Below are 56,386 nucleotides of genomic sequence, written 5' to 3'. Positions count from 1 at the left end.
TTAAAACTGGTGTGATGTGTTCAGATCTCTTAGTCCTGGTTAAAACTCTAGCAGCAGCGTTCTGGATGAGCTGCAGATGTTTAATGCTCTTTTTAGGAAGTCCTGTTAAAAGACCATTACAGTAATCCAGTCTACTGGAGATGAATGCATGGATGAGTTTCTCCTGCTCTTTCTGGGAGACTAAACTTTTAATTCTGTTGATGTTTCTGAGCTGGTAAAAAGCTGTCTTAGTGACAGCTTTGATATGGCTGCTGAAAGTCAGATCTGAGTCTATCAACACTCCCAGGTTACGAACTTGGTTGGTAATTTTAAGAGCCCGAGTCTCCAGGTGTTTGCCAATGCTGACCCTCTTCTCTTTGCTACCAAACAGAATAATCTCAGTTTTGTCTTCATTTAATTGTAGGAAATTCTCCCTCATCCAGGTGTTTATTTGCTCCAGACACTGACACATTAAGTCTATTGGACTGCAGTCATCTGGTGACAGAGACACATAAAGTTGTGTATCATCTGCATAACTTTGATAACTAATGCTATAGTTTTGTAATATTTTACCCAAAGGGAGCATATACAAGTTGAACAGAAGAGGTCCAAGGACTGACCCCTGGGGGACTCCACAAGTCATGGCCACTCGCTCGGATTCATAGCTGCCGATCGTAACAAAATAACTCCGGCCTTCTAAATAGGACCTGAACCAGTTAAGGACCGCTCCAGAAAGTCCAACCCAGTTTTCCAGCCTGTGCAACAGGATTCTGTGATCTACAGTATCAAACGCAGCACTGAGATCCAACAGAACCAGGACTGATACTTGACCAGAATCGGTATTCAACCTAATGTCATTTAACACTTTGACCAGAGCTGTTTCAGTGCTGTGATGAGGTCGGAAGCCGGACTGAAATTTATCAAGATTTCCACTTTCATTTAAAAAGTCATGAAGCTGGTGAAATACAACTTTTTCAATAATCTTGGAAATAAAAGAGAGGTTAGAGACAGGTCTATAGTTGTTCATTATAGAGGCGTCTAGAGTCCTTTTCTTTAGGAGTGGCTTAATAGCAGCTATCTTTAGTGACTTGGGAAAAATGCCTGATGCCAGCAAGCTGTTAACTATCAGTAGGAGATCACTTTCTACTGAGGTAAAAACTGTTTTTAAAAAGTCGGATGGTATCATGTCCAGAGTGCATGTTGTTGATTTCAAATGCCAAACTGTTTCTTGTAGGACTTTTAAATTCACCATTTTAAATTGTGACATGACATCAGAATTATTTCCGGGTTTTAGACACAGACTAATTTTCTTGTTTGACTGTGTGGAATTAATATTTTGCCTAATTGTTTTAATTTTTTGGCTAAAAAAGTTTGCAAATTGGTTGCATTTCTCAGTGGAAAGGAGCTCTGGGCTTATCTGTTTGGGAGGATTTGTAAGTTTTTCAATCATAGCAAACAGAGTGCGAGAATTGTTGACATTCCTGTTAATCATTTCAGATTGAAATGCAGCTCTGTGCAATATTTTTTAAATTCTCAGCAGAAAACCAAGAAGTTTAATAAGTGGACTAAGAATGACAAATATTATGTGCGCCTTGATGTCTTGGGCATTGTCACCAGTAATTATATAAGATTATATAAATATCATATTATATAAGTGTCATATTGTTTCTATGGAAGCCGAGAGCAGCTGGGCTTGCATGTTTATTTAATAGTGTTTTCTTGTGATAAAGAATAATTTAACTCGTTATCTTGAGAAAAAGGTGCTGGAGCTGTCCCTGGTCCATCACAGAACACGACTCATGTTCACTCCTAGTAAGAATTTAGAGACTCAAATCAGCCAAACATGCACGTCTTTGGACTGAGGAAATAAGCTCATGCAAACTCCACACGTTTCCACCGAGAAACCTACTTGTTAATCTAAGAATTATAAAAATGTGACCAAGTGCTATTTAGTCAGGAAAACATCAGAATGAACTGGAACAAGAGACCACTATATTTAAAAGAACAATTTATTTTTAAACAGAACAAAATCCTTTAAAACTTTGATGGTCTGGATGTTGGACATATAAAAGGGTGGACAGTGTTTCTGTACTGATAAAACCACATTACCATGCATGGAATTAAAAACAGACAACCAAAATGATAACCCTTAAAACACAACAAAACAGACGTCCAGTTTGTAAATGAGACGATAGGCAGCTAAAACAAGGAGCTCCCAGTCAAATAAGCTTAAAAACGAAGAAGACCCTTATAAATATTACTTGAAGATAGGCAAATACTCAACATGGATAAAACACTAAACACAAAGGTAAAAGAAAAGAGGACGAAGTCTGAAATGCCAGGAAAGGCCCAGATTGCCAACGAGGCTAACAATGAGCTAGCTAACAAGGACCACTCTGGCTGGGTGAAAGAGATACAAGCTAAAGTGGCTAAAATAGAAACAGGCCAGAACAACATGGATGCCAAGCTGGAAAAAAATTGGCAAACAAACTGAGGACATTTGAAGAGGCGAAGACATGGGAGATCATGGACAAACTAGGGAAAGAGTTGAAACAAGGGCTGGACAGCTAGAGAGAAGAAACTAATGAAAAGTTTGAAACCGTTGACACAGAGATTCAGGAACAGTGGAAAGACATTGAAATTTTGGAACAACGCATGACATTTGGCGACTTAAGGAGGATATAGAACTCCATCCAGGAATATGTGGATAAACTTAATCACACAGAGTTCAGACTGGCGGAGGGCTCTCGTTAGGTGGGGATTTACCCCTCACTCACCAGCAGAGGAAAGGGGGTTAAGTTCAAAACCCCCAAAGGCCTTGGAAGACCAAGTTTGGTTTGTTTTTGTTTGTTTGTTTAGGGCAGCCGTTGTTGATGTTCTACTTTGTTTTGTGACATGGAAGAAACTGAAAGAAGCACTGAAGGAAAATGTAATGCAACATAGGAGTATTAAAATGGTGTCATTAAATGTCAATAGTATGAACAATCAGATCAAAAGAGGTAAAGTATTAACAAAATTTAGAGGAAAAGAGGAAATGCAGGTCATTTTTATACAAGAAACACACATGTTGTCCCAAGAACATGAAAAACTGAAAAGATAAGGTTACAACAATACATTGTATAGTTAATTTCAGCAGTCGTAGGAGAGGGGTGGCGATAATGATAAGGAACTCGATGAAATTTGAAAGACTCATAGAAATATATGACAAAGAGCGAAGATATGTGGTGGTCAAGGGGAAAATAGAGGGACAAATGGTCACGGGTCACGCTAATTAATCTTTATGCACCACCAGATAGTGAGAAAAAATGTTTTGAAGCTCTGTTTGATATCATAGCGATGGAAATGGAGGGAATATTGATTTGTGGTGGGGGGGAGGAGGACTAGGACACATATCAACCTAATCTAGAATTGACGACTACTTAACAAAAGAAGACATACACAGGGTAGAGGACTGTAGGATAGGTGGCTCAACTCTGCCATCTAGCCTTAAAAATCAACATCCCACAAAAAGAAGATCTTAGTTAATTAAATTTATTTTATTGAGTATGTTTATGGTCTTCTGGGGCAGTGCTGGCTTTCAGTCTAACTGTTGCAGGAATCAAGGGCCTCCTCCATTCACTCCTTCACGATGTGGATGCAGCAGTCTGGCTTTGACAGAAATACTGACAAACTCTCTTACTGATCACCAGAAGGCTGTCAAAGAGGCAAAATTGAAATTCCTGTCTGTATGTCGGTTAGACAACTGAACAACAGCCGCCTCAGCACAGAATCACCTGCGGTTGTTACTCTGCTGTTTGAGGATTTTCACCTGGTGTCACTTTACAGAAACAGTCCAAAAGTAGAAAGACTACAAACTAGCTAGTCTTTTAAAACAAGTTTTTACTACTGTAGTTACCCTCTTGGTTCTGATTAACTTGTGTCTTAGCTCAGGTATTATTCCAGCTACTTTTAAACATGCCATTAGGGTCAAGCCTTTTCTAAAAAAAAAAAAAATAAATAAAAAAAAACTAATCTTGATCCTTTGTTTTTTCTAATTTTACATCAGTTTCTAACTTGCCTGTTCTTTCGAAAGTTTTATAAAAAGTATTTTTTTTATACATTTGCAGTCCTTTTTTTTTTTTTTTTTTTTTTGAAAATAACAATTTTAGAGAAATTTTAGTCTGGTTTTAGATCACGACACAGCAATGAATCTGCTCTGTTAAAGGTGCATAATGATATTGCTATCTCTATCGATGCTAAGTGCCCAGTTGTTTTGGTACATCTGGACCTCACTGCAGCGTTTGACACAGGTGACCATACAGTCCTGTTGTCTCACCTCCAACAACTTGTTGGTATTTGTGGCACCGTACCAAAGTGGTTTACCTCATACCTGACCAATAGAAGTTTTGTGTAATGCTTGACGACTTGGCCTCCTCTTCAGCACCACAAATGAGGACAAAACAGAGTATATTTTAATCGGTTATCCTGGAACTACTGATCTTGGTGCACTGACTTCTAGTCTACGATCTACTGTATAAAATCTTGAGGTCATCTTTGATAGTAATTTTAAATTTGAAAAACAAAAAGACAGCATAGTCAAATCTAGTTTTTACCAACTTCGGCTCTTGGCCAAAGCTAAGCCGTTTTTAATTCGCTTGCACCTGGAAAAGGCTACCCATGCTTTTATTAGCTCCGGAATCGATTATTGCAGGACACTTTATATTGGAGTCCAGGTCCTCCCTCAGATGCCTCCAGTTGGTGCAGAATGCTGTGGCTCATTTTTTTAACAAACTGGCCCAGGCGGGAGCACATTACTTCGGTTCTGCAGACATTCCAGTGGCTTCTAGCTTCTTTTAGAACTCACTGTAAGATCTCACCCCTCATTTTCACTGGGTGTGTGTGCACCACATTACGGCTGCACCATGTTTTTCTTCTGTCCTCCGTGGCGCGGCGCTCTACAATGGGACCGTAGTGCAGTCCAGCTAGCAGGATCCGCGCGGTCACGAAATCACAGGAGAAGTGGAGAATCTTGGGATTTACCACTTCCAGGATAAACATCTTGTCGTCCATGATGAAAAAGAAAACCTACTGAGACCCTCTGACTGGTTAAAGACGTAATGTTTTCACGGTTTAACTGCGCAAATTTGCAAGGGAGCTTTTATTTTGAAAAATACCGGAAGCTTTTACACGTCTCCTGTGTCTGACTTCCTGTCTGGCCCTGCAGGATTTAACAGCAGAATTTGACGCATCTCCTATGATTTCGTGATCTCGCGGATCCTGCTAGGTGGCTTGCACTCGCGGGCGCTCCACATCTGACACGCTCCCGGTATAAAATGCCGTGCCACGCAGGTCGAAACATACGGAAGCGTGGAGCTGTCACCCAAATAAAAAAAAAATCGGACCATATCACGTTATAACGTGATAAGTTTATTGTAAAAACGTGAAACGTATCACGTTATAACGTGATAAGTTTATTGTAAAAACGTGAAACTTATCACGTTATAACGTGATAAGTTTATTGTAAAAACGTGAAACGTATCACGTTATAACGTGATAAGTTTATTATAAGAACACAGCCAGTACTGTGTGCAGATGTTGTTACGACCTATATTGGAGCAAAATACATTTTATGGAAAATATACTCATCAAGCAAGTTGAAGTTGAGACGGTGCGTGCCTTTGTGTCTGAATTGCCACAGAGCAGGCATCCCCAACTTGGGACCTCTTGAGCCAGTGTCCTGCAGGTTTTCAGTATGGTTTATTATTTCCAGAGAAATTCCTAATTTACTACATGGGATTAAGTTTTACTTCATTGGAGAGATTTGATGAAGCTTGGAGGACACTTGTTGACGTTGCACCCTTTAAGTAGACAGGACCACGTCTTTGTGTCGGCAGCTTATTTCTCCCAGTCCCAGCGGTGCATAAAGCCTTTATAATTTTCATTTTTATTGTCAGGAGACAACATATTATTAACTGAAAGCAGCGAACACACTCTATTGCCACTCAGACACAGGCACGCACCGTCTCACTGTGCAGGCAGGTGACCTACGTGTTTCTCATAGCTGTCCCACATTTCTGTACAACAATAAACCAGAGTAGAACAATAAATCATTGTCAAAAAGAACTGAAATGTTTCTGCTTGATGAGTATATTTTCCATAAAATGTATTTTGCTCCAATATAGGTCGTAACAACATCTGCACACAGTACTGGCTGTGTTCTTATAATAAACTTCGTTATAACGTGATAGGTTTCACGTTTTTACAATAAAGTATCACGTTATAACGTGATACGTTTTACGTTTTTACAATAAACATATCACATTATAACATGATAAGGTCCGATTTTTTTTATTTGGGTGACAGCTCCACGCTTCCGTAAATTTTAACTTTTTTCCTTCTGTTTTAAAATTCTTTTAAAGTTTGTTTTATAATGCACGTTATTGCTTCCTGCACCCTGCTGTAATGCTTTTAATATTTTATATTAAGCACTTTAAATTGTCTTGTATATGAAATGCGCTATACAAATAAACTTGCCTTGCATGATTTTCATGGAATACCCCCCTGAAGAGATTCTAACCAGCACATATCTACACTGTAAATAGTCTGTCTCCTGTGTGGATTCTCATGTGTAGGGTTAAGCTTTTCTTTTCACTAAATCTACGTCCACATTCATCACAGCTGAATGGTTTGTCTCCTGTGTGGATTCTCATGTGTTGGGTTAAGTTTGTCTTTTTACTAAATCTACGTCCACATTGATCACAGCTGAATGGTTTGTCTCCTGTGTGAATTTTCATGTGTTGGGTTAAGTTTGTCTTTTGACTAAATCTATGTCCACAGTTATCACAGCTAAATGGTTTGTCTCCTGTGTGGATTCTCATGTGTTGGGTTAAGCTTGTCTTCTGACTAAATCTATGTCCACATTCATCACAGCAGAATGGTCTGTCTCCTGTGTGAATTTTCATGTGTTGGGTTAAGTGTGCCTTTTGACTAAATCTTTGTCTGCATATATCACAGCAAAATGGTTTGTCTCCTGTGTGGATTCTCATGTGTTGGGTTAAGCATTTCTTGTCACTAAATCTATGTCCACATTCATCACAGCTGAATGGTTTGTCTCCTGAGTGGATTCTCATGTGTTGATTTAAGTTTGCCTTGTGACTAAATCTATGTCCACATTCATCACAGCTGAATGGTTTGTCTCCTGTGTGAATTTTCATGTGTTGGTTTAAGCCTGTCTTGTGTCTGAATCTATGTCCACATTCATCACAGCTGAATGGTTTGTCTCCTGTGTGGATTCTCATGTGTTGTTTTAAGCTTGTCTTATAACTAAATCTATGTCCACATTCATCACAGCTGAATGGTTTGTCTCCTGTGTGGATTCTTATGTGTTGTTTTAAGCTTGTCTTATAACTAAATCTATGTCCACATTCGTCACAGCTGAATGGTTTTTCTCCTGTGTGGATTCTCATGTGTATACTGAGATGTGTTGTATGACTGAATATTTTTCCACAAACATCACATCGAACTGTCTTTTCCCCTGTATAGACTCTTTCCTGGATATTTACATTGTGTGTCGATCTAAAACATTTATTTCTGTTCAAACAGCTGAAAGACCTTTTTGTTAAGTGTCTCTGGAGAGATCGTTGGTCGTGAAATTCTTCACCACATTCAGAGCTGCTAAGTGATTTTCTGGCCGTGTTAGACTCTCCATCGCTATTTACACCTGATCCATGTGCCTTGTTGTCATTCCAGCTTTTATCACCTTCCATTTCAGGTCCAAAATGTGACAAATGTATCTCAGAAAAGCCTGAAGCCTTTCTGTCACTATTTGGTTGTAAATTAATGTTTGGGTCTTGATTACTGGTCATTTCTGGTGCTCCACAGTCCTCTTCAACACTTTCTGATTTAATCTGTTTAGCTGGGTTGGTGGTTGGAGTCTCTACCTCTGTGTTGCCCTCAGTTTTGGTTTGATGGAGATGGGCTGTATATGACCATGGCTGATATTCTTTATCATCATCTTCACTCTTCAGAGGAGCCACCATCATTGGTAGACTGGTGACACTCTTAACCATCCCATCATCAACCGCTGTCCATACTGACTGGGTCATAGTTCCTCTGGTTCCACTTTTTTTGAGATGGGACTCTAGGTCCAGACTTCATTTACAAGGAAACCCCTCTGGAATCAGCTGCTGCACATCTGCAGGAAACGCTGGAATGAAAAAGAAAGATAAAGATCATGCAGCAGAAAAATTCCCACCTCATCCCTTTAGAGCGTCTTCAAAGTCACACCTTAAAACTATCTCCATGCTAGGGCTGCACAATATTTTGAAAATTTACCTACATCGCGATAACAGCACAACACAATTTGATCCATCATAGAACTCGCTGACTGTACACTACACAAATTATTTACAAGTGAACTTAATTTGACTTGCTTGAATTTTCTGAATGCAATTGCAGAACATGCTGTTTATTTATTATGTATTGTGGAAACATTTATTTCCAGACAATACATTTATGCTCACCTTAGTTAAGCTCAGTCCATAAAGAGGTTCAGTGGTATGTTTTTATTTACATCTACTGAATAATGGACATACATTCATCCATCCATCGATTGTCTACCGGAGTCGGGTCGTGGGGTAGGTGCCTAAGCAGGGAAACCCAGACTTCCCTCTCCCCGGCCACATTCACCAGCTCATCCGGTGGGATCCCGAGGCGTTCCCAGGCCAGATGAGAGATGTAGTCCGTCCAGCGTGTCCTGGGTCTGCCCCGGGGCCTCTTTCCGGTGGGACATGCCCGGAACACCTCACCAGGGAGGTGTCCCGGAGGCATCCTGACCAGATGCCTGAGTCACCTCATCTGGCTCCTCTCGATGTGGAGGTGCAGCGGCTCTACTCTGAGCCCCTCCTGGATCACAGAGCTTCTCACCCTATCTCTAAGAGAGAGCCCAGCCACCCTGCAGAGAAAACTCATTTCAGCCGCTTGTATTCGCAGTCTTGTTCTTTCGGTCACTACCCACAGCTCGTGACCATAGGTGAGGGTAGGAACGAAGATCGACCGGTAAATCGAGAGCTTTGCCTTTTGGCTCAGCTCCCTCTTCACCACAACAGACAGATGCAGAGTCCACATCACTGCAGAAGCTGCACCAATCCGCCTGTCGATCTCCCACTCCATTCTTCCCTCACTCGTGAACAAGACCCCGAGATACATGAACTCCTCCACTTGGGGAAGGACCTCATTGCCGACCCGGAGAGAGCACTCCACTCTTTTCCGGCTGAGGACCATGATCTTGGACTTGGAGGTGCTGATTCTCATCCCAGCCCCTTCACACTCGGCTGTGAATCGCTCCAGTGAGAGCTGATGATCACGACCCGATGAAGCCTACAGAACCACGTCATCCACAAAGAGCAGAGACCCAATCCTGAGACCACCAAACCTGATCCCCTCAACTGCACCTAGAAATTCTGTCCATTAAAGTTATGAACAGAATCTGTGACAAAGGGCAGTCTTGGTGGAGTCCAACCCTCACTGGAAACTGTCGGCGATGCGGACCAAGCTCTGACACCGGTCGTACAGGCACCGGACAGCTTGTACAAGGGGGTCCAGCACTCCATACACCCGGAGTACCCCCCACAGGAATCCCCAGCGGGCACGGTCGAACAAATTTTACCCAAATTTCCCTGAGGACTCTCCAAAGGGATTAATAAAGTATTTCTATTCTATACCTTCTCCAAGTCCACAAAGCACATGCAGACTGGTTCAGCGAACTCCCATGCCCCCCCAAGACCATGAAGAGAGTATAGAGCTGGTCCACTGTTCCATGACCGGGACGAAAACCACACTGCTCCACCTCAATCCGAGGTTCGACTATCCGATGGACCCTTTTCTCTAGCACCCGTGAATAGACCTTACCAGGGAGGCTGAGGAGTGCGGTCCCCCCATAGTTTCAGTCCAGATCTGAAAATCAAGTTTTTTTTTTATCAGGAGCTGGTCTAATGTGGTCTAGCTTCCCAAGAACTCAACAGAATCGCAATTTACATATATGGCAAATCTCAGCATTATTTATTTACATGTGTTGACAAAAGTTCTTAATGACATTAGCTCTGTTGTCAGCCAGAAACCGAGCAATGAGAGGATAAGTCAAGTTACCCACAGTCTCCACCTCCTGAGTCTCATAATTCCAGCAGTTGAGTTAGTGAGGACCATTTAGTCGAGAATTCAGTGACAGAACTGAGAGTGCTTTGGTCACCACCATGAGGACATTGAGCCACATGTGTCCACAGTGAATTGATGGGCTCTCAGGAGAGCGATTCTCTGCTTGCACATACTGTGTTATTCCCTTGCAGTGCAGAAATGCTTCCTCACGATTAGGGCTGCAACGATTAGTCAACGTTGTTGACAATAAAAATAGTCGACAACATATTTAGCCGTCGACTATTGTGGGCAAAAAAAAAACAAAAAAAAAAACACTGAGACATCTTTTAATCCTATCTCTGTTGAGAGTTGCACAATGCAAATGAGCAAAGAGGGGGAAAAAAATACAGAGTGAGAACTAGTCTTCTTTTTTCTTTAATCTCTGCGGAGAGTTGCACATGCACAATAAATGCCACCAAGGGAAAAATATGGCGGTGGACTAGGGAGCAAAATGGCAGCAGAGGACGTCAAAAGTCTGGGATAACTTCAAGTTAAACTTATAAAATAAATTAAATCCATGTGAGATTTGTAAAGTGGACCTTGTGTACCACGGAAATACGTCTGCAATGCTCGAACACTTAAAGAGGAGGCACGTCGGACTTACATAACAACCTCATGCAAGATTTAAAAGCTGAAAGTGAAATAAAAGCCATTTATAATAATCATGAGATACATAACCCGATTGGTCAACTAGTCATTTTAATAGTCTGTGACTAATCAACCATCAGAATAGTCATTAGTTGCAGCCCTACTCACGAAGTGTGTTTTCACTCGCGGCTACTAGTTTACTCATACGTATCATGTAGATGTGCCCTGTGTTTACCGTGCATGCTATATGTTTCATGTGCCCCCCCATTTGGAACTGAAGAAACACCATCTCTCTGTGTGTGTGCGCGATCGAGAATAATGGGGAGACAATGCTATGAATAAAAGAAACCTTTTTTTTCCCAAATCATTTTGGGGGGAGAGGTGGAATCTGTTGTGCTTTGAGCTGATTCTGTTGTGCTGCGCCACACATTGGTCTATGTGTGGGAAACCCTGATCTCACATTTCTACAGTCTCACAGATTCAACAATAAGCAGCCCAACCTGACAGACACCTAACCCAAAACCTAAAGCAGACAATTATTTCTCTCATCATTTTAAGAGTGTGTTGTAGCAATGCTGCAGTAATGTTCCTGTTCATGTTTACCTGTTTAAATGTTCTGTGATTACTGACTAAAGATGATGCTTTGAATGTGTGTGGGGTTAAGGAGGGTCTGTGGGATGAGATAGTTAAGGGGGAGGGAAGCGAGAGGGAACAGAAGTAACTGTTTACAGAACAGGGCTGAAGTGGGACACAAAGTCAGGCCAGGAGTCCTACACTCACTCAAGTTAATCCAACTCATATACTGCATGCACACATATGGTCTAAGTAATCAACAAAGCTCATTTTATGAGAAACAACATTCACATAAAACTACAAACCACTAGTCCATTGTTTTTCCTCTTCTCTACCCTCATCAAATGGTTCAATACAACAGTCAAAACAGGACTCTTTTATTAATGATGGTATTATGTTGAGATAAACAACATTGTGTCAGCAAGATGCCAGTTTACTGTAGTACATATAATACACCAAACCCAATATTTGCTACTAAAGTAAAACATGAAGTGGTACACAGCAGCTTCACCTGATGTGACGTATCTAAAATTAAAAAAATGAAAAAGTCACTCAAACCAGACAGATAAGAGATTGTCCAACTTTAGAAGGGGTTCCAAAACTCATCATGCAGCAGGCCACCTGTGGAGGTACATTTGGCTCAGCAGCACCCACAAAATATTTCATGCAGTAAAATAAGCCACGTCTTTACCATGTAAAACACATCTACTAACACACACTACATATGGAGTTAATTAAAACCTCAGATATCAACATTTAACCAACAAGCATAGAAATGTGCCATCACATCATTTACAACCAGATAAAAACACACTGATGAAGTTAGATTTAGATAGTTATAGCTATATAAAATGAGTGATGAAGAATATCAACTAGTGATCATCATGTCATGTTTAATATAAATCTGCAGCTCCTCACCAGCCGTCTCACCTGTATCATAGCAGTTTTCAACCAGTCTGTTGCTGCTGCTGGTGGAGACTTTGAAATCAGTTCTCCCATCCTGAAGTGCTTGTTTAATCCTTTTATTAACTAAGGCCCCTCTCTGCTCCCTCTTTCCTCTGAGTCCATTTGCACCACCTCATTCCTCTTCCTCACAGCTGTTCCGCCTCCACGCGTTTTGCTCGTGCTGATTAATCTTTCTTTAAAAAATCTGGATTAGACTACTGACCAATCTGCATTAGTTTATAGTGAAAACGGACTAAAACAAGTAATTTAGTCTGTGTGCGGATGCCAGAACCAGGCGGGATAATCAGTCGCACCGATGTAGAGCATCGTGAATTTTTTTATTTTTATTTTATGTTTATTTTTCAACAAGTAGGCCAGACACTTAAGACCCAGACCACCATGAACTGTCCCGGTGGAAACATATTAACTGATATGTTATCTATGACAGCAGGAAATCCCAACCTACTTTCTATCCAGGGTTGGAATAACCAGTAGCTTTATGTTTCAGCTAACAGCAGATATAACAGCAGTGCAACAAACCATGGCAACAAGTTTTGACAGTAAGTCGTACCAGAGTCATTATTACATCTACTAGTGATCATCATGTCATGTTTAATATAAATCTGTAGCTCCTCACCAGCCGTCTCACTCGTATCACAGCGGTTATCAACCAGTCTGTTGCTGCTGCCAGTGAAGATTTTGAAATCACAGTTCTCTCATCCTGAAGTGCCTTTTATTTATTTATTTGTTTTTAAATAAGGCCCCTCTCTGCTCCCCCTGTCCTCCAAGTCTATTTTGCACCACCACATTCCTCTTCCTCTCAGCTGTTTCGCCTCCGAGCGCTTTGCTTGTGTTGGTTATTTTTTTAAATAAATCTAGACTACTGACCGATCTGTATTAGTTTATATTGGAAACGGACTAGAACCGGGCTATTCAATTGGCGGCCCCCGTGCCTGGTCCAGCCCCTGAACAATTTTATACTGGCCCTTAGAGTGTTCTGTAATTATTACATATGGATAGTCTCCTGTAATGCATGCCTATGACTAATTGTACATACAATCGTGCATAAAAGCAGTTAGAATATACCTGTTTTAGCCGGATATATATTTGTGGGGGACGGCAAAAGACCAATCAGAAATTGTCATTCGCAATTCAAAGCTCTGACTGCCCTGACTTGTTTTTAATTTAAGCATAAAGGTTGGCTAACAACACAAAATGTCTTTCTCTACCTTAAAAAAAACAAAAGTTGATTCAGAGAACAGGCAGTTTAATGATGAATGGACAGAGAAATACGCGTTCATCGCTGTCGATGCAAATATTGTGTGCTTAATCTGCAACGAGTGGCTCACCGTGTGTAAAGAGTATAATTTGAGAAGACATTTCAACACAACGCATGCTAACTTTAACGCTACTTTTTCACTGGATTCTACCGCTCGGAGGCAGAAAATATCGGGGCTTACATTTTGTTATGAGCAAAGACGCCGGATATTGTTCCGGGCTTGTACAGATCAAGAGAGAGCAACAGCGGCATCGTTACGAGTAGCATGGATATTGGCAACAAAAGAAAAAGCCGTTTACAGACTCGGAGACAGTCAAGGAGTGTATGCTGGCATCCACTGATGAGGTGGTAACAGATGAGAAAACACGAAAAAACGTTATTGATTCAATCAAACAAATTCCAATATCTGACACCTCAAATTTAAGGAAAGTCGAGTACCTTGCATCGGACCTTTTCGAGTTCCTTTTGGACAAGCTGAGGAAGGCTGATGTGATGTCTTTGGGGGGCAATTTTTTTGATAGAAAATGTTTTCGCAAGGATCTGCTTGGTCTAATTCCCCTGGAGGGGCAGACCACCAGTTTCATTTTATTCACCAAAATTGCTGCATTCTTTGAGAAGAACAACTTGGATTTGGCACGCAGCAACATGCTGGTGATGGATGGTGCGCCCTCGATGGTCGGCAGGGCTCAGGGGCTCGCCGCGAGGATGGCAGCCATGGCTCCCCAAATGAGGTCGCTGCATTGCCTCGTCCACCAAAGCCTCCTGTGTGCCAAACTCAGCTGTGAGTTTAAAGAGACCATGGACTCTGTCATGTCAATTATAAACTTTATCCGTTGCACCTCCAGTTTGCAACACCGCTTTTTCCGAAAGCTGTTGACTGACATGTCTGCTGAATACAAAGATTTGCTCATTCATAATGACATTAGATGGCTTAGCAAAGGAAACTCATTGAAACGTTTTTGTGAACTAAGAAATGAGATTCTGGTGTTCCTTCGGTCTTCAAAACTAAAAAAAAAAGCTGGCAAGTTTCTGTCTCTAATGGAAAATGATTAGTTTAATGTCACTGCTTTTTGAGTGATATTTTCCATCATTTGAACCAGCTCAACATGGAGTTGCAGGGCAGAGATAAAACAGTTTCAGAACTTGTGGAGAAACTTCATGCTTTTCTAAGAAAGCTCTCACTCTTCTCTACTGATCTTTGTCCTGGGAAGATGCTCCACTTCCCCACATTAAGGGGATCTGGCCTACAAATCACCAAGATGATGTCAGGCTTTATTGAATCATTGACAAACAACTTTGCCACCAGGTTTGATGATTTCAGCATCTCCAATGAAGTCATGAGATTTGTTAAGGACCCTTTTTGTGTGAATGTTGAGTCAGAATTTGCATTGAAAGGAAAGGAGCTGGTTCCATCATTGGATGAGGGTTTTTTACAACTGGAACTTATTCAGTCATCAGATGACTTGTGACAGCAGGCAGGTTATGAAAAATTCTGGACCCATGTGGTCAGCCGAGAGAAATTTCCACACTCAAGGGGTCTTGCACTTTTTCTTCTGACAATGTTTGGCTCAACATACACTTGTGAGTCGTCATTCTCACACATGAATGCCATTAAAACACACAATCGCATATAATAATAATAATAATGCATTTTATTTCTTGGCGCCTTTCAAACACCCAAGGTCACCGTACACAAAAATAAAAAATAAATAAAAAGACAATAAAAACATAAATTACGTAAGAGTTAAAAGAGATAACGGACATTGATATAAAAATTACACAAAACAGTCAGTATACATGGGTTATAGGGAGTATGCCAGTTTAAACAGGTGGGTTTTGAGTGCAGATGTGAATGATGGAAGGGAGTTGATGTTCCTAATCTCGGATGGAAGTGAGTTCCAGAGCTGGGGAGCAGAGTGACTGAAGGCTCTGCTCCCCATGGTAGAGAGACGGGCAGAGGGAACAGTAAGGTGAATGGAGGAGGATGACCTGAGAGCACGGGAGGGAGTGGCAATATGGAGGAGATCAGACAGATAAGGAGGGGCCAGATGGTGAATACCTTTGAAAGTGAGGACCAGTAACTTATAGTTAATTCTGTATTTTATTGGGAGCCAGTGGAGTTGTTGAAGGACAGGGGAAATATGTTGAAAGGAAGAGGTGCGAGTCAGGATACGAGCAGCAGAGTTCTGGAGAAGCTGCAGTTTCTGAAGTGATTTATTGGGAAGACCGAAGAGGAGTGAGTTACAGTAGTCGATGCGGGATGTGACAAGACTATGGATAAGGATTGCAGCAGCATGTGGAGTGAGTGAAGAGCGTAGACGATTGATATTACGAAGGTGGAAGTAGGCAGACCGAGTAATGCTATTGATGTGGGCTTGAAATGATAGGGTGCTGTCGAGAATGACGCCGAGACTCTTGACCTGAGGGGAGGAGAAAATGGTAGAACTGTCAATGTTGATAGAGAAACTGTGAGACTTGGTTAGAGTGGAGGGCGTGCCAACAAGTAGAACTTCAGTTTTACTGCTATTGAGTTTGAGAAAATTGGAGGAGAACCATGCTTTAATTTCCTGGAGGCAGTCGGAGAGAGATGAAGGAGGAAGAGAGGAGTGTGGTTTGGAGGAGATGTAGAGCAGGGTGTCGTCTGCATAGGAGTGGAAGTTGATATTATGTTTACGGAAAATGTAGCCAAGGGGGAGAAGATATGTGATGAACAGAAGGGGGCCCAGGACTGATCCCTGGGGTACACCGGCCGAGACAGGGAGTGACTCTGAAGTGTGGGTCTTGAGTTGAATAAACTGTGTGCAGTTAGAGAGATAGGAGGAGAACCAAGTGAGAGGAGTATGAGAAACACCAAGGGTTGCCAGTCTATTGAGGAGGATGTTGTGTGAGATGGTGTCAAATGCTGCACTGAGATCTAAGAGGATGAGGATTGTGAGAAGACAGGAGTCAGCCGCCATCAGCAGGTTGTTGGTGATTTTTAGCAGAGCAGATTCTGTGCTGTGAAAAGGACGGAAGCCAGACTGGAATTGTTCGTAAAAGTTATTGTTAGTGAGGTGTTTGTGGAGCTGAGAGGCGACAACCTTTTCCACAATTTTGGAGATGAAGGGAAGATTAGAAATGGGACGAAGGTTATTGAAGTCAGATGGATCAGCACCAGGTTTTTTGATGATCGGAGTGACAGCAGCAGTCTTGAAGGCTAGTGGAACATATCCGGTGTTGAGGGAGGAATGAATGACGGCAGTGATGTCAGGAACCAATGAAGGGGGACAAGCTTTGACTAGGACTGTAGGGAGAGGGTCGAGCAGGCAGGTGGAAGGTTTGGATTTCTGAATCAGTTCAGAAATATCAGATGGGGATGGAAGAGTGAAATCTCAGAACGGGTGTGGGATAGAAAGAAATGGAGGTAGAGGGTCTGTGATGGAGACAGCAGCTCCTCCAGTGGCAAGCTGTTGATGTATGTTAGAGATTTTTGAGGTAAAGAAGGACAAAAGGGAACTGCAGACGTCAGTTGAGTAAAGATGAGGAGGGAACATGTCCGGAGGTTTGGTGATATTATTGAACAGTGAAAAGAGAGATTTGGAATTTCCTTCATTAGAGCAGATTAAACCAGAATAGTATGTGGATTTTGCTGAAGCAATACAGTCCTTATACAGAAGAAAGTGGCTATTGTACATGTCCTTGTGAATGGTGAGTCCAGTTTTCTTGGAAAGGCGTTCGAGCCGGCGTCCTTTGGCTTTAAGTTGGCGCAGGGTGGGAGTGAACCATGGAGCAGAGCGGGAGAAGGAGACACATCTGTGTTTCAGTGGAGCAAAGATGTTTAGAAGGTTCTTGAGGTTGTCATTGTATTGAGAAACTAAATTATCAGGAGTGGAAGCATTGCAGGGAGTTGGGAGGTTATTTATGGCAGAAGACAGTGTGTCAAGATTGATATCCTTAATTTTCCTGAAGGAAATTAAACGGGGAGGGTGGGTTTTATAAAGAGACACACTTATTTTAAAGGAGATTAATTTGTGATCGCAGAAGGGAATGTGATGGGCTATAGAATCTGTGGGAATTACACCAGAGCAGCAAACCAAGTCCAGAATATGATTTTTGGAGTGAGTAGAGAAATTTATATATTGGTGCAGTCCAAAACTGTTTAGACAGGAACCAAAGTCTCTGGAAAGAGGATTATTGTCCTTGTCCCCATGAATGTTGAAGTATTATCAGATTTGGAGAGAGTGAGAATAGATGGGCCAGAAGAGCAGCAAAGTCATTCAAAAAGTCCTTGTTGGGTTTAGGTGGTCGGTACACAATACATAGAATAATAGGAGATTAACCAGAGAGTTGTAAGGCCATGTATTCAAATGAATTAAGCGCCAGAGCCTCAAGTGGCTTTACTTTCCACTGCTGGCGGTGAATCATCGCGAGACCACCCCCCCTACCGGAGCCGCGAGGTTTACACATGGAAACAAACTCAGGTGGAGCGGATGAGTTTAGATGAATAAAGTCGTTGGGCTGTTGCCATGTTTCAGTTAAACAGAGAAAATCCAACTTACAGTCCGAGATGAGATCCTGGATGAGATCCCCCTTGTTTGTAAGAGAACGGATGTTGAGCAGACCGAGGTGGAGTGTGGTGACGGGGTTAGCCGACCTAGCCAAGCAGGCTAACACAGCATGATCAGCTGCACGGCAAATCCTCAGATTCCCGGGATTCACCCCGCGCCGACGGAGTCGAGGAGAAGAGGAGCGGCGGGGTTGGCCCACAAAGCCAGCGACAAGTACAAGGCAGACATCAGGAGGATCCAGGGAACGCCAGGGCACCGCATATGATCCAGATCCCAGTTGGAGAAGCGAGGAGAAGCGAGCCAGGGATGTCTTAAGCCTCACCAGATGACCACTGCGTTTGCCGCGTTTGCGGGAGCGTCTCTGCCGCAGGAGGAGGGCTGACGCCCTGAACAGGTGAGCCGGAATGCCCGATAGCAACGGGGGGAGAGTTGTATGATGGCTGTAGCAGACTGTTGATGGAACTCCAGCATTATACTGAAGTTCCAGAAGAAACTGACGATCATACATCAGCAGAGATTCCGAAAGAAGCGAGCCCAAGCATAAAATCAGCAAAAACTTAAACCAAAGGGAGAGCAACAGACGAGCAGCCACGTACACCGGCGCCATCTTCGTTACATTATCATATCCCTCACTGACCAGCATCTGCAACACTGCTTGCGCATTGCCCAGACAACATATACACCTGACTTTACTGCACTTGCTAAGTCAAAAAAATGCCATTTCTCTCATTAGATGGGAAATGCTGACAACATGCAAGATAACAGAGATGTAAGTTGAGCAAGTAATGAGGATTGATGTTTTGTTTTTATCACTATGATGCAATTCACATGTTATTCACCTTATACTTAATGTTTTTCTTGATATAGTATGGCTCAACAGAACTGAAGATTGAGGTATCTGATGCAATTTTAGTATAGGCAGATAAGGAAAAAAAATGAAAAGAGGGTGACTAAGGGACTTAGTAATTTTTTTTTAAGTTAGCAAGGCTTAAACGGGTGAGGTGATCATTGTTGAAAGCATTTTGGAATGTTTTGCCTTGAAAATGTGCCATGCACTGGAACTTTGTTATAACTATAAGCATACTTTGCAGTTTTGTTTTGTATTTGTTGATGCACTTGGAATTTTAGTTGGCAGTTAAATGGATGAATATATAAACAACTGATATGCTCAAATAAACAGGGTGGAATTTGAAATACATTGCTTTGATTAAATACTGAAAAAATGTCAAGCACTGTTGTATTGTTATAATTCTTTTCTGTACCATACAATGCATTTTGGTTTTGTTTTTGTTGGTGGAGATTAATTTGATGTTAGCTGTCACTTAAACGAGTGCTATCTTAAATATGTGTGATACGGCTGACAGAGACTGATTGTTAAGGTGTCTTGATTTATGTTCAAAACGGACAAAAGTTATTATAGTAACAGTCCATGTGTGGACTTATGTGCATATATTGTTCTGCATTTACAAAATAAAATGTATTTCTGTTCTATATATGTTGATGTAATTTCTTTATTTGTTACCGTAATTTCTCATATTCTCCGGCCCCTTATTTTGCCTCAGTTTCATGAATTGGCCCCAAATCCAAATTAACTGAATAGCCCTGGGCTAGAACAAGACGTTTAGTGTGTGGATGCCAGAACCAAGAGGGACAATCAGTCGCACCGACGTAGAATATCGTCACATTTGATAACTTTTTTGTTTATTTATTTTATTTATTTATTTTTTTACAAGCAGGCTACTTAAGACCCTGCTTGTAAATACAGAATAACTCTTCTTCCATTCTTACAACACGTCCTGCCGGACATTACATTTTTTTTTACCCCTTAAAGACTTAAAGAAAAATTCCGCCACAACTGAAAACCACACTAATCCCACAGAGCCGCCACTCTTACCCACTAAACCAAACACACATCAATGAATAAAAATTCTCACCTCCTTCCCCGCGAGGCTTCCCTCTCCCAAGCCTTTGTCCGATCCTTCTTCCGCCCCGTCTTTCCTCCACAGCGAGCTGGTCTCCACAGAGGACAGAAACGAAAAATCGTCGGTATCCAAGATACGTCGGAGTCTCCAGCTGTAGTTTAACGTGTTAATTATTATTGTAGAAAATATCTTGAAAGGACGTGAATCAAATTTAATTTCTGACCAAGAAACACAACGTTGCAGTAAACAGGTCTTCTTCTTCTGCGCCTTCTTTTCTTCTTCTCCTCCTTCGGTGGCTCGCACGTAACAATTTGGTCCATTTCCGCCACCAACTGGTCAGGAATGTAAACTGCAGACATTTATCTATTGCATGAACTAACGCAAATGAACGGACAGAACTTAATAAAACATCCTTGTAGAAATACATATAGTCTCATTTATCAGTTTACTTATTTACAAATATATTTGAGAGTCCAATAATAACCAAAACAATAATCTCTGATGATCATAAATGTTAATTACTCCTTATCTGTTTTACATAAAAATGAAAAACAAACTTGTTTATTTTTCTGATGCCTTTCTTACTATTTATAGCTACCGATGTGTGTAATATTTTTATTGTGATAATAAATAACAGTGAGCTAACAGTAAGTTGAATCAGAGGTGGAGGAAAGATGGAATCACCTACACTTTAAAAAAAAAAAAACTTTATTTCAAAGTTTGTCAAATACAATCAGAACGGAATAATTTTCAACATGCTGGCTGCATAAGGGATGCGAAAATACAAGAGATAGGGATAGATTAGAAGAAACAAAAAAAAAAAAAATGGGGGGGGGGGGTAAATATACGTAGAGCTTCTAACGTGTAGAGATTCACAGCATTCTTCCCTTTCATGTGATTTAGAGAATAGAAATACTGGTATAACTCTTTGTGAAAAGCAAAGAATTTGGGTGTGGATTTCATAAACCTATTCTTGTGTATGAAAAACTTTCCAAGTATAACTATGGAGTTGATCAACATATTGTGACAGTTATTTTTAACTATAAAACCAAATAAAACATTTTCTCTTTTTAGAACAGGAACAGGCAGAAATTTAGATAACCAATGAAATAAGTCTACTCAAAAGGCACTGGTGAAGATACATTCATAGAACATGTGATCTGTGGTTTCAATATGATTGAAACAGAATATACAATTATTACAGTCAAAATCAAAACATCCATAAAGAAAATCAGATGAAGGAAGTTTAAGTTTGTACTTAGTTTACTCATTTTTGTTTGAGTTTGATTACTATTTCATTAATTGTTTGGTTTTCTTTATTTTCTTTTGTTTGCAGTGATTTCTTTATGTTTGTAATTCCCGTCTGCTCAAAGGCATGTTTTAAAGAATTTAATGTGAATAAAGAAATTATATTTGTATGACTGTTCGTTTCTGTCAATCAGTAGCCTGAACAAACTTGTGCATTTTATAATAGGGAGCTCTAGACCTTATTTTAGAAATTGGTTTTGTCTACCAGGGGACCCTTGCAGTCCCGTCCTTGGTCACAATCCGGGTCATCCCCCCCCCGTGTTACACTATAAAGACGTATTAAGCTTTTTGAATAGAAGAGAACACCAGTTATTTAAATTTAGCTAGTTCCTACTTTTGCCGAATAACTTAGGTAACATACTAAGAGACGCTAATTCTATTTAGCTTCTGAATAACGGTGCCGTATCTGTTAATCAGTGACTGGGTCAAACAACCACCAAAACAGAATAAAGCAGTTGATTGCATTTACAAAGTATTGTATTTAAGTAAATCTGAACGCATTTAAACTCTATTAGGGCATTAAACACGCGCAAAGCATGCTGGGAAACTCCACCCATCTATGTTCAACGTGCAACAAGTGTGTGTAGGCCGCCTGGGAATGATGGTCTCACCGCTGAATTTTATCAAACATTTGTGGAGGACATTTCAACATTCTTACTAGCAGTATACCATGAAGCCTTGAATAACGAGGAACTACCAGATTCAATGAAACAGGGTCTAATAACCCTAATTCCAAAGCCCAATAAAGATGCATTATATATTGACAACTGGAGAGGCATTACTTTACTAAACAATGATTATAAAATTCTTGCTTCGGTACTGGCTAAACGGCTAAAAAATGGATTGGATTTCATTATTCATGAAGCTCAATGCGGTTTCATGCCAGGACGTCACATCTCTAATAACATTAGATTAGTCTTAGATTTAGTTGACTACAGACACCTCCTTCCTGGAAAACCTATTATTCTTTTTCTAGATTTCCAAAAGCGTTTGACACCATTAGTCATAAATTCATCTTTGACACTTTAGCGTTCTTGAACTTTGGAGATTTTTTTATAAGGGCAATTAAAACTCTTTACAAAAACAACAACAGTTCTATAAGACTAATACACGGAACATCCAGAAGATTTAATGTAGAAAGGGGAGTACGTCAAGGATGCCCAGCTTCACCTTATGTTTTCCTACTAGCAGCCCAAATACTTAATTATTTAATTTTACAAACACCTCTCAAAGGAATTCAATTATTTGAAAAAGATATTAAAATTTCCCAGTTAGCAGATGATACAACCTTATTTTTACAAAATAAAGAACAAATACCCCAAGCTTTAGCCACCATATCGCGATTTTCCAAAACATCTGGGTTAAAGTTGAATCTAAAGAAATGTGAAATTCTCTCTTTAGGGAATAACGTAGAATCAGAAATTCAGAATATCCCAATTAAAAATGTTATAACTTACCTAGGCATAAAAATATCTAAGAATCCAAAAGACGCACTCAACCTAAATATATCTCCTTTGATCGAAGCCATTAAACGTAAGTTCAATTCATGGGCGGCGAGGGATCTAACTATCCATGGTAGAATTTTATTAAGCAAAGCTGAAGGTATGTCGAGAGCAGCTTATATATTCGCATCGTTAGATATTCCTGCTTCCACCTGCTCCCAACTTGATAAAATTCTTTTTAAATTTCTCTGGAAAAATAAACCAAACAAGGTGAAAAGAATGATTTTATCTAACTCACTAGCCGAGGGGGGACTAAATGCAATTAATTTCACCTCTTTCAATCAAACAATTAAAATTAACTGGATTAAAAGAGTTCTTAAATGTCCAAATAGCATGTGGAATATAATCCCAAACTATCTCTTCAACTCTGTAGGTGGTCTGAACTTTTTAATGATATGCCCTTTTTCAATAGGAAGACTACCTATAAAATTAGCTAACTTTCACAAACAGGCCTTATTACATTGGAACATGATCTTCAAACATAACTTTTCCCCCCACAACTGCATTTTATGGAATAATGAATTTATCACACAAAAACAAAACATTTTTTCTAAAAAGCTGGTTCTTAAAAGGTATTAATACGGTGAACAAACTTATGAACACATCAGGAGAATTTGTATCATATAGAACCTTCACAGATAAATATGGGTTTGAAACACCCGAAGAGGAATTTAATATGGTGCTTAGATCGATCCCTCCTAACATCGCCTCCTTAGCACATAGTATTCACTCTGATCACTTTGTTACTGTACCGGTTGGCCCTCCTATGATTGATGGAATCTCTCTTACTGATAAGAAATGTAATAACATCTTCATTAGAAACTTGTTTGATCCTGTATCAACTCCCACATGTAAAGTCAGATGGACAGTACTGGAGAATGGACTTTGGACTTCAATTTTTCTGTTGCCATATCAGTATGTGATTGTCAACAAAATCAAAGAAGTACTGTATAAAATTGTTCATAGATACTATCCTGTGAAAGCTAATATTTCTAAATTTCTTCCTGATGTCTGTAACAAATGTACTTTCTGTGGTTGTGAAGGTGAAACCATTGAACATGTTTTTATTGACTGTTTTCACACTACATCATTTTGGTTCCACTTACAACAATATTTAGCACAAAAATTAAAAAAAGAAATATTTCTTAGCAAATATGACATACTCCTTATAATCAATAATCCTTGTTTATCCTCAAGTGAAAAATATATATCCAATTTGATCATTATCCTAGCAAAATACTTTATCCACAAAATGATCTGGCTAAAAAGAATTCCCTCCTTTTATATTTTTAAATCTACTGATCTTAAAAATTACTGGAACACTATTGAAAATATGAATTCGAAAAATAATAAGTTGACCAAAACAATTAAACTATATCATCAATTTAACTTTAGCACATAGCAGACCTCTGAGTATTTTCTTGTTTTGTTTTACTATTTGTTTGTGTATTTATATTGCATTCAAAATGTTTCTCACACTGTACATGTTAAAAATGCAAATGTATTGCCATGATGTTACTATATGTACAATAATATTTGTTCATTCAATAAAACATGGAAAAAAAAAAAAAAAAAAAAAAAAAAGTGTGTGTAGGCGATTCTAGGAATTTCCGCCGGAAGGAGAGCGGGACAAGTTGGAAGTTTTTTTTTTTAAACTTTATTTCAAAGTGTGTTGAATACAATCAGAACAGAATAAATGTTCAACATGCTGGCAGACAACGTCAAATACAAATGCAACAGACGCATAAGGGATGCGCAAATACAAGAGATAGAGATAGATTTGAAAAGAAAAGAAAAAAAAAAATAAATAAATAAATACAAAAAAATAAAATAAATAAATAAAAAAGGGAGGGGGGGATAATTTTACGTAGCGCTTCTAATGTTGTGTAGAGATTCACAGCATTCTTCCCTTTCGTGTGACTTAGAGAATAGAAATACTGGTATAACTCTTTGTGAAAAGCAAAGAATTTGGGTATGGATTTCATAAACCTATTCTTGTGTATGAAAAACTTTCCAAGTATTACTATGAAGTTGATCAACATATTGTGACAGTTATTTTTAACCATGAAACCAAATAAAACATTTTCTCTTTTTAGAACAGGAACAGGCAGAAATTTAGATAACCAATGAAATAAGTCTTCCCAAAAGGCACTGGTGAAGATACATTCATAGAACATGTGATCTGTGGTTTCAGTATGATTGAAACAGAATATACAATTATTACAGTCAAAACCAAAACGGCTATAAAGAAAATCACATGAAGGATAAATTCCATTGAGGATTTTAAAATGAATTTCCTTGGCCCTTGGAGCAACGGGAGCATTAAAGAAAAAGGATCTCAGAAATTCTATATCTTTTTTGGAAAAGAACTTAGAGAGTAAATCACGAGATGTGGAGACTGGAAACAGTTCTTTGTTAAATATATGTCTAATAGTGAGGTTATTTACTTTACATTCAAACAAGTTCATCCCCTGCACCAAAAGTGAAGGAAGATTTGGGGTAGCTCCAATTTTGTACAATTGAGATTTCAATAGAAGGGTCTGTTTAGGTATAGCGATAAAAACCTTTTTGTACTGAGATTTGTCTGAGAGCTTAAATTTAGCATCAAAATCCCCAAATGAGAGCAAGTTGCCATTACATTCCAGCAGATGTAAGATATAGCAAATGCCTTTTTCTAACCAACTATGCTCAAACAGAGATTTTCAGTTATTTACAATATATCTGCAGTTCCACATTGGGATATTGTGGGGACTAAAATTATGTTTGTAAATCATTTTCCCGTAAAGCAGAGTTTGTTGATGAAACGAGGAGAGTTTGTATGGGAGTCTTTTCGGGTCATAATCACAGCTAAGGAGAAAATTAATGCCGCCTAGTTTCATAAAGATTTCAGTGGGAATGTGAAACCAAATTTGTTTTGGTTGCCTTAGAAATTGTCTTAGCCAGTTGATTTTGATAGTGCCATTAATACATTCAAAGTCAATGCCTTGACGCCACCTTCTTCATAATTTTGGACCATTATGCTCTTTTTTAAACAATGTGATTTACCTTTTATAGATGAAGTTAAAGTTTGCTTGGTTTATCGCTTTAATTGCTTCTTTAGGAACTGCTAGTGACTGAGCTGGGTAAATGAAACGAGAAATGTTTTCAGTTTTTGTAAGTAGTGTTCGACTGATGAAGCCCGATTGAACTATGTCCTCAATCCCCAATCGAAGTTTGTTTGCAAAAATATGGGTCAGCAGTTTGTAATCGTTATTAAGGAGAGTTATGGGTCGGAGATTGTCAATTAACTTGTAGATTTTATCAGGCTTGGGAATTAGAGTAATGACTCCTTGTTTTATCGTAGTTGGTAGAATGAATGTATTACATATTTCTTTTAGCATATTTAATAAAAGATCACTTAGGTCCTCCCAGAAATGTTTGTAAAAGTTACTCGTTATACCATCTGCCCCTGGGGATTTATCGAGTTTAAGGCCATTCAGGGCTTTTTTCCACTTCTTCCAGTTTAATTTCAGTATCACAAATATTTTTAAAACATTCATCAATCAATCAATCAATCTGTTTCTTGATTGATTAAAAAAAAATTCAGTAGCAACCTGTGAATAGAAATATAATCGACTATAAAACTGGAAAATTGCATTGGAGAGCTTAGCTGGATCATTGCATTCTCGATCGTCAAGTAATAACGTTTTTATCGCGTTCCGTTCCTGTCTTCCTCTTTTTAGACGGCAGAAGTATGCCATCCTCTTTTCTCCTTCTTCTATACATTTTGCTCGAGAACGGATGTATGCTCCTTTAGCTTTATTAGTATAAATGTTGTCCAGTGAAGAATGCAGAGCGGTCAGTCTTTGTTTATCATCCTCATTTAACAAAGTTTTATTGCAAATATTGCAGATTTCTTTAGTAATTTGCATTTCATTTTGTTTGGATTTCCTACTTAAAACCTTGCTGAATGAGATGGAGATTCGACGTATTTTGTATTTTAAATTTTCCCATTTGGCTTAAAACTGGTGAGTGATGAGTCACTATTTATTCTTTTTATTTATTGACAATAAGGATCATGATTGAGGAGATTTGAGTTGAATTTCCAATATCCTTTCATTTTTTGGCCCATATTCGATGGTATAACATTAATACTAATCAGACAGTGATCAGTTAGTGGTGCAGCTGAGATTATACATTTTATTTCGGAGTCAGGTTTAGTGTTGGAGATAAGCCAATAGTCTAATCTAGATTTAACTGTTCCGTCTGGTTTAAACCAAGTGAACATTTGAGTGTCTGGATTTAGATAGCGCCAAGCATCTGTCAGTTTGAGCGAGTTACAGAATTCAGCTAACACTGTATTATGGTGATGATTTTGAAATCTTGTGGGGCATCTGTCAAGCCAATCATCCATTACTGCATTAAGATCTCCTTCAATGAAGATGTCATAGTTAACATAAATTTTAGATCTGTCTTTAACAATAGCGGTTAATTCTGTTAGTAATTTTTTTGTTCTGATTCTGGTTGATATAACCATAAATATTCCCTAGGTTAAGAAAACCTTCACTCATTTCAAAAACACAAATTATCCAATGACCCAGAGGGTCCCTCTTTGTCTTTAAAGGGACTCTTTGTGTCCCTTTTTATTATTTTCCCGGGAAAATTATTCAGGAGTATGGCAACCCCTGCTGACCTATTTGAATCGTGGCTAAAATTATTTTGTATCCCCACTGATTTGCCCAGACTTTTTAATCTGTTTCATTGTTGTGAGTTTCTTAAATAAGATAACCTTGTGCTTTTTTGTTTTTTAAGTACAAAAATGTAGCTTTTCTTTTTATAGTCTCTTAAACCGCTAGCGTAAAAGACAAATTAGAACTAAGTAAGGACATAACAAATTAACAAGAAAGCGGAATGAGAAGAGAAAATTTAAATTTTTTTAAAAAGTAGTAATAAAGAGTTGTGATAAGCCCCTAAATACATTGGTGGAAAATATTTTCAACAGCAGATATCAATTTTATTCTAATAACAAGTCTCATAGAGAACATCTTGGGCTGCTTTACCTAATAAACTTGAGAGTATAACAAACTGCCTGTGAACTGAATCTCTATTCATCGACAGAGGTGTCAACATGAGTGCCGAATATTGTAAATATTGATCATGGCAAGAGAACAGTGGACGAATGTGGCATTAAAACGGGACTATGTTTTTTTTTTTATTTTGCAGCTGACTGGGTTTGTTGTTTTCTTTTTCATTGTCAAATATATGCTGGATGAAATTAAACAGTTGCTACATAATTGCTCAATAATAACCACAGACAGATGTTCAACGGTGTTTGTTTAGAGTAGGTTGATTATATAATGAATGGAGAGAATATCAAAAGTGTCAGTCAAAAGTAGATGTGGTTGTCCATTTAATACTAAATATAATTATTATTCAGCCTATTATTATCATTATCATTATATTTCTTAGATTTAAAAGGCCCATAAGAGAATGTAAGTAATCTTAAATCAAACATGAAACAGTTATAGTTGACTGTTATTATACATACTTTTGAAATACTTCAAAACTGACAGTTAATGAACACATGTATTTTTATTGATCAAAAATGTGCTCATTCAAATATTAAAACATTCCACTATTTACATTATATAAATAAAAAAAATAAACATACAAATGAAGGATATTTGGCTTATGTATGATGTTGTCAGGCGGATCCCAGGAAGAGCCAGACACAATCGCAGGTAATACTGAAACAAGCTTTAATAAAGCTTCCAGGTAACAGAGAAGATGTGAAGAATGCAGCCATAAAGCAGAATAACACACGAAGCAGTAGTCCAGGACTGGGGCTTATGTAGGGAGAAGACCAGGTGTACACTGATGATGATAGTGATTCACGGCAGGTGTGTCCAAGATGTCTGAAGCTGAGGGATTGTGGGTGTTGTAGTGTTGTGGCCAGTGATCAGAACTCAGGTGAAGAGGAGCGCACCCGTGAGGAGGGTGCAGGCATGACAGATGTCAGAATGTATCTATTTTGCGCTATAACCTTTATTGATAAACTTATGTTTTTAATTGCGCAACATCCTGCACTTCATTAAGATTATTAACCACCAAAAATTCCAAAAACGTCTGTACCATGAATGGACCAGAAAATATTCTGTCAATGAGAGCTTGTATGTGAACAGTCCTGTTTAGACACCATTAGACTAGGCTACACCGAACCCATGACACTAATTATGTTGCATATACCCACCACTGTTGTTAACTGTTCTTTCTATAAATTCCTTTTGAAGTAATTACCATTTCATGATTGTAATTAAATGTCTTACATTCATGATCTCATTGTTTTGTGAACTGTGGGCATTTTGTGTCAATTTCACCAGAAAGTTGACTATTCCTAACTTAGTAGTTAATAGTATGTGCATATATATGAGACATGGTATCCAGGTAACCACTGCATTTTCATACTGTTAGCATTTTATTACTATAATCCAGTTAAACACAACATGACTACATATCACTCCTTAGGACTTTTATCAACTCACCTCCAAGCAAGTCAACAACTTCCAGGACTGATTAGAGTTTGCATATCATATTGTTCTTGGTGTTAAAGACTTGCTTCAGAGCCCACTCTCACCTGGACAGCATTCAGGCAGCACTTTGAAGACCATGTTCTCCATTTTCTCAAGTGCTTTTGATAAAATTCAGCTGCTCTGTTGTGAGAAGTTCCATAAATTCCAGATACTTCCCTGGAATCCCTGCTCCAAAACAGCTGACTTAAAATAATGAGTCATTGGACAGAACTCATAAGCTGATGGACTCATTTAATTTAAATCTGGTGTGCAATCTGCTTTCCAGCATCTGCTGGGGCAGCAGAACCTGAGCCCTAAAGAAAGTGATCAAACCAATTAGTTCTTGAGCTAAGGGAGATGTGACTGTCCAGAGGCAAATATTGTATAACCTGCTGGACATAAAGGACAACTGCACACCCTCTACACAACACTTAGGAAATAGTATGTTCAATCAGTCTTCCTCGGGTTAGCTTGTAGGCAGAAAAGTATAAGAGATCATTGCAGCCAGTAGCCATCATCCTCTGGATTAATTAATTCATCATCATAATTGTTTTCTTAATAAAACAACACTGTCACAACACTGAAATGACTTTTTGGGATTAATCAAGTATTTTGGTGACACCATCACACTGGTAACTTTAAGAAATTGACTTAAAAGTTCTCATATTTGCAATTAACTTTATTAAATCTTTTAAGAATAAAGACAAAAGGTAGAAGCTTTAACGAAAATGATGAGCAAATAAAAAAAGAATATTCCAAAATTAGGAGTCAAAAACAAAAAATGAATAAACAAAATGGAGGTTTACACTTAAAAAAGTCTCCCACTAGCCATTAATAACTCAGCTTGCAGCCGGGTCAGTCCTTCATCGTCCAGGATACTGATCAGGATCTGAAAAACAGTTAAATGATCCAATCATATCTTGTGGTGCTCTAAAGAATTCACTTCTTTATTTTTTTCTTACAAGTTTCAAATGAATAAAATACTGATCAAACTCAACCAATAATTTACTCTCATTTCCCAAGCCAGCAAAACTGACCATATTACCTCTGGGAGCATGACATCAAACACGAAGTCTAGAAGCTTGATCTCTCCTTTCCATATCCTGGTTCCTAGACCCGTGAAACTTCTCTATCACCCTCAGAAGCTCAAAGATCTGTTGGAAAAAGTGCAAAACAAAAAAATCCATCTTTAAATACAGTATAAGTGTGTGCTCCAAGAGCCAAGGAAATTCATTTTAAAATCCTCAATGGAATTTATCCTTCATGTGATTTTCTTTATAGCCGTTTTGGCTTTGACTGTAATAATTGTATATTCATTCATTGGTTATCTAAATTTCTGCCTGTTCCTGTTCTAAAAAGAGAAAATGTTTTATTTGGTTTTATGGTTAAAAATAACTGTCACAATATGTTATACTTGGAAAGTTTTTCATACACAAGAATAGGTTTATGAAATCCATACCCACATTCTTTGCTTTTCACAAAAAAGTTAAACCAATATTTCTATTCTCTAAGTCACATGAAAGGGAAGAATGCTGTGAATCTCTACACAACATTAGAAGCTCTACGTATATTTAAAAATCCCTAGCCCCCCCCCCCTTTTGTTGTTTTTTCTTTTTATGTATTTATTTATTTTTTCTTTTCTTTTTAAATCTTTCTCTATCTCTTGTATTTGCGCATCCCTTATGCATCTGTTGCATTTGTATTTGACGTTGTCTGCCAGCATGTTGAACATTTATTCTGTTCTGATTGTATTCAACACACTTTGAAATAAAGTAAAAAAAAAAAAAAAAAAAAAAACCACTCGCTTTAGCAAAGCTAACATTAGCCCGCATCGTTGCATAAATCTCAAAGATGGACTTGGTGGAGAAACAGCAGCTAATGACCTCTAAAGATTTTATATATTGTATTTGTGGATAGCAAAAAGTGCATATTAGCGACGATACCACCTGTTAGAAAGATGATAATTAAAACACTCTTTTACGTACGCTCTTTCTCCGTCACGTCTTATTGCCAGTAGAAGAAGAACTTCGTCGGGTTCTGGATGCAAGTGCGTGTTGCTTTCCCACGAAGAAAAAAACATTCCGGCGTCTAGATTACGTCACTTTCGGGATCTAGCTACGTCACTTCCGGGATAGAGCTACGTCACTTCCGGGATAGAGCTGAGCAATGGCGGCGCCGTCGTCCGCCATCTTAACTGCAGTTGGGTGCCTCTCGAAGTTCCTAGAATCGCCTACACGCACTTGTTGCATGTTGAAGATAGATGGGCGGAGTTTCCCAGCATGCTTTGCGTGTGTTTAAATGCGTTCAGATTTACTTAAATACAATACTTTGTAAATGCAATCAACTGCTTTATTCTGTTTTGGTGGTTGTTTGACTCAGTCACTGATTAACAGATACGGCACCGTTATTCAGAAGCTAAATAGAATTAGCGTCTCTTAATATGTTACCTAAGTTGTTCGGCAAAAGTAGGAACTAGCTAAAATTAAATAACTAGTGTTCTCTTCTATTCAAAAAGCTTAATACGTCTTTATAGTGCAACAGGGGGGGGGGGATGACCCGGATTGTGACCAAGGACGGGACTGCAAGGGTCCTCTGGTAGACAAAACCAGTTTCTAAAATAAGGTCTAGAGCTCCCTATTATAAAATGCACAAGTTTGTTCAGGCTACTGATTGACAGAAACGAACAGTCATACAAAAATAATTTTTTATTCACATTAAATTCTTTAAAACATGCCTTTGAGCAGACAGGAATTACGAACATAAAGAAATCACTGCAAACAAAAGAAAATAAAGAAAAACAATTAATGAATTAGTAATCAAACTCAAACAAAAATGAGTAAACTAAGTACAAACTTCAACTTATCAAAAGAAAATCCCTCATCACTCAAACTCCTAAAACTCTTGCGTAAACCCTCCACACTAACCCATAAATGTGGAAGGAAAGCCGAATAAAACTAAATGCGCGCATAAACCGCGGGGCAGGAATGACCACATCACCCCTACGGCTCAAGCTTAGCCAGCTTAGACGATCTAACAATGCGAGGTGTGGCGGGCAACAACTAAGATGACAGAGCCTAACTTCACGCTGAAGACGCTAAAGATGCTAAAGAACTAAAGAAACACAGCAGGGACTAAAGAACATAGCAGGAGCTAAAGAACATAGCAGGGAGGGACAGGGGCAATCTGAACGCAGCTTCCTTCCAGCACCCACACGAACACCCCTCAGCACAGCCTTCACCAGCCAGACTGGGGGACATCCGCAACCCCGACGGCAAACTCCACAGTTCTGCTTCAAATCCACACTGTCAGAACCCCGCAGCGACGCACTCAAATGCTGCATACAGCCGACAAACAGAGAGCTACAATGCGGCTATCCGCACCTGTTTATAATCCCCTTGATCAGCCAGAGCGGGCAACACGGAGGTGGAAACACGCCCCGCCACGCCACGCCTTCACGGTTGCACATAGCGTCGGAAACATCAGCCTCCCTCACTACGCAGAACCACCTGGTTACAACAGTGTTATTTGACAATAAATCCCCTGTTGATAATGTAGCAGTCTCTAAACAAGGAGCCGTGAAATGGGATCCAACGTTGTTAATGATTTATTAAAACAAATACAAATACATCTACTACATTAGAAGATCTTTAAAAACTAACCTTTGCATTGTCGTCATCTCCAATGCTGCATTACATCCTCACAGATCCTTGCTCCTGTGTAAAGCTTTCCTGTCTGGGAGGGAGCTGTGGCTCGCAGTCCTCATACTGGGCTGGGTAGGCCAGGGGGGAGACTGTTTGCTTCCCACCTTGGCAAATGATCGTGTCAATCAGTGGTTTAGGCTACAATAATAAAGATAAATTTACCAGTTAGTCGCCACACAGACCGGCCCTTTTCTCCGCTCCATGGTTTGAGTATTAAGTTGTTATATATATTTTTTTTTTAATTGAAAGATGTTGATGGAATAGTTATGGCTCACTACAAGCCGCAGTATGGATAACAGTGCTGGTTTGAATGTTTATGTTAACATGGATCTATAACTGATGTTTGGTGTGAATTAAATGTGTGAGAAGAGTACGATGCAGTCCTACTGCAATTCACCACCTACATATTTGATTTTCCTAGTCTCAAATTTCTGTACGAATGGGTCAGAGTTTACATACAGGTACACATTTTCCTGTCACGTTTGGTTTTATAGATCCAAACTTCTGCACGGGCGTCTTTGTGCTTATGCCACATTTATAAATGAGGCCCCTCGTAAAAGTAGAGGCCATCTCCATCTTCTATTGTTCAGTGTGGGTGATTCTGTGTGACTCACCTACACTGTAGCCTCAGTTTCCTGTTCTCAGCTGACAGAAGTGCCACCCGGTGTGGTCTTCTGCTGCTGTAGCCCATCTGCTTCAAGGTGGGATGTGTTGTGTGTTCAGAGATGCTGTTCTTGGTTAGAACCAGTGCTTATTCGGCTTCCGATTGCTTTTCTATCATGTACAACCAGTCTGACAATTCTCCTCTGACCTCTTGACATCAACAGGACGTAGGGAAGCGAGTGTTAGTTCCGGTTTGTAGACACAAGTGAAACACGAGGCGCGCTGGTGTGATGTGTTCAGATCTCTTAGTCCTGGTTAAAACTCTAGCAGTAGCGTTCTGGATGAGCTGCAGATGTTTAATGTTCTTTTTAGGAAGTCCTGTTAAAAGACCATTACAGTAATCCAGCCTACTGGAGATGAATGCATGGATGAGTTTCTCTTGGTCTTTCTGGGAGACTAAACTTTTAATTCTGTTGATGTTTCTGAGCTGGTAAAAAGCTTCTTAGTGAAGCTTTGATGTGGCTGCTGAAAGTCAGGTCTGAGTCTATCAACACTCCATGGTTACCAACTTGGTTGGTGATTTTAAGAGCCCGAGTCTCCAGGTGTTTACCAGTGCTGACCCTCTTCTCTTTGCTACCAAACAGAATAATCTCAGTTTTGTCTTAAAAAAAGGCAGTCTCATAAGAAAGTTATTTTTCATAGGCATGGTTGTCTTTTCCATCAATACCTAGTGGGCCAGTCTCGACTTAAAATGTCCGGGCCGATCTTTTGTCCCAGTCCAGCTGTGGCTGCACCACAATTTTCTCTACATGAATGAGGACAAAACAGAGTATATTTTTATTGGTGATCCTGGATCTACTGATCTTGGTGCACTGACTTCTCGATTCATTTTTACTGTGAAAAACCTTGGGGTCATCTTTGATCATTTTAAATGTGAAAAACATAAAGACAGTGTAGTCACATCTAGTTTTTACTAACTTTGACTCTTGGTCAGGGTTAAGCCATTTTTAAATTGCTTGGAACTGGAAAATGCTATCCATTCTTTCATCAGTTCCAGAATAGACTATTACAATACCCTTTATATTGGAGTCTCCGGCTGGTGCAGAATGCTGCGGCTCGTTTTTGAAACAGACCCAGGAGGGAGCACATTACTTCGGTTCTGCAGTCGTTCCACTGGCTTCCAGTTGCTGTTAGAACTGATTTTAAGATCTCACCTCTCATTTTAACTGGGTGCGTATGCACCACATTACGGGTGCACCATGTTTTTTTTGTTTTGTTTGCGCTGTGATCTACACGTGTCAGGTGTCGCATCCGCAAGTGCAGTCCAACTAGAAGGATCTGAGAGATCACGAAATCACTGGACAAGTGGTGAACCTTGTGACTCTCCACCTCCAGGATAAACGTCTCATCATCCATGATGAAAAAGAAAATCCACTGAGACCCTCTGACCGATTAAAGACGTAATGTTTTCATGGTTCAGCAGCGCAGATTTGCACGGGGGCTTCTATTTGGAAAAATACCGGAAGCTTTTACACTGCTCCCGTGTCCGACTTCCTGTCTTCACCTATCCAAACTGCAGAACTTGACGCATTCTGGTTGTGTGCTCTGTCACAAAACAGACTCGGAGCACTTTAGGGGAGAGCCGCGACAAGGCGCTTCTGGGATGCTTCTGATATGCGCTGCGGCACACCCGGTGGAAACCAAAATTTTGACTAAAACGGCAGCGTATAGCAGCGGCACAGCCATAACATGGCTAACAAGCACTGGTGGAAATCAGGGGTTATTGTTTGTTTTTAAAGCTCTTAATGGCCTCTGTCCATTCAATTTATCTGACAACAGACTCTTCTAGCCAACTTTTGCTGTAAGTCCCAAAAGCCAAGTACAAACACTGGAGCGACCGGCTTTCTCTGTGGCCAGGCCCAGACTCTGGAACAGTCTTCCCCCTGATATACGCACTTTAACTGATCTGGGTCTTTTTAAGTCTGGAATCAAAAAATATTTCTTCAGACGAGCTTTTAATACCCAGTAATATTGTAATATTTTTTTTTATTTCTTTTATTTCATTGTATTTTACGGATGTACTTCCTGTTTCATCATTTTACTACACTCGCAGTGGTTTTATTGTACAGCAAAATGGGACTACTTTGAATGTTGTAAAGTGCCATATAAATACATTTTGATAGATTGATTATTTTGATAAGTCTGGCTCATCAAAATAGAAATTCTTTTGCATCATCGTGGTTTTAATTATTCCCTGCTGAGTTACCATGGTAACTGGTGCTGGAGAACAAGTCTACTCTGGGCAGGGCTAAGTGTCAAGCTTAACTAAAAGAATATCTGATGGTTGAAATGCGATTCCAAAAAAAAGCTTTCCACCAGTTTAATTGATTCTATTAAAATTTTTATTGTTTCAAACAAAAAAGCTTTAAAAGTCTATAATATTAATTATTTAAAGATCCTCCTACTCTGTCTCCCACTGGTTTGTGTAAAAAACAAAATAAAATGTTCAGTTGAGGTTTAAGCAGTACAGAGCGAGACCAACACTTTCCTGGAGAATCAGAAAAAAAAAAAAAAAAAAGAGTGTGAGAGATATTTGTTCGAGACCCAATTAGAAAATGGTGCTAGTGTTACAGGTCCCCCAAAAAAGGATGAACCACGGTAACAGATTTCCTGGTCTCTTCAATCTGGAAAACACAGATAAAATGTGTGCAGGAATGAAGACAGAACCAAGTATTTCTCATCCCATATTTCCTCTGAATTTATTACAGTGTCAAAGAACATAGCATAAACATCCACTATTTCCCTTGCATGAGTGTCTCCATTTTTTTAATGTCCATAACTAAATGAGAATGAGAGTCCTTGTTTTGCTTTGAAGCACATAGTTCAGATTTCTTTTCTCACAAACCTTCATCACAGTCTAATCCAAAATAAAACACAATTATCTCTGTGCAATTATCTTTATCAGCAGCAATGTGGTTCGAGCTACAAGTTACAATTTATTTACAAATTCATGGCTTTGCAAACCCAAATAATGCAGTTCTTGAACAGATCTGCCAATGACTGACACTAAGAGGTTGCACGGGACATACCAGTTTAGAACCTGTTGAAACCGGTGACGAATATTTACCCTATTGTCAGTTCTTTGACCGACCTTTCAGGCTCACGTCCTGTTGTTTCCTCTCTTGGATCTTTAACGACCGGTGAGACTCCAGTCGCAAAGTGATGGGCGAACCTTTCCACCTCGATTCTTTTGGCGCGAGAATAAGCAATTTTACCCCTTTAGAATTCCTGATTATTATCGTCCGCTCATGCGGAGGTAGGCCTGAGGAGTTATTCAGGTAGATAAGCCAACCTTTGGGTCTAGGAGTATGAAGCTACCGTACTATCGTCCTAACAGGATCAATACCTGGTATCGAAGTAATAACCTAGCAAATTCTTATGTCTCTTCGGGTATTGGGGAATCTGGGGCTCACCTGCTCGTTGTGTTGTCCTCTCCTCTCCTCAGTGGATGTGGGCAAATATAAGAGAAATAAGTCTGGTTGGGAAGTTAACCGAAGTTAACTATAACCCTTTTATTCAAGTTTTCTTTTATTGGTAAAATACAGAAAGAATAAAATAAAAAGAAAGAAAAAATAATAAAATTCCCTTTTCGGGGTTCCCTTTCAGTGAGGGCTAAAAAGCAGAATGTAAGAAATAAGTATAAAGTAAAAGTTTCCCTCAATGGGTGATTCCGCTTTCGCGGTCTACATCTCCTCTAATAATAATTCAATCTCCCTTGGTAAGAAGGGGAAAAATCTATCCCAGTGAAGGGATGTAGGTCCAAAAATCTCTGCAGATTCTCCGCCGCAGCTCCTCAAAATCTCCGTAAAATCTCCGGACAAACCTCTCTTTTCACAAAATCACCAGTATATATACATAACTTAAAAACCATCCCACTTGATACCTTCCCACTAACAGAAAAACACCCAAAACCAACCCACTCAGTATTTTTCCATCAACAGAAAACAACTCAGAACCAACCCACTTAGTATTTTTCCATCAGCAGAAAAGCATACGTGAGCATCCTGCAAGTTGGTCCCTCCTTCTGGGTTGAATCAGAGCTGAAGGAAAGAAGACACTTTTCCCTGCCCCATTATCTATCTATCCTCACAGTTTTTCCACACAAAGGCTGCTTGGTAATATTTTCTGAGTTTGCTGGGGAATTCCGCTCTGCTTCGGAGCAAGCAGATAAGGGGTGACTCCCTTCTTAGTCTCCCAGACCTTCTGGGCCTCTCTGCTACTTCTTCAGCAGTGTAAAAAACTCTGTCTCTTATTTGCATCTTATTTGTGAATGCACTCTCTGTAAGCTACAGAATACTAACAACTAAGCTGTAGCTCTATTAATCAAAACCAAAACCTAATGAACATCACTAAATCTAAGGATAATAATGTAAATAAGCAAGCAAACAGGAATATATGAAATGTGAATGGGTAATGCATAACACATAGAAAAACATAACTGAGTATTGATCAGGCAGTCCATAAACTCAGTTTTTTGATTAAAAACATCTCACATTATGTGTGCCATAACAGTCATAGATCCAAACTTTAATAAAACTTCTCTCCCTCCTTCACTCACTGAGAGCAGAAAAGCGGGGGTTTCCAGCAGGTGTAAGTTATCTGTCAAGATAAGGGCCTCTGCTCCCTGTCCGTTGCCTTAGCAACGCTCTCTGGCCTAGAGCAGTGTTCACGCCACCCACTGAAGAGCGCGGCCTTCACAAACCGAACTAATTAATTCAAAGAGTCAAAACAGATTCACACACCTCTCAAACTCCTTAACATAAAGAACAATAATTCGCAACACATTGTCAAGTATTCAGGGGCCAAGCAGTTAAACCATGCTTATTATTGTAAACAGTAATGCTAATGCTGTGCACAGAGGTTCACAGGAGTGTCAATGCAGCGCGATGCTGGCCACGTGAAAACTTCTACCTTTTACAGCGGCCGTGACATGCGACTCTTTTCATCCATAGTTTTAACTCATCATTTAACACTGCAATCTGTTGTCTCACCAGTTCTTCATGAGAAATTGCCTGCAGGGGCTCAGAGTTAAGTTGGTTTGGGGCTCTTAAATTGAGAGCTGCCACCCAAGCTACGTTTCCCTCTTGGGCTCTCCTGCTCCCTTCCCATACTGCACAAACTGCCTCCTCTGTCAGTCCTTCAGAGCACTCTGTCATAAAGGTGTCAATGTCAAGAGGGCAGCGTGATAAGGTGTCAGCATCAATATTAGTTTTGTCTGGTCTGTATCTGATATCAAAATGATAATCAGCTAACTGTCCCACCCATCTGTGGCCCACTGCATTTAGCTTGGCAAAACTTAAAATATATGTTAGTGGGTTGTTGTCTGTGAAAACGGTGAAGTGTGGGGCATAGAACAAATAATCTTTAAACTTGTCACATATTGCCCACTTTAAGGCCAGGAATTCAAGTTTACCACTGTGCAGGTGGTAGTTCCGCTCTGCTGGGGTCAAAGTTCGTGACAAGTAGCCAAGGCAACACAACATACTATACATAATAAAAACAAATCATGCATATTGAATACAAAATTTAAAAGCCTTCACATAAAGAAGTATAACAAAAAAAAAAGAAAGAAGAAAAAAAAAGGCACACCTCATAATCGTTCACACACAATCGCACACATATACAAACCAAGCTTCATGCGCAGTCGCCCCGCCCACCCATACCCCATTCTGTACAAACATGAACTATTATTAAGAACTGCCTCTGAACTTCAAATAAGTATAAAAGTAGTAATAAAATGCAAACATCTGGCTCAACACTGCTGTGAGGAAACAATAGCTTGGGGATCCATTCACACCGGAACCCAGCCCCCCCATGGGCACACTGGGCGCCACCACAGGAACCACCCAGGCCCGGGCAGGATGGGGTCCACACCACAGCCACAGGGCTGCAGTGCAGGACCCCCAGCCACCCAGACAAGAGCAGTCACCATGGAAACAACCCTGAAGAGCAGGAAGAGCCACCGGTGTGCAGGACCACCAGGAGGAAAACACTGGAGTTAAAAAGTAAAAATAAGAATAAATAAACTTAGAAACAATAAGAACTGATCAGAGTGATAAAAATAAAAATACAGTTAAAGTAGTTCAGGAAAAATATAAAATGAAATAACAAAATAAAACAAGATAAAATAAAAGCATTTATAAAAACTACTTAATAAAAAATAAAACAGTAAAACAATAAAACAGAAATTCATATAAATAGGTAGCAAAATATTATAAGAATATATGACTAAATAAGCAAAATTCTAAAACAATAGCAAATAAAATTCGGCTAAACATTAGACTAAAAAGAAAGGTCTTGAGCCTTTTTTTAAAACATCAACAGTCTCTACAGCCCTGAGGCTCTCTGGCAGGCTGTTTTACAGTCGAGGCCCGTAGTGGTGGAACGAAGCCTCACCATAAGTCTTGGTTCTGACTTTGGGAACAACTAAAAGACCAGTACCAGAAGACCTCGGGGTCTGCGAGGGTTCATACTCTAAAAGCAGGTCTGATAAAAAAGAAGACCCAAGATCATTAATCAAATCTACTAGAAATAAAAGCATGCACCTCGGTCCTGGCAAGAGAGAAAAAAGGGTGGAGTCTGGCTATGTTTTAAAGATTATAAAATTCTGTCTTTGAGACATTTCTAATGTGTGGAATAAAATCCAGCTCAGAGTCAAGAAGGACACCCAGATTTCTCACACACTGGAAATATATGTTTTGTAATTTTGGTAAAATGCTCTCTCTCTTGTCTTCAGGACCAATAATTAAAACTTCTGTTTTGTCCTGACTGAGCTGTAAGAAGTTCTCTGCCATCCATGACTTAATATCTAAAATACAGTTTAAAAGAATGTTAACTGACTTCAGGTCATCAGGAAACACAGCGATGTAAAGCCTCATATCATCAGCATAGCTGTGAAAATCAATGCTGTGTCTCTTGATGACATCCCAAAGTGGCAACATGTACAAATTAAAAAGAAGTGGACCTAGAATTGATCCTTGGGGAATACCAAATTGGATATTATGGATCTTTGAGAAGCATGTATCCATATTTACATGAAACTATTGATCTGTGAGATAGAGTAAAACCATTTAAGAACAGTACCTGAGAGGCCCACCAGACTTGTGAGTCTGTTTAATAAAATCTGGTGAGCTACTGTATCAAAGGCAGCGCTTAGATCCAGTAGAACCAGAACTGAATGTTTATGTGCATCAAAATTACACCTGAGGTAATTAACAATCTTTAAAAGGGCATCTCGGTACAGTGGTTCTTCCTAAAACCAGACTGGTGTTTTTCCAAAATATTGTTTTTATCCAAGAATCCTGTTTCTTTTTTTATCCTTTTTCGATGATTTTACTTAAAAATGGTTGGTTGGATACTGCTCGGTAATTATTAAAAACAGTGGGGTCTAAATACTCTTCTCTAGAAGGGGTCTCACCACCCCCATTTTGAAGGCAGATGGGAAAACACTCGTCTGAAGAGAATAATTCACTATATTTAAAAAATCATACTCAAAGAAACCACAAAATATTTTTAAAAGTGATGTGGGAATTGGGTCTAAAAGGCAGGTTGTCCTGGTTGATGCATCTTTGCACCAACCAGGACAAAACTCTCCAGTGTTTCCTCAGGTAAAAGTAGAGGTTCAGATCTGTTAAAATCAAAATGATGAAATGTGCTATACAAATAAACGTGACTTGCGTTGATCGATTTTCATGTAATACCCCCCGTAAAAATATTCTTACCAGCACATATCTACACTGTAAACGGTTTGTCCCGTGTGGATTCTCATATGTTCGGTTAAACTTGTCTTGTCGCTAAATCTATGTCCACATTCATCACAGCTGAATGGTTTGTCTCCTGTGTGGATTCTCATGTGTCGGGTTAAGTGTGTCTTTTGACTAAATCTACGTCCACATTCATCACAGCTGAATGGTTTGTCTCCTGTGTGGATTCTCATGTGTCGGGTTAAGTTTGTCTTTTGACTAAATCTATGTCCACATTCATCACAGCTGAATGGTTTATCTCCTGTGTGGATTCTCATGTGTTCGGTTAAACTTGTCTTGTAGCTGAATCTATGTCCACATTCGTCACAGCTGAACGGATTGTCTCCTTTGTGGATTCTCATGTGTTCGGTTAAACTTGTCTTGTGTCTACATCTATGTCCACATTCATCACAGCTGAATGGTTTGTCTCCTGTGTGGATTCTCATGTGTTCGGTTAAACTTGTCTTGTGTCTGAATCTATGTCCACATTCATCACAGCTGAATGGTTTGTCTCCTGTGTGGATTCTCATGTGTTCGGTTAAATTTGTCTTGTATCTGAATCTATGTCCACATTCATCACAGCTGACTGGTTTGTCTCCTGTGTGGACTCTCATGTGTCGGGTTAAGATTGTCTTGTATCTGAATCTATGTCCACATTCATCACAGCTGAATGGTTTGTCTCCTGTGTGGATTCTCATGTGTTGGGTTAAATGTGTCTTTCGACTAAATCTATGTCCACATTCATCACAGCTGAATGGTTTGTCTCCTGTGTGGATTCTCATGTGTTCGGTTAAATTTGTCTTGTATCTGAATCTATGTCCACATTCATCACAGCTGAATGGTTTGTCTCCTGTGTGGATTCTCATGTGTTCGGTTAAGCTTATCTTTCGACTAAATCTATGTCCACATTCATCACAGCTGAATGGTTTGTCTCCTGTGTGGATTCTCATGTGTATACTGAGATGTTTTTTATGACTAAATATTTTTCCACAAACATCACATTCAACAGTTTTTTTCTTTGTGTGGTCTCTTTCCTGGATATTTACATTGTGTGTCGATCTAAAACATTTCTTTCTGTTCAAACAGCTCAAAGACCTTTTTGTTAAGTGTCTCTGGAGATGTTGTCGGTCGTGAAATTCCTCACCACATTCACAGCTGCTCAGTGACTTTTTGGCCGTGTTAGACTCCACATCACTGTTTACACCTGATCCATGTGCCTTGTTGCCATTCCAGCTTTTATCATCGTCTTCCATTTCAGGTCCAAAATGTGACAAATGTATCTCAGAAAAGCCTGAAGCCTTTCTGTCACTATTTGGTTGTAAATAAATGTTTGGGTCTGGATTACTGGTTATTTCTTGTCCTCCAAAGTCATCTCCATCAGTTTCTGATTTAATCTGTTTAGCTGGGTTGGTGGTTGGAGTCTCTACCTCTGTGTTGCCCTCAGTTTTGGTTTGATGATGATAGGCTGAATATGAACACGGCTGAGGTTCTTTATTATCATCTTCACTCTTTAGAGGAGCCATCATAATTGGTAGACTGGTGACACTCTCCATCATCCCATCATCGACTGTTCTCCATCTTGATTGGGACATAGTTCTTCTGGTTCAACTTTTTTGGAGATGGGACTCTAGGTCCAGACTTCTTTTACAAGGAAACCCCTCTGGAATCAGCTGCTGCACATCTGCAGGAAACGCTGGAATGAAAAAGAAAGATAAAGATCATGCAGCAGAAAAATTCCCACCTCATCCCCTCAGAGCTTCTTTAAAGTCACACCTTTAAAATATCTTCATGCTTTGGCTGCATAATATTTTGAAAATTTACCTTCATCACAATAATAGCAAAACACAATCTGATCCATGGTTGGAGACCTCGCTGACTGTACACTACACAAATTATTAAGGAAATTCAGCTTTTTGTGTGATGTCAGAATAAACCTAATATCCACTATAACCTTTACAGGTCAACTTAATTTGACTTTCTTGAAATTTCTGAATGCACAGGTACAACTGTTCAACATTTATATTTTAATTGCAGAACATGCTGTTCTCTTCATTATGTGGAAATGTTTATTTCCACACAATACATTTATGTTCACCATAGAGTTTCAATGGTACGTTTTTATTTATCTTTGTATAAATGCTGCCTGTGATGCTGCAGGAACACTTGAGTGCAAACTATATTCTTCTGTTGATCTTTTTCTTATCAAAATCTGACACAAAAATCTCAGCGATGTGTTGCTACCCCTAAAGAATTCCTGCTCCTCTCGCCACCCTATAAATATTTTTCTAGTATTTTCATTCCACATGTTTTACTTTTCTCAGTTTAGTCTTGCAGAGAAAACAGAACTTAAAGAAAACAAAATATTTTCTGTTGCATCTGAAAACCAGCTCAACCCCCCTGAGCCACCACCCCACCGCACCAACAACCAAAATTAAAAAAAAAAAAAAAGAAAAAAGTACCGTCTTTTGTCTGCTTTTTCATTTACGATCAAAATCGGAAAATGGAAACAAAACAGAAGCTATTCCAAGAATCCAAAGACAAAAAATGAGAAAAACCCAATTAAAATCTGGCCTGTTTTGGATTTCAGCAATCCCTGTTATTATTTTTCCTTCAGAATTGAAAGATGAAGACAGGTTAAGAGGTGGTTGATTTTTTTCCCCCACATGTAAAAAAAAGAAAAGAAAAAGACAGTCTGCTATTTTTCTTTGCCTGATGATCATGTGTGCGGACATTGTAACCCACTATGCAACAAGTTCTCCCCATGTCGATCACGGTGGCTAACAAGTGGTTCCAAACATGGCCAACTTTCCCATCAGCCACCACAGGTCTAGTGATATGATGCCATGTTTCTATGCCCTATACCTCTTTTCAGTTCATGGTAAAACCTCTCATCAGGTCAGACTGTCAGAGCTCTGCAGACACATCTACATAAACATCTGACATTTGGTTGTTTAAACTTTCTCTCATCCAACCTGTTGTGACCGCTTAGGCCCATAAAGTTTATCGAGCTGTTTTTGTCCCAATTCTTTCTCTTCCCGACCAAGGAACAGCAAACGCCTGATTACTATCATTAAGTGTGTTACGAGTGAATTTGTCCCGACAATCGGCTCTGAAATGGGTAGTGGCTGACAATTGGAAGAATTGAACATGTTCAGTATTTACAACCAAAACTCTTGACGTGTGTGAGGAAAAGTGACGACTCCTGAGTTTCATGCAGGAAAAAAAGTCATGTGTTTACCATGTAAAACACATCCACAAACACGCACTACATATGGAGCTGTTAACTAAAACCTCAGATATCAACATTTAACAAACAAACACAGAAATCTGCCACCACATCTTTTACAACCAGACAAACACACTGATGAAGTTAAAAGGTTCCCTCATCAGTATCTAACAGGACTAATAAAATGTTCCTTATTGGTACAGTTCTGCAGCTGTTTCTGAGTTGGACAAGGACTAATGTGGACAGTAAGTACAGACCAAGCAGCCAAAAGTGTAAAAAAAAATTCACCTGTCAGTTTAACTCAGCACATTATATTAACTGATATTTTATCTATGATAGCAGGAAATCCTGACCTACTTTCTATCCAGGGTTGCAATAACCAGTAGCTTTATGTTTCAGCTAACAGCAGATAGAGCAGCACTACAACAAACCACGGCAACAAGCTTTGACAGTAAGTCGTACCAGGGTCATTATTACAGCTTCTCAAAATGGGCGATGAAGAATATCAACTAGTGATTATCATGTCATGTTTAATATAAATCTGCAGCTCCTCACCAGCCGCCTCACCTGTATCACAGCAGTTATCAACCAGTCTGTTGCTGCTGTCGATGGAGACTTTGAAATTATCACGTCATCTCATCCTGAAGTGCTTTTTTATTTTTAAAAATAAGGCCCCTCTCTGCTCCCTCTTTCCTCTGATTCCATTTGCGCCACCACATTCCTCTTCCTCTCAGCTGTTCCGCCTCCGCGGGGTTTGCTTGTGTTGATTAATCTTTTTTTTTTTTTTATCTGGACTAGACTACTGACTGATTTGTATTAGTTTATAGTGAAAACAGACTAGAACAAGAGCATCATGTCATTTTTTACAAGTAGGCCAGTCACTTATGACCCAGAGCACTTCCACCAAGTGCACACTTCATAGGGGACCATGGGGTGTAGTGTAGGTATTGGGACAGGGCCCTAGTCCTCCGAGCGGACAAACGTCGAAACGTAGAAGACGAACAATAGCAACAAGTGGGGTTTCATGAGATGGCGGAGTGAGCAGACGTACCTCGTGCAGGCTCCCGAACCTAACTTTACCAGACCTTCCCAAACACTTTTCCCAGGTCCTCTCAGCTTGTAAACCACGCTCTGACAGCTGCAGGAAACCTTTTTTGTCTTCTTTTCTTCCAACCAGCTTCTTTTTTTTCTTTATACAACTCCCTCAAAGTATTTTCTTCGCAAGCATGGCTGGAGTTAGCATGGATCATGGCTACTCGCTAGCCACCCTGCAACAAGCTTGTGACGAAGACATCGAGTGGCTGGATCAACAAGCGGAAGAAAGCACCTGCCTGAAACAACCAAACGACCCACAAACGAGTAGACACCATACCCCACTGAAAAGTCCAAAACCAAAAAAATCCAAGACAGCTGATCCGGAACGTGAAGTCTCCAATAGCATGCTTCTTAATGCCATCCACAGCCTTGCTCAAAAATTTGATATTCAAGGTGAATCTATACAGGCTTTTGAGTGGCAGCTGAAAGAAAACACTGATGCAGTTGTCAAGATAAAAGAGTTGGTTGACACCAATACTTCTGCCCTAAAAAATGTAAACAAATTGAAGACTCAAATGACTGCACTCCAAAAAGAGAACATGGAGCTCAAGGATCGCCGCTTGGAGCATGCAAGATACAAACGAAATTTGTACGTTTGAATGGCTTACCTGAAAAAGATGGTGAAAACGTCAGAGAGGAAGTGATTAAGATCATAGCTGAAATTGTTCCCATGTCAACTCAGCAACTCCAGAACACAGTGGATAAGGTGCACAGGCTGGGCCAGAAGACCAAAACGGACAGACCCAGACAAATCATCATCCAATTCGGGATGAGAACAGTTCGTGATCAAGTTTGGAAAATGTCCAAGAATTCCAGGATCTGCAATGACCGGAAAATTCGCTTTAGGGAGGATTTCTGCAAGGAAGACCGCGAAGCACACACCCGCCTGTGGCCAAAGGTGGAGGAAGCGAGGAAGAAGGGACTCAAAGCTTTCCTTCGCGACGGCTGCGCCTTCATCAACAAACGCCAAGTGACAAACTGATCTCCTTTTTTCTTCTTCTCCTCCTGACTTTAGCTGCTAATGGATGAAGGTATACCAAATTTGTCTTTCGTCGGTTTCATCCATGCTTTTTCACAATACCAAACGTTTTGCTGGAAAGGGGGTAATAGAGAGAAAGAAGAAGAATAAGAGGAAAAGTAAAAAATTATTAAAAAAAAAAATATATAAAAAAAAGGGAAAGAAAATTGAAATGATAATAGAAAAAGGAATTAAAAGTAATAATATATATATATATATATATATATATATATAATTAAAAAAATAAATAAATAAAAAGGAAAGAGGGAAAAATATAAGAAATAGATGGGGGTGGATAGGAAGAACAGTTGCTGCAAGCTTTATGCCCCCCCCCCTCCCCCCCTTTTTGTTTTTTTGTTGGTCTATGTTTATGTTATGCCTGCACGGTATAGTTGCCCTTACTCAGGTTCTACTTATGGCACTTTCATTGTTCTCATTAAATGTTAGAGGCTTAAAGAACAGCACAAAACGCAAGGCAATTTTTTCTTTTCTGCAAGGAACAACCTAGAATTAACTGTCATCTTTTTCAAGAGACACACTCGACAAAAAATGATGTTAATTTCTGGAGATCTTAATGGGGATGCACCAATGACTTATTTTTTTCGCATGGAACCGCACACTCAGCGGGTGTGGCCATTTTCTTTAACCACAATGATGGCAAAGTCATTGAACAGAAGGGTGACAATGAAGGCCACTGGCTTATGATTATTATTGAACTCAGTGACTGTAAATACATCTTGGCTAACATCTATGGTTACAATAACCAATCTAAAAATAGGAGACTAATGCGCAACGTGAATACCATGATTGATGAATGGAAGTTTATGTTCTCTACAGACAAGGTCATAATAGCAGGCGACTTTAATGTGGTCCCAGATGAATGGCAAGATATGTCGCCAACCTTGCTTACTACTCATGCTTTCAACCCTGTTATCGCAAACTTCTTGAGGTCCCTTGACCGGATTGACATATGGCGCAAAAATAACCCAGATAAAATGCAATATACTTGGAGTAATAAGGCTGACTGTCCTAAATATTCTAGGATAGACTACTGGCTGATATCAAGCAACTTGGTTGAATTATCTTCTAGCTGTGAAATTTACCCCTCTCCTCTCACTGACCACTGTGCGATTTCCCTATCTATCTCAGCACAAAAGGACTACATACTACCAAAAACATCTCTTTGGAAATTCAATAGTCATCTTTTAAGTCAAAAGTTATTCTGTAATGAAATTTTTGCCTTAATTAGAGATACTATGAAGTTAAATGATTTAAGTCCCCTTAAAAAATGGGAATGGTTGAAATTTAAAGTTAGGGAAATCAGTATTCAGGAAGGGAAGAAAATGGCGGTTAAGAGAAGACAACAACAATCTGAACTAATATTTCAAATTAACTCGTTTTACAACCAAGATATTTGAATGGACAGAAAAAATGCAGAATTGCTTGCACTACAATCAAAATTAGTTGACTTTTACACCGAGAAGGCCAAAGGTGCTTCATCCTATTTTTTCAACTTGGAAAAAAACAGACAATCTAAAAAGGTTATAAACAAACTAAACATTGAGAACTGTATTACTGACGACCAGAATAAGATCGATAACTATATTTGTAACTTTTATAAGAGCCTATATAGTTCAAAATACATAGACAATGAAGCTACCCTTTTCCTGGACATGATCAGAGAATTACCTCCTAAAATCGATGATAACTTTAAATCCCTGACAGAAGCTAAAATGACAATCACTGAACTGGACGATGCCCTGTCTCAAATGTCCAACGGCAAGTCTCCCGGCCCTGATGGCCTCACTGTAGAATTCTTTAAAGATTTTTGGGGTGAAATCAGATTTTTAGTATACGAGGCCTTTACGGGATGTATTGAAAATAACATGTTGTCACCAACTATGAAACAAGGTTTAGTTACTCTCATACCTAAACCCAACAAAGACAAACTTTCCTTGGACAACTGGAGACCTATTACACTTCTATGCGTAGATTACAAATTGCTAGCTGACGTTTTCGCAAATAGACTTAAAAGAGGCTTAAATACAATTATTGACGAGACACAATCGGCATTCATAAAAAGTAGACATATTCATAACCACACACGTTTAATCCTAGATATACTTGATTACAGTTCTCTAGTCCCTCAAGAAAGTCTAATCCTTTTTCTAGACTTCTTTAAAGCCTTTGACTCCCTAGAGCACCCGTTTCTATTTAAATCCTTAGCCATGTTTGGATTCGGGAAGAACTTTTGTAGAGTTATTCAAATGTTTTACAAAGATATTTCCAGCAGCATCTCCCTTTCTCAGGGTCCCTCCACAAGATTTCCAGTAAATCGGGGCATCCGTCAAGGCTGTCCAATTAGCCCCCTCCTATTTATTAGCGCTAGTGAAATGTTGGCAATTCATCTTAAAAACTCCTCTGACATCAGGGGCATAAACATATTGGGGAAAGAATTTGTAATCAGTCAGTTTGCAGATGACACAGCATTACTGCTCAACAATGGTGATATGGTTCCCAAAGTATTAGACAAAGTTAACTTTTTTCCAAAGCATCTGGTTTAGCTCTTAATCGCCAAAAATGTGAAATTCTGACTGTCCATGATAACAACCAAAGGTATATTGATAACATCCCGGTAAGATGTGAGGTCAAATATCTCGGCCTAAAAATATCAAGAAATCGGCAGAACAGGGTAACCTTGAATATTTCTCCTAGACTGAAATCCATCCAAAAATCTTTAAACCACTGGCTATCACGTGATATATCTCTGCTAGGCCGCATTCTCCTGTCAAAAGCTGAGGGGATTTCAAGTCTCATTTACCCCTGTCAATCCCTATTTAAACCATCTGATGCTATTAAAAACAGCTAACTCTATTATTTTTAATTTCATATGGAAAAACAAAACTCACTATTTACGTAAATCTCAACTGGTCAGGGTTTATAACAATGGGGGTTTGAGAGCCATGGAATTTGAATTGGTAATAGCTGCTCTTAGGATCAAATGGCTGAAAGAGTGCATTTCTCAGTCCCAGTCAATATGGTATCATATTCCTAACCAACTATTTAACAAGATTGGTGGTATTAATCTCCTACTTAGATGTGATTTTGAAGTACCTAAAATTTCTGTTCACCTCTCGGACTTCCACAAACAAGTATTACTGTATGCAAAGATGTTATTCACCCACAATTTCTCCCCACATAAGTATATATTATGGAATAACAGAGTTATTACCATCAACAGGAAATCTTCATTCAAACCCGACTGGTATGAAAAGGGAATTCTCTTTGTGCATGATATGCTAGATTCCAATGGTCAAATACTATGCTTTAATGACTTTGTGACCAAATACAATATTAGTATTTCAAAAAAGAAATATGATCAATTCTGTAAACCTATCCCCATCCCCTCACTGCGTCTATCCAAAATGCTATGCCGCTTCCCCCCACTCCCCCATCCCTGCCCACTCTTTTAATTGGAGATATAAACTTGTTTGATAAAAAGTGCAATAATAAATTAATTAGCTTAATCTTCAAACAAAACCTTTTTGGAGACTTTACCTCTCCTTCTGTTGGAAACCACATCGAAGCTTCCCTTAAAAAGAAGGCATTCTCGACATATAAATCATACCCTATCTTACCTAAAGTTAAGGAAACTCATTTTAAAATAATTTCGGCTATATACCCTGTTAATAATTATATGCATGAGAGGTTTAAATTTGATGTGGATCCTTGCTCCTTTTGTTCTTCCAAGGCAGAACTATTTTTCATCTTTTCTATGAATGCTCTATTGTCAACTTGTTTTGGTCTGGCATCCACAGTTGGCTATCCCTAAGATTGAATAACATTCCTGTGTTTGTTTATAATGATGTTATTTACAATAAATTCTATTGTAAAAACAAAACAAACAAACAAAAAAAAAAAAATTATGACCCAGACCACCGCTCTTCCTGTGGCCGTGAGATAGTCCGGGCCTGTTACAGAATAACTCTTCTTCCATTCTTACAACATGTCCTGCCAGACATTACAGTGTATTTTTATTTATTTATTTCACTAGTTTTATTTAAAGACCTAAAGAAAAAATCCGCCACAATTGCAAATCACATCAACCCCACACAGCCACCACTCTTACCGATTAAACTGAACACATAAATAGTAAATTCTTACTTCATTCTCCACGAGGCTTCCCTCGATAACAAGTCTTTGTCCGGTCCTTCTTCAGTCCCGTCTTTCCTCCCCAGCGTGATGGTGTCCACAGAGGACAGAAACGAACAATCATCAGTATCTAAAATACGTCGGAGGCTCCAGGTGTAGTTTAAAGTGTGAATTGCTGTTGCAGAAAATACAATGAAAGGACGTGAATTAACTTTTTTCTCTGACCAAGAAAAACAACATAACGTTGCAGTACGGCAGTCTTCTTCTTCTTCTTCTTCTTCTTCTTCTTCTGCTGCTGCTTCTTCTTCTTCTTCGGCGGCTCGCACTCAACGACTTGGTGCATTTTCGCCACTACCTGGTCAGGAGTGTGAACAGCAGACATTTATCTGCTACACGAACGAACAAAAAAGGACGGACTGAACTTTAGAAAACATCTGTATACCCTTGTATTGAGCTCCCGAGACAAAGATTTAATTTAACAGAAATAACTTATCATTTTGTGACACAGAAAAAGAAACCCTGATTCACCTGTTCTTTGACTGTGTTTATGTTTAACAGTTTTAGACCTCTTTTCAAAGTTTTATTATAGAGCATGATAGTGATTTTCCCAAATTAAAATTCGAATGTATTAAATTTGGGCTCACAGTAGGCGACAAATACAAAAAACGTTTGTATAACTCCCTAATTTTATTAGCAAACACTTCATCCACAAATGTCGTTATTTAAAAATGAAGCCATTGCTTGTGATGTTTAGGAATGAGTTGTTGCATTAAAAAAAAGAAACAAACAAACAAAAAAGAAAAAGAAAAAACTGTAAAATTTGTTGAGACAAAGCAAGCCTTGGACATTTACAATTATTTCAGCACTTGGACTTTTAACTAGACCTTTTTTTCTTTCTTTCTTTTTTCCTTATATTGTTTCAATTCAGTCTGTCTTGTTATTGACTCTGAATGTGCTCCCAGAGATTTAAATTTTTGTCAAGATCAGTCTGTATACTTTAGACCTTATACCTTTACTGTTATCTACTACCAGTCTTTGTTGCAAATAAAGGTGTTAAAAATCTTTATACAAATACATATAGTCTCATTTATTAATTTAATCATTCACAAAAAAATTTGGGACTCCGATGAAAACCAAAGCAATAAACTGACAATAAACTGATGTTTCTAGTCTGCATCTGTCCCTTTCAGCTTTAAGTCAAAATAACGCACACCTGGCAATGACTTTTTGTCCAAATTAACAGATAATCAATATAGTGCTTAAACTGATTAAGTACAAGTGCAGGCAAAGAGGTTTGCTGTAATCAGAAAATCAGAAAAATCAAACATCTTGCTGCTGGGTTGTCGCTACAATAGTGGCCTGGTCCAGATCATAGTCCGTCGATGGTCCGGACCACTGTAATGAGTCGTCCCAGAGCCATCGATATACTCAGAGTGGCAACACTCTCATTGACTCCCATGTACAAAAAATGGCGGTGCACTTCCGCGTTACTGGAGACGTTCAATAGTTCCAAACACCAGATCAGACTGCGGTCATCGCCAATGCATTCCGTTCATATTCAGAGGTAATGCAATATCAGTCACGGAAACGCACGTATATTTTGTCGGAGGTTCTGCAATAAAATAATTGTCTGTTCAATGTGATAAGCTTTTCTTTAAATGTATTTTGCCTTTGTATGTTATAGATATTGTCCTTTTACCTCATGGCCTCCCAGCTTTTTCTGTTTAGTTTGAATAAGTGTGGTCACGGTCTTATATTATTTATTTCAGTGTACTAATCAAGGGCATTGTTATTCATAGATTCATAGAATTTTAGGTTCAATATGACTTAGGTTAATGGAAACATATTAAAAAATTAATAAAAGGGTATTGTTCTGTCACCTCTGTAGACATGACGTACTTTACACAGTTTCTTATTGTTGCTTATTTGTGCAGCTGTATTAAAATCCTTCCTGCCGACTATTACAAGCCACCTTTTCCTCTGTTCTGGGTCCCTCGGAAATCCATACATTGGGAAGCCCCTCTCAGACCGGTTGGAGCATCCAAATGCTGCACAGTTCACCATGATTGACTGTTTTCTTGTCTGTAAAATGTTATATGTTACCAGGGGGGTGTGTAACATAAATCCAATAAAAACAAACAACGTAAAGTTTTAACTCAATTTATTTATCAAATACAATGAGGGACCATCCCCATATTCTCCTCCTGTCATCCAACTCGGAACCAGTTTACTCCCACCTGAACTATACCCGCACACTACAAAGGCAGAGGATCCGCTTAGGTAACCGGCCCTAAAAGCGGGCCAAACCAAAACCGTACACGATTGCACTGCAAACTAACACGGCATATCTGCATGCAAAAGAGTCAGGTGTAAACGTGTCTGAGCGGCTACAGACAGGAGGACTAAAGTCATTCTCAGGGGCTGAAGATGAGGTACATATCAATGCTGAGGTGGAAGTGCACATCACCATACTGGACACAGCTTTTGAGACAATCAACAGGAGATCTGTCATACATGGCCCTCTCCTTGCTGATTTTGCATGGCTGGACCCCATAAAGTAAGATGTTTCTCTTCCTAGTAATGCACTTCAAAACCTCAGCACATGTCTCCTCAAGTTTGACAGCAGGGCTACAGTAAATAACCTCTAGTCAGAACTGAAAAATTTTGCTGGCCAGTGTGACAGACATAGGGCATCACATATAGATGAGTACAAGACCAGAACAGTGGATGGATCTGCAAAATGGGAAGAAGAAAGTGAAATTGTGACCAAAAGCTGTTATTCTTGCAAAAATTGCCCACTGTGCTGCTACCAAATTCTCTGGCAGTTCAACATGCTTTCAGATGCCTATCATCTCCTTGGGCTTGCATACAAGTACCTGCTGATCCTCTCCCTGACTCAGGTGGCCCGCGAAAGAACATTCTCAACACTCAAGTTCACTAAAAGCAGACTCCGAAGCAGCCTGTCCGCAAACAGGCTGGAGATGTTTATGCTGATGGCCACTGAAAAGGATAGTCTCATGTCATTGGACTCTGACATGGTTATTGACCGGGCAGCTGAGAAGAGTAAGCTGTTCAGAAAGCTGCTTTTGTAGCCTGATGAGGTAAAATAAAATGATCAAAACACTTCTTCTAATATATCAGATATGAGATTAAACATTATTTCACACATTATAGTCAAAAGAAAAAAATTGGCATCTGGAGTGCAAAAAAGTAAAGTGCTCAGAAAATGATTATATTAAAATAAATTAGAATAAGTGCATCTTAAAAGGTCTTAATGCATAAGACACAGATTGAATAAATATTATAATGAGGTAATGTGTATAAACAGCTGTTTTCTTCTGTTAAGCTCTCACTGTCTCTTATAAAATGCTGTCACTCACTTTTGGAAGCCTGCTGTGGTTTCCTCTAAGTACTGGATAGAATACATGATTCAACTATTTTCTAGAGTACAGATACCAGTACTTTGATCATCTGAGCAAGTCCATCAAGTGTCATCCTTTTTCTGTGTCTCCCTTCACTTTTGAAAGGTTTCCAATTTTGAGGAAATATTCTGTGTTGCTATGCTGAGTGTTGCTGCTGTGGAGGTCTAAGGTGACTTTATTGATGTAGTGAGTATGCATTTTTTTAAAATAAATATCAAAATGAGAGGAAAGAAGGAGACTAAGCTTCCTTATTTATATATTTGTTCCAGTGTTAAGACATTTTATTTGGTAATTTTATTTCTTTTGAATACCTGTCTGATCATATACTGTACTTATTATTTTGTGTGTGTGTTCTATTTGATATCACCTGCTTGCTTCTGCTACTGCACCTGTACTGTTGCAACAAAGCAAATTCCCCACTGAGGGACTAAAAGTACATTACTTCTTTTTCTTGTTCTTCTTCTTCTCATTATTATTATCACTTTAAGCGGTATTCCTAAAATTATATTTTTAATCATCTACATATCACCCATGGGACAAATATTAACACCTTCCAGTTGCGGCCTTAGGCAAGACCCTTAACACTACAGCCTAACCTTTGTAAGTCTCTGGAAAAAATAAAGTGTTTGCTAAATGACTGTAATGTAATCTCGAGGTTTCCACTAGGTACTGTATAGAATGATGGGAAAAGGGAGTTGGGTGTTTGTTCAAAGACAAGTACATATAACTCAACAAGGTAATGTAAGGCAAGGCAGTTTATTTGTATAGCACATTTCATGTACAGGACAATTCAAAGTGCTTTACATAAAACAAAGGCATTACAGATATTTAGAAATAGTAAAAGGCATCAACACATAATCACAATAAAATAATAAAAAACATTAAAATGATTAAAAGCAAGATAAGTTAAAAAAGTTTCCGTGCAGATTTCATGTACAGGCGCACGAGAAAAGAAATGTTTTAACCTGGATTTAAAAATGTCTACATTTGGGGAAAGTTTAATCTCCAATGGCAGCTTGTTTGCAGCATAACAGCTAAATGCTGCTTCTCCATGTTTAGTCTGGACTCTGGTCTGGACTAGTTGACCAGAGTCTTTGGATCTAAGAGCTCTGCTAGGTTTACATTCTCTGAACATATCACAGATGTATTCTGGGCCTAAACCATTTTGGGATTTGTAAACAATCAGAAGGGTTTTAAAATCTATTCTGTGACTGACTGGAAGCCAGTGTAAAGATTTCAAAACTGGTGTGATGTGTTCAGATCTCTTAGTCCTGGTTAAAACTCTAGCAGCAGCGTTTTGGATGAGCTGGAGATGTTTAATGATCTTTTTAGGAAGTCCTGTTAAAAGACCATTACAGTAATCCAGCCTACTGGAGATGAATGCATGGATGAGTTTCTCCTGGTCTTTCTGGGAGACTAAACTTTTAATTCTGTTGATGTTTCTGAGCTGGTAAAAAGCTTCTTAGTGAAGCTTTGATGTGGCTGCTGAAAGTCAGGTCTGAGTCTATCAACACTCCATGGTTACCAACTTGGTCGGTGGTTTTAAGAGCCCGAGTCTCTAGATGTTTGCCAATGCTAACCCTCTTCTCTTTGCTACCAAACAGAATAATCTCAGTTTTGTCTTCATTTAATTGTAGAAAATTCTCCTTCATCCAGGTGTTTATTTGCTCCAGACACTGACACAATAAGTTTTTTGGACTGCAGTCATCTGGTGACAGAGACACAAAAAGTTGTGCATAATCTGCATAATAAATGCTATAGTTCTGTAATGTTTTACCCAAAGGGAGCATATACAAGTTGAACAGAAGAGGTCCAAGGACTGACCCCTGGGGGACTCCACAAGTCATGGCCACTCACTCAGATTCATAGCTACCGATCGTAACAAAATAACTCCGGCCTTATAAATAGGACCTGAACCAGTGAAGAACCGCTCCAGAAAGTCCAACCCAGTTTTCCAGCTTGTGAAATAGGATTCTGTGATCTACAGTGTCAAACGCAGTGCTGAG

General features: G+C 39.2%; 2 long non-coding RNA genes across 2 annotated transcripts; one reads left to right on the top strand and one right to left on the bottom strand.

Moving 5' to 3' along the window:
* The first annotated feature begins 7,304 nt into the window (after positions 1 to 7,304).
* On the top strand, positions 7,305 to 21,259 carry LOC121648334. The gene is made up of 3 exons (XR_006011954.1): positions 7,305 to 7,426; positions 17,076 to 17,080; positions 21,249 to 21,259. It is a non-coding gene; the product is annotated as an uncharacterized LOC121648334 (long non-coding RNA).
* A 21,264-nt stretch (positions 21,260 to 42,523) lies between these two features.
* Positions 42,524 to 51,233, bottom strand: LOC121648331. Its single transcript, XR_006011951.1, has 2 exons — positions 50,971 to 51,233; positions 42,524 to 43,160 (listed from the first exon to the last, which is right to left on the bottom strand). It is a non-coding gene; the product is annotated as an uncharacterized LOC121648331 (long non-coding RNA).
* Positions 51,234 to 56,386: the final 5,153 nt, after the last annotated feature.

Source organism: Melanotaenia boesemani, chromosome 11 (genome assembly GCF_017639745.1).
Source record: "Melanotaenia boesemani isolate fMelBoe1 chromosome 11, fMelBoe1.pri, whole genome shotgun sequence".
In the NCBI taxonomy this organism is placed as follows: domain Eukaryota; kingdom Metazoa; phylum Chordata; class Actinopteri; order Atheriniformes; family Melanotaeniidae; genus Melanotaenia; species Melanotaenia boesemani.
Note: the sequence above shows the minus strand (reverse complement) of the source record. Positions and strands in the feature narration are given on the sequence as shown.